This window comes from Aplidium turbinatum, chromosome 8 (assembly GCF_918807975.1).
Source record: "Aplidium turbinatum chromosome 8, kaAplTurb1.1, whole genome shotgun sequence".
In the NCBI taxonomy this organism is placed as follows: domain Eukaryota; kingdom Metazoa; phylum Chordata; class Ascidiacea; order Aplousobranchia; family Polyclinidae; genus Aplidium; species Aplidium turbinatum.
This window is the reverse complement of record NC_137479.1, coordinates 9,432,695-9,504,783: the sequence shown is the minus strand read 5'-3', so window position 1 is coordinate 9,504,783 and position 72,089 is coordinate 9,432,695. Positions and strand designations below refer to the sequence as shown.

Below are 72,089 nucleotides of genomic sequence, written 5' to 3'. Positions count from 1 at the left end.
GTAAAAAAGCTGTAGTGTTTGTTGAAGTTACTAACAGTTCGGGAAACTTGTTGCAGTTGCTTGGCTTGATAATACTAAAAACGAAAATGGTAAAACTTCATGCACAACCAGGACCAATAAAGCACTGCATGCAGCCGGCAGCCGGAGCTCTGCAAACTCAAACACACCTTAGCACTATAATGCAAAACAGTCAATCTAACGTTGTTTTTATCAGAGGTCTTAAAATAATATGCTGTTGTATCCTAAAACCAGGCTTAAAGTTGAATTTGAAAAAAAGCTGATTACCCCCTTTACTGTAAGTGCAGATTCACTAAAAATTGATGTGCTATATTATTCATCAAACTGATGGCATACAATGAAATTTAATTGATATATAGCAGGACTAAAACAACTACAAGTTCCCAAACAGTATTAACCTCAACAAGCAAACACTACAGCTCTTTACTTCTAAAAAGATCAAGAAAACAAAAATAGGCCTTTTAGAAATTGCTCACAAAATGTGACATAGCTAGCCGTAATTCTATTGGCCATGCTTACGATAAGCTATAATAACGAAATGTTACGTAAGTATATAGCTTAATGATCAAAACAATTAATAAAAGCTGTTTGCCTATTTATTTGTTTTAAGTTACATTTGTGTGCTTTTTGATTTGATTGTAGGAATTCGCGGACTGAGCAAGCTTCTTGGAGAGCTTAATCCTGGTGTTTCGTATAGCCTAGGCTACTTGTAGAGGCTTTAAAGTTTAAATCGTTGACTCAGGTTTGGTTACGAAGTTTGACAGAGTGAAGCTTCCGATTGCTGAGGTGTTGTTGTCTGTGAATTATTCCATCCACTGAGTGCCGCTGAATGGGGAGCAGTGTTGCAATGCGTTACTCAAGCCCACACTTCGAGAGCCGAACCAGCGCCGCTTGATCTTGAAGTTTTGTCGTTTGTAAACTCGTATACTTAACAAACTGAGCTATTGGGGAAAAAATATGGTTTCTAATGTTAGATTTTAAACAATTAAAACATTGTATGTTTTGCACCATGGCCGCCTAGAGATGCGGCCTGATCTGTCACGTTTTGCAGATTTTGATTACAGCTACTGCTAGTGTTTGACAGACATTTTCTGAGATTTTTTTACTTTTTGCTGTCTCCTAATCATTTATAAAAGTTTTTTTGTTGCCTTGGGGAAGCAGCAGCAAATGAGAAAAAGTAAGTTGAAAAATGCTGAATCCGAGTGTTATTGAAAAATTAACAGTCTGACTAAAATCTTCGAAATCAAATTGTCTTTGTTTTTCAACATCTGAGGATGTTAAAACCTATTGTGGCATCTGGGAAAAACAATAAAGAAAGTGTAAAAATATAATTTTTAGAAAAAATTTATTTAAACATTCGCCAAAACTTAACAAAATCTGGAAATTTTCTGCAAAATGTGACAAATCAGGCCGTATCTTTAGGTAGCCATGTTTGCACCTATTCGTGTTATAATAAAAGTATGAATGAATGAAATAAAGAAAATGAAATATAGAAACATTTAAATGAAATATAGAAACATTTAAACAAGTTTGAAAATTTTCAAATTGAGACTGGACGAAATAAAACATACTTCGTTTTTTCAAAGCAGCATCTTCCTCGGCAGCTTTGTCTTTATTAATAATCGCTTTCCCAAGCGCAGTTGCAGACAAAGTCAGCAACAAAAAATAGAAACAAAGTTTCATATTTTCACCGATCTTTGGTCCTCAACAAAATTCAAAAAATATTCACTCTCTCCTAGATAATAATCGACGACTGAAATGGATTACTAATCAGTGTCAAACATTTATTTTCAAAAGTGACCGGTAACAAAAAAAGATTTTTGAAAATCTTAGACAAACAAGAAGAGCGTATTTTCATGACTTTTGGTCAGGTGTAAGGATCTTCAAATGTTTAATGAACTGAATTGCAAAGTGACGTCAAAAAGTCAACAAGTTCTTCCCATTTCATTTAAACGCCAGGAAGTTTGAGTAGAAACCACCTCCAAAGTAAGCAAAAAATAGTTTTACTGATCACAAACTATAACTTAGATTATGAGGAAGCATTGCGACAAAAAAGTTTGGTATTTACACAAAGTTGCGGTTGAAAAGAGATAAGAAAAATTATTTTCTGAGACAAGCCTAGTCTTGAGGTTGGATTGCTTAAAAACACTTCTTTAAGGACAAAAGCAAACAAAAAGAATAAAAAAAAATCTTTTAAATTTTGCAAGACCAACCCGTGAGACGCCCACCTTTGTTATTTTCTTACATTTTGTACAAGCTTCAATGTTTGTCATTTGGAAAAATTGGTGTTTTACCATCTGAACTTTTTATAGGCTAAATGACCTCTCCTTTTGCCATCAACGATGTGCGTGTGCATGCGCATGTTGAGAAACGCATTGCATCACAAACCAAACGCTCTGCGACACTGTTGCACAATCAAACTAATCGATTCAAACCAACCCAATTCGAAGAAATTGAACGTTGTTTTAAACTTGAAATATTAACACTGAAATAATTCTGTTAATAAATACAATAGGTTAGTAGCCTAAACTAGGCCCTAGTCTACATGCTCTGCTACTTATGTTTTAGGCTATCACGTGATGTTCATTGCTAAAACTATGTTTTGGCCAAAAATCGAGTTGCAAGTTCAAAAAAATTAATAGATTTATTTGTTGAATGAAACAAGCTATTATTGCTAGCTTCGACGCTTTAATTAAGCTAGTGATTCTTTATCCAAAAAATCATCACAAAGTGGGTGACAAAAGAAGTTTTTACTTGCATTTATTTACCAAAGCTGTCCGCCTCAATAGCTCACATGGTAAAGGTCCTGGCTTTGTGAGCGAAGCAATGCGCTGGCTCGACTCTCAAAGTATGCGCTTGAGCAATTCACTTATAACAGTTCATTCGGCGGCCTCTGGTGAATGGAAAAATTCATAGAAAATACTTCAACCAGCGCAAAATTTACTCAAGCTGTCAATCTCGTTAATCCGGTCTGCTGCAGTGGTGCAAAGCCTTTACATTCTACAAGTAGGCTAGGCTATGCGAAACTGCTAGGATTACGCTTCCAAGAAGGCTTGTTCAGGCCGAACAAGGATATAGACTGCATTAGCGCAATCAATTCATGAATGTAGTGTTTGCTTCGTACATGACAGAAACGGTTACTTTCATGGAATAGATCACTTAAAAGCTGTGCGCATTCATCAGTTTGGCTTTGATCTAGATCAAATCTTTTACAAGTCAGCAGCTGTAAATTAAGCAAGCGACAACGGAGCAAGTGAAAACTTAGCTAACAACAGTGGCTGAAGTTAGAAAATGGTGAAATTGAGCAAGAGGACACTTGGAATGTCAGAAATCAGAAAAATAAGTTTGACAAGCGATGATCAAGCAAGTCCGACATGAGCACGTAAATTTCATTTACTGTTATGGTAGTAGCTGAGAAGTAAGCTACTTGCCGAGTTGAAGCACTTGCTGAGCTGTCGCATGCCGAGTGGTCCGACGACCATGTAGATCAGTGGTTTTCAAGAAACGGGTTCTTAATAAACCACTTCTCACGGGAAGACGCGAGTTCTATAAAAATATTTAGTGACTTTGGGATGTGCAGTGGTTTCAACGTCTGGCACTATTTTTTAAAGTTCACATTCCTTTGGAGACTGGAAATCACTGGTAGGTTTATATGCAGACGAAGCTTTTGTTGCGCTTGCTCTGCAATCTGGCTTCGATAGCCTACATGTGAAAAAAACCGTTTTAGTGCTACAAGTAGGCTTTTTCTTGATGTTTTCCTAATAATCTTGATTTTTTCAAGTTATCACCCACAGTTGTTTCAGCTTTAATTTGAAGGTCAAATAAAGTGTAATCCCTTTTTATTTTAACCTGTTTTTAGGAACGTTTGGGGGTGGTCAACTGGGGAAGATGGTGGTTTCTAGCCTATTATGCCTTAGTAAAAACGGAAAGCGCTTTAGTCTATATCCAGGCCTAGAGGGCGCCATGATCCAGGCATTAAATTGTGAAAAATATAGCCTACACCTTGTATAAACATGTGTGACCACAGGAAACCCACCTTGTTCATGCTTAGCTTCTCCGTTAAGCACAAACTTCAAGTTACGCCCTCCACCATACAAACTCATGGTTGATTGGTTTTTGAATCTTTATCCTCGGACTGACAAATCCTTGATAGATTATTCCTGGTAGTTTCGCATAGCCTACTTGTAGAGGCTTGTGACGCAGGGCCGGGTACCGAGATTGGCAGAGCGAAGTTTCCGATTGTTGAAGTTATTGCCGAGGAATTACTCCGTCCATTAGGTGCCGCTGAATGGAAAGCAGTCCTTAAAATGCGTTGCTTTAGCACACCCCGAGAGTAGAAGCAGCGCCGCTTGATCGTGAAACCTTCCAGCAAATATCTTCAATTGTGGTAAGCTACTAGCTGTGTACTCTTGTTGAAACAAGTAAAACTTTCCGAGGTTTATCTGCGCACCAGTTTTGACGTTAATATCAAGCGGTGTCGTTGAGGGAGCCAGGAGATAGTTTTGAACATGGGGTCATTCCAGGGGCCTGAAATATTTCCAGAAAGACCGCAAACAAAACAAAAAATAGTGCGTGTTTTTGAAATCCTATTGTTTTCTTTATAGATTGTTAAAGGGGGCTCATTGTTTCTGGGCCCAAATGATCCTTTTAACGGCCCTGATAATTAACTAAACTTATTTTCCGTATACATACCGGCTCGGTGACTTAGTGCGCCCGCCTCTGAATCGGTAGGCATGGGTTCGATACCTTGTCGGGTCATACCAAAGACTTTTTAAAAATGGTACTGAATATAATTTCTGCTTGGCACTGAGTAATGGAGTGAATTCGGGTAATAATGTACTCAGTTGCGCCTCTATACGGCTGCATTGACACTGTCTGCTTTGTAAAGCGCTGAGGAGCAACGCATTCTGCGATGGATACAGCGCTATATCAAAACTAACATTATTATACATGTAAAGATACCGTCAATCTTGTTCTTCATCATATGTCACACAGCCGTAGCCCAAAGCATCACACAGGCTCTTGCTCTATCGTTGAACTCGGCCAAATCCTGTGCAGAGCACCTTGCTTTTAGGTCAGGGCATTCGAGTAGACGTTGCATCGTTGCTCCTGTGGTTTCACGTTACCACGGCGTAACGTAATATCAGCGAATGGGATCACGCCACAGTATGACGATTTTTCAAACATAGGCGCTGCGATATTTACCTAACATTAAAGTATACCATTCATAAAATAGGCGGTATATTTGCTTCGGCGTTTGTGCCATTATTAATGACATTTCAACTTTTTGACTTTAGATTGACTGAAAAGGCTTGTTGTTTATTTAAGCCAGGTCACAGTGGTCGGAGGTAGATTGTTTCATTAAAAAGTTAGCCCACCATCATTTTTATTCCCGGAACAACCGCATTACTGTGAGCGTGGGACAAAAGTCAAACGGTCAGTGCCCTCGACCAAGGGACTTGTAGCCCTAAAATTTCGATGTAGGGGGCTCGTGTCACTAGTCCATTAGCCATGATTCTCAACTTAACTTGAATAAATACACACAAGCAGGTGTTTCAGTTAAAGAATATTTATGAGATATTGTAGCATAACAGAAGAACTAAGTAGGTGCCGGTTTTATGTATTCTCCATTTAGTTCAAGCATTAGTCTTCCAACAAACAAATAGTAATCATTACTGCTAACGTAGCGTACAACATGTAACTGACACCACGCACGTTGGATCGAAACAGGTACTTGACGTAAATGCACTAGTAAACCAGAGTTCAACAAATGGAAATTATAGGCTGAAGTTGGCAGGCTATGGATGAGAAACGTTAAAAAAGGTGCTTGTTAATCCAATTTCCGACATGGCTTCTCAGTTCTAGATGATTTAACTGATATCTTAATAAAATAACACTTGAATCATACAAGAATTAAGAAAAACACTAAGATCAGTAGCTACAGATATCACACATTTTCACTAGATCTTAATTATATAACCTACTAATGTCATTGTCACCAGCATTACAAAGATTTACTTAATCATAACAAACACATCCAGGATTAATGGATTATCTTTGAACATTAAGTCTGGTCGGTTCGTGTGACATAGCGGATTAGCGCCTCAAGATATCAATAAAAAACGCTACGAACTCTGTGAAAAGGCAAATGAGCCATTTCTTTCCCATGTGCTTTCGCAAAATCCCATAAATAAAAATCGACTGTGATGGCATTGACTAGCAGTTCGTGGTTATTGCTATTGGAAGACAAAATAAAGAGAATGGACGTTTTCAGACGTTCAACAGCTTCTATGGAACAACCGCGTATTTCCGTTTCGTATCTGCAAGTCAACATTTTGTTTTTATACTGTAGCCATGAAAACACTTGCAAAAGGTACGCTGCAATCTACATAACTTTGTTCAGTGTGCTTCTACAGCGCAAAAAAAAACTATCAGTGAGATGTTTACGATTGTAACTGTAGCCTACCTGCTTCCCTTGTCCATGACAGTGTGATTTTCAAGGATTTGCTTTAGTTCTTTGGAATAACGCAAGATTCCGAAATATTCTAGAGCCTGTGGCACACGATAGTCGGCGAACATAGTCAAGGCTTCTATATTGTGGAATTCCCCCAAATCTTTACCTGTGGTGGTTTGTAATCGTAGATTAAGAGAAATGGATTAAGTGGAGATGTCGACGTGTTCGCGATCATTCACGTTGAATTTTTCCGGAACTCAAATGCAGAGCTTAGAAATCTGACTTTGGTCAATTGATTTTAGGTCAGCACCTTAGTATGCAAAGAGTGCAGTTGTAATGCGTTACATTGTGGCGTTTTTTAAACTAATAATATATGGCCTACAAAGTCAGTTAGTGACCATTAAAATATCTACAAATACCAATTAAGCGTTTCCAATAAATGTGTAGTTATTAACCCAAAATTCAATGTTGTGCTTACTGATCCGTAATAGCTTATAGAATATCTTTGCAAACATCGCATCGAAGCAAAGCCATTGATCCCAAATTCTACTAACATGACTCACAAAGTGGACCAACCTTCAAAGCAAGCCCAAATGTCAGCTATCAGTATTTGCGCTCTTTTGTACAAAGCAACGGTCTGTCCTTCAAACGAAACCTCGTCGCGGAAAGAAGGAAAGTTTTGGCAAATTGTCTTCAGCAAAACTAGAGCGTCTCCCTTGCAAGCTCTGAAATGCAAAAATGATGACGGAAGGTTTTTAAACAGCATCCCTTCTTAATACAATTTGGGTAGAGAGGTTACCTTTTTAACCATAAACACTAAACAGACATAACCGAGCAACAACACATTTAACATTATGTAAGCAAAAACTTGTTATAAAAACAAAAAACGTTTTGTTTTATAATGTTAAATTTTGTGTTATTGCTCAGCTGTTGTGTTTGTTTATCTCTTCATAACTACAAGTGGGTACTTCGACTTACAACTTTTTGAAGTTGAATCAGACTGATTGCAATCATTCAAATGAATATGCTCTAAAATACTGAATAGCAGTGAACCAGGCGACAACTGACAAGGGGCAAAGAGAATCCCATCTAATGATAAAATAAATCTAAAAATTGCTCATGGATTTAAATATATTTTGCGTAAAAACGCATCTTATCAAGCATGTAACCAGCGGTCTCATCATTGCTATGCTTTCTCCTTGGCACCGATGTCGTTAAACTAAAGGCAATGAACCTATTTGACCTTCAATCCTGTTGATTTAATCACCGCCCGGATGATTATCAACTGAACAAGTCAGAACATCTGCACAAACACAGGGTTCCTATTGTCATCGCACAATGGAACAATGCGACAAACACTATTTGCTATTGTCAAGTACAATGTACGCCTTTAGAACATGTCTACGTGTGGAGAAAAAAGTCCATAAAAATTACTTCTTCTTGGCACCACTCATAAGGTTGTCAAAATAATTAATATCACAATTAGGTTTAAATTACAAATGCGTACTTAACCGTTCAGATAATAAAAAATTAACATTGTAGAGTGTAAGATGTTTCTTTGCTTGAAAATCATAATTATTAATTTTATGTTTCTGCTCGTGAAAACATAATTTGACTTGAAAATATTAAATAATCCTACTAAGCAAACACTCTTTGTTAAAGCGTTGTTCCAAAACCCACGTGTAAGCATCACAGATAGCATAGCCTACAAACCTTACGCAAGTCACAAACGACCCATTGAACTTGTCCATAAGAACACGGCCAGCTTCGTTCATTACCTGCACCCTTTCCTTCAGTAAAGGCACTTGTATCGGTGTCTACAATTCAAAAATCAGACAATTTTTTCATGTCTAGTGAACATGTGAACTGCAGTATTGTGGCGATTAGATACCTCATTAGTGTAGAATACGCACTACCCAGACAGCAAAATCCGCTATTTTTACATTGATTTAACGTCTGCAGACGTTGAATCAATGTAAAAATGACGGATTTTGCTGTCTGGAACGCAGTGATAAATAAACGAAGGTTACCACTGCCAATTTCTGTAATGCTAATCTATGGTGTATGGTCTTTCGTTGCCATCCTGATTGTGTCATAATTTAACCTACTGTAATACAAAGTTGTTTTAAAAAATTTTATTCACTTCATCTGTTTGTTATATGGTGTCGAAGCAAATAAGTCAGCTTGGCTTGCCGTAACAAATGCATAAAACAAATCACGGTCTATAGATTTCACAAGGAAGCTATATTTTACCTCACAACAACCACACACCTTGGTGCTCGATTGAAAGATCTTTTCGGCGCCCTCCTCATCAATTGATGCCATAAACTTAGCAGAGGACACAAGGATGCCGGAATCTTTCGCTCTCCTCAAAGCAGCCACAAGCGACCAATATCCGGTGTATGACCGCCCTCCGTATTCTACCTAGGAAAATCTACACAAGAATTAACACCCTGATATATTTATCAGAAATATATAAAACTAAGCAAAAATCTGACATTGTTTTATTCAGATAAAAAACAATAATGCGCAAAAATGCATTAAAAATTTTCCGGGAAGCTCTGTTCTCGAGTCAAAAATAATAATTCAACAATTACATTTTCCCGACATGGTTTAAATAACATAATGTTCAATCAGGTTGCGTTGCTTAGTTTTATATGTTTCCGGTAAGCTACAGTAAAGTGAACTCTCTGTCAAAACTTCTGTGTCTCTAAAAGTGATACTGAACTGTCACATTGGGAAAATAAGATCGATTTTGTTAGAGCTGTTGTCACAAAATAATGATCCGTGCATAATAGGACGGATGGTCGTTTACTTTTGTTTGAAAACAAAACCGTACAGTGTGCATCCAATGAGAGAGTGCAAAAGACCGTATTTTTTTGGAATAATTGGATATTTGCCTGTTGAGTATAAAACGAATTGGAGCTTGAGCGTCGGGTGTTATACGAATGTATACTATATAGTTGATACACGTGTTATGAAAGTTTTCCAGTAGTTTGTTATTATAAAATGTGAACATAAATTTGCTTATTTCTAGTTTATAAGTGGAATTTACATTTAGTACTCGTATACCATTATCTTGATAGAGTGGCAGCGTGGCCTCAGTGGCAGTAATTTCGTTTTCATTTCAAATACCCTGTAACGATTTTAATTATCTTATTTTGTATGACTTGGATTCTATTTAAGTATTTATTTATATCGGTTTTATTTATATCGGACACCAGTATGACGCGATTGAACGTCTGTAGACGTTGAATCAATGCAATAAAGGGATGACTTTTGATTGGGTAATGGGTATGCAGAAATAATGGTTGATTTGAAACAAGTGGAGTTAAAACATACTAGCGGTTACAAAATTGCATCTCAGAACAAACCGTGTATTTCTCCCCGGGGTCGTCCGACCAGAACGAGAAGTTAAGGCAATCCATCAGGAATATAAACTCTATTGCTGGTTCATCTGCGACCTGGAAGACATTGGATTTTATCACGATAAGAACACTGTGTTGGTTTATTTTGAAAAGTATTAACAATTTTTCAATGAAAAACAGATAAACGTCGCAATTATACCTTGATACAAAATAATCAGAGTTTATTGGTTAAGCATCAGTGACTTTTGAATCCTTAGTCGCAACTCTTTAAACACAAAGTAGGCTATAGGCCTACTACTTAATATTAAAAGCATGAGCTCGGGTCCTTCGTCTACAATTGAGAGTTGATTTGTGGTACAAAACTTGAATATGATGAGAAGGTCTGTCATGGCTCAAAATTGGGGAGAGTAAATGATGCACTCTGACAGTGACACTCCTGTGAATCTTAAGAATTTGCATTGTAAGGAACCACGGTTTTAAATTGACAAAATCAACCAGCTACAATTGGAAGTTAGTAAAAAAAAGCGCGAAAGGGCGAAAAGAAGACGGAGAGATTGTGTGACAAAAGATATGGAAATAGTGAAAGTGAAGGAGGAAGATGCTGCTGACAGAGTGATGTGGAGGACTGCAATCTGCACCGACGACCCCACTTAAGTAAGAATAAAGCCAGAAGAACCAGCTACGTTACGTACATCCGGGTGCAATGCTTCCTTTTTCCAACCTTCAAGCGAGTACTTTCCATCCTTGAAAGCAAGTGCTAGCTTCTCAGCGGTTGCTTTAACGCTATCATCGTCAAGAGACACATGCAGGCTCCTCTCAGAGATGAACTCACCGGCAGCACGAGGCATCAAGACTTCGTGGCTCCCACTCATTGTTTTAGCTTAGAATTACAGCAAAAATCTATAACCACAGTTAGCAAAAAACTGTCCTTTTTACATTGATTCTACGTCTGCAAAGGAACCCATTTTGTTAAATAAGATTTTATATTTTAAGATCTTGAATTGTAAGCTGGATGAATGAAGAGAAAACATGCAACTCAAGAATGGTGTTAATTATTTATACTTCCATAATTTTAACGTCAACCGGTATAATAACGTAATCACTGTGGCCATAAACTTGGGATTAATAAAAACAGAAAGAGAATCAAACAGAAAGTTATTTCAAAGCGCCGTAAATCACTTTTTTTCTAAAACATCCTAGTAGTGATACAAACAAACAATATGAAAACCAAGGCAGCATAAGCGAATTTAACTTTTATTCATATTCAATACTGACAACAATAATTCACATTTGCAATAATTGGCCTATTTTGCATCCACACAAAACCTTATGGGGTAAAATGAAATTTACTGTGGGCAGTAGATAAAATTTTTCAACAATATTTGTCAAATGACTGGAACAGTTCCTTCATCACCGCAATATCATCTTGCATAAATGCTTGGTTTCTTACAAGATACTGCTTAGAATCTTATTGTAAGGTCGCTATCTCAAATTTTAAAACCGCCCAGCTACTGAAAAGCTGGTGATTTTGTATAAATCGATTACCAGTGCAAATTCTGGTAGTTTTCACCAAAGAAGTGGCATTCAATTCAATAAGTCTTAATCGAGGACATCGCTTTAGCTTTCAATGGAACAAAAGTAGAGTTGATCGAGTTTTTTTTTTAAATCAAAAGCCATGGCCACCTGGAGATGCGGCCTGATTTGTCACATTTTGCAGATTTTGATTACAGCTACTGCTAGTGCTTGACTGACATTTTTTGAGACGTTTTTACTTTTTGCGGTTTCCTAATGACAAAAAACTTTTTTGTTGCCTTGGGAAAGCAGTAGCAAATGAGAAAAAGTAAGTTGAAAAACGCAAAATCAGACTGTTATTGAAAATTAACAGTCTGACTAAAATTTACAAAATCAAATTTTCTTTGTTTTTCAACATGTGAGGATGTTAAAATCTATTGTGTCATCTGGGAAAAAGAATAAAGAAAGCGTAAAAATCTAATTTTTAGAAAAATTTATTTAAACGTTCGCCCAAAGTTAGAAAAACCTGGAAATTTCTGCAAAATGTGACAAATCAGGCCATATCTTTAGGTGGCCATGCAAAAGCTTATTTGCGTATCGTGTACAATTTAGAGACCGGGTCAATATGTTTAGCACCTGCAATGATGATTTTATGAATCAACGTTAAGTTAAACTACGAGTAGAAACATCACGTTTTACGACGTATGCAGCATGTGTTCGGTATTTGCGTCTTTTGCCATTTAAATTTTAAATAAGAAAAATTTAAAAAAAACATAAAAATAATCAACAAATGTATAAGAAATAAACAAATGGCAGTGAATGAAGGCAAGAGATAATTTGAGATAAAAGGCAAGTGTCATTCGACAGATTGTAGTTTGTACATAGAAGCGCCCGTCTTCAGCAAGTAGCCTTTGCTGTTGAGAGACTCCACAAGGCTGGTTATATCTCCATCGATACCGACTTTCTGGGCTATAGAGCGAATATCGCTAGAGCGAAATAGATTGCTGGATCGGAGATCTGTAGCCTGCGAGATACAAATCAGTCATGAAGCAATTACAGTATGTACAAAAAAGCTACAATCAGTGAGTATTTTATTTTAACGTCTGCAGTCATTGACTTAATGTAGAAAGGGCTGGTTTGCTGCCTAGAAAATGGATATGTCTTTTAAATAGGCGTAATTTTTGTCTCAATATTTCGCGACAACATCGTTAAATAAAAAGACAACATTCCGATGGAATGTTCTAGAATCGTCATCTTCAAATAAGCTGGCCGTGCCGTGATTTGTTGGGTGAGAGCCAATCGTTCCTTTTTGGTTTAAAATAAAAGTTTAAAAAGGAAAAAAATGACACGAGCTAGATCAGAACATATCGTTGGGGTAAAACCAAATGGAGTTATGTCCAAAATCATCAAACTGAGACAACCGCAAAAAAAATGGTTTGAATGTTTTTGATATCTCAAATGGATCAAACCAACCAGTGCCACAATACTCACAACCATGTAAGTGCCACAATACTTGCAACCTTGTTTTGCAAACCTGGAGTGCTGGAAAGAACTACGCTCAAAAACCGAGACACTGCAATAAAACTAAAAGTGGACATAACCCAGTTTGGTTTTACCTCAACGATATATCCATTTGCATTCACAAATATTGAGATGAAGATAATGTAAACTCTGAATCTCTGAGCAAAAATTTAATTAAACTTTTCATCGATGTGTCGTTGTTAAATCAATAAAGTTCATAAGGTACGTTTACACTACGTTATGAAACAAAAAATGTCGTTTTTGCAATGACGTCACTACACCAACTTTCCCAACACACGCCTACCTTTATCAAAGCTGCAAGGAGACGTTTGACTTTGCTTCTTACGCTCACGCCAGACCCATGCAACGACCTATCAAACGCCAGTGCGTCACATTCGTCTGCGTAAGTGTCGTACAAACTGTGACGCATGATCTCTACGACCTCGACTGCATCTTCTGCAGTAGCAACTGTTCTGAAGAAGGAAGTCAGTGGGCAACGTTATGAATACGTCTGTGAGGCGTTTCATCAACGTACAAATATTTTGGTTATGATATTTTCGTACAGTTTTCTGTTCCAAAAAATGGTTTCAACTAAAGTGTCAATGATAAGTAAGCACGTGCAGTCGCTATGAATGGACGATGGCGAAATATTGAAGGCTTAGCAAGATCCGCTCATGTTGTGTCTTGCAGTCACAACAACACAGGTGTGTGCTATGTGAACAGACTGTGTTATCGATTCAAGGCTCAAATTTTCCGAATTTTAAAACACATGCTGGTCGTTCTAAGGAAAGGAATTCAAAGCTATATTGTAATTGTTTGGAAAATTTAGCCAACATATTGACTAAATTCAATTGTCACGACTTGGTCAACCTTTTCCAACTTCTTATGGTTTTTACCTCAGGCTGGTGAGCTCTATAAGTTCACCAAAAAACAATTTAAAGTTTCAAGGTGCTTTTTTTTTGTTTTTTTTTATCACTTGGTATAAAATGACTCATGTTTGCTGTAAAAGTGAGCACAACTCATAATGAACTGCGGGTTAGGAACCAACATGGGCAAGTAATAACAAGGGAAGAGCCTAATTATGATTGAGCGTTAGGCAACAGAGTTAAATTGCTTACCTTAACTCTACCTTTGCTCTTGCTTGAGTCAGCCTTCGCAAAGACTCCAGTTGTCTTGTGGTGATCGGTGTGCTGTCCGATGTGTGGCCTCGTTGACGCAATTCAAGATAGAAACTTTTCAAAACCTAACAAAGGTTTTAACAAGCCTTGACATAACAAACCTTGGAAAAATAAACATTGGACGGAATATGATTGCGCAGAAACTAACTTGACATCGCCCCATTACATTGTGCAGGATTGAAGAAACGTTTGTCACTTTCTTAACACTTTCCTACTTGTGAGTTATCAGTGATGCTTATCTTACTGGTAATAATGCAGTATTTTGTGCATTGTAACAAAAATCTGTATGCATGAAGCAAACTTAGAAAACAAAATCGCGTAAGAAATTGCTACCTCGTTTTAAGTACTATACCACAGAAAGAATACATAGACAAAAACATAAATTGATGTAACTTCATCATACTTCGCAAGCTTCTTTGCTCAAAGTGACTTGTTTCACGTTCTTTCTGGCGTAAGCGATGTATTTCCATATAAGGTAATGAGGAACAGGGTCACAATCTTCTCGTCTTGCATAGTTTATCAACTTGTCCTTCAGTGATCCCTGATTCAAATAAGATTATTATTTAAACACGTTATTGATACATACAACAACGTTGGGTAAATGTTGATCTTTTGGAAAGAATATGCTTGTAATGTAGAATTAATGAATCCTATGCCCTGAGACAATGCATTATATCTTATGGATATTAACCAAGCACCACATCACCATGCCATGGAGGAGATATAATAATAAACCGGTGCGACTTGAGAGGGTATGGAAATATTCGCTCATAGCATTTTTATGACCAAGTGCCGTCTTCTAAATTGAACAGAACTGTTTTTTGTCTTTTTTAAAAATAAAACTATTATAAGAGGACATGGAATAAAGCAAAGTTTCGATGTGATTTCTCTACGGTACTTCGCCACTTCATGCTGTATGTTTGTTAAACGATTTACTTTCATATCAAAGAGATTTATCATACCATTAAAGCAAAACCAAAACAAACAAAGTCTCTACCTGCTCAATAGCTGGTTCAGCATCGTATGCCGCTGCCAGTTCCTTTGCTTTGTCAACGTTTTTCGTTTTACCAGTGTGCATCGCCATCACGTGGTCAGACAATAATCTGAAAAATTATTCGTGGTGGCGCACGTGATCATTCAAAGGTGCACTGATATCACAACCAGCTTGTGGCGTCTTTGCCGAATAACAACGAGAGTAACTTTTAACAGCTTTGGGAAGCTTCCAAAGTGTGGTAATCAAATCCATACAGTAAGATGTTTGGAGCTGTATTCAGGAATTTAAAAAAGCAATTTTTTTCAAGTGTTGTGCTAAATGCAAAACAAAGAAAAAGAGCTTGATTTTGACTTTGGCAGCGGCCCCAGGGAGTGGCCCAAATAAAATTTTCCATTCACAAAACAGTAACACCAAAATGAAATTTTGCGTAAATGTGAAAGTCGCTGCTGAAAATGTTCTGTCAACATATCTTCGCAAATAGACCCAACATAACCGAAATGAGTAGGCCTAGATATTAGGCTATTACAAGAACATGACACAAGGCCACATAGATTTCTTTGCATTTTACAACACTTTCTGCGTTCTCATACGTTGTCTTTCATAAAAAATGATCATGAATATCCACCCTACTTGTCCCGTTGTTCGTTAGGCGTGTCCAGTAAAATATAAACAAGATCGAAGCGAGAGAGCAGCGCGCCTCCCATTCGAAGATTTTCGGAAACAGTCTTTGCTTTGTTGTAGTGGCCTCCTGTTGGGTTGGCAGCGGCTACAATGGAGCACCTTGAGTAGAAAATACGGCAAAGGTAGAAGCACATCATTAATTTCGTGGCTTTGCGGTCATATCTGATTAATAGAAGAGTAGAAGAAAAAGTGTCACACAAAAGCAAAACGATAATGTTTGAAAGGGCATTTTGAAACATAGCAAGAATCTTTGCATTGTACAGTAAATATTCAGCTTGCAACACTAGTGAAGTAGATATGGAGAGGTTTATCTTGCAAAGCTACCAGGTGTTCTTATTCAATATCAAAGCGATAAATTTGAAGAAAACATATACAGTATGTTTGGTTGTTTACAACAACAACAGCAGCATAGTATCGCGTTGGTCTGGTTACAAGTATAATTGCTAAAAAAAAGATTCAAAGATTATCTTTACCTGGCAGGCATACTGCAAACTATGCCAGCTTTAGCAATGCTGATGCTTTGCTGTTCCATCGCTTCCAGCAAAGCTTGGTGCTGATTGCTCATCTTGTCAAACTCGTCAATGCAACACACCCCTTGATCAGCCAATACGAGCGCGCCAGCTTCGAGAGAAGTGTCGCCATTGGTTAGATCTCTGAACATTGCGTTGTAGTAAACTACTCCTGAAGCATTTTAAAGTATGAGTCATATTTGTGGCTGTTGTATAAAGTGGACAAAAAGTATAGCGCAATTTGTAATTTACAATAATTTTAAACAAAAGTTAATATGATAAAAAATATGAAGCCCTGTTCACTGAAAGAATCACCTGAACTACAACCGTGAAGAATTTCAGTTTTCTTTTCCACCATACATTTATTGTTGGTGTAAGTTAAATTTGTTATTTTCATAAATTGGTGTAACTCTTTAATATAACTATCTTCCCAATCCAGTGAACAATTACACCAAATAATCACGTTTTCCAAATAAGTGACGGTTAAAATCACACAATTGAGGTTTGATCAACCTAACTGATAACTTGGATCAGTCTGATTTAAAATATGCGATCCGAATAAGTGACCCCACTGGAAGCGGAAGTGAGGTTAAAGACGATTCCCTAATCAACCTCTAATATTTTCTTGCAAGTAGCTAGGTGTATGATTACAAACTGAGTAATTAAATAACAAAACTTTTCTGTTTTTCTGAACCAACCCAGCAAACTGTCCACTTGAAGCGGTTGACTGTCTCGTATCATTGGTATAACTCATAAGCCTTGTTACTCAATGCAACAAACAGTTTACCAGCATCGTTTTTTAATCATAAATCAATTTCGCTATCACAGCATCCTCAGTATGATCATGTCAAGAGCCTTGATAACTAATTTATGATTAAAAAATGAGGCTGGTAAACTGTTTGTTACGTTAAGTAACAAGGTTTATATGTACATGATTACAAGATATATTATTGCATTGCTTTAATACACATCACGATGAAAGCCTGATGGCCATTGTGAAAAACAGCATTGGATGACCATTTACCAACCTGGACAAGGTGACAGTCAAGCCACTGTTTGACGATGTGTTCCCACACACGTAGACACCACGGGGAGCCAGCCTGCTCACTGCCTGGAGGAGCTGACTCTTTCCTAGTCCTGGATCCCCAACGAGAAGAACATGAGAATTACCACGGATCGGAACCCTGTCTTTCTCATCGTCCTGATTCTGAACTCCTCCGAAAAGACTCAGTAACAACCCAGCCTGTGGTGATAGAACATGATGTAAAGACATCAAATTATAGCCAGCGGATGAAGAATGACGTAGTGGTTTTTATACGCAAAGACGTTCAACATTCTTCTTCTTAAACAGATTGATCATGTTTGATCAGCTGTGATCTCCCATATGAACTGCCTCCATGTTGTTCTGTCTTTTGTTTTCGTTCAACATACAATAGGCAATACTCGCATATGTGGCTTTTCAGAATAATTGAAGATAAAACGTAAATGCCTTCGACTTATAATGATTTTCTAAAAACAGTTTACGGCAGGTCATAGTGAGTGGTGCAGGCTAGGCCACAAATACGCAATACCGGTACCAGCACTGCACGTATGCACCATGCTTTTAAGAACAGTTGGACACAGTGAAGAAACGGAAAAGCAGCATCGGCTAAGCCAAATTAACGTAAGCTGAGTTCAATGTTAATCTATTACAAGTTCTTCTTTCGGTCTTTACCTTTACCATATCTTGTCCGTAAATAGTGGGACACAGTGAACAAACTAGTAACGAGAACACGTCGTCTTGCTTTGCTATTTCCTGGATCCCGGCCATGTCTCGTGCGCTGAAGTCCAGTAATTGCTCAGCCGAGTTGCTTCTGCAATCTGACGAAGCAAAACAAATTATTATTCAGCAGATGACTTTTTTTCTCAAAATTAAATCCAAAAAGCGATAATGACTTGTTAAAAGTAAGGAAACGAGATGAAATAAAGAGATTTATCATGTGTGTTACACTGCAACCTTAGTGAATAGAGTCTAGGGCTGCACCAATGATTCACAAGCACGTATGCAAAACCGCCACAATTAAGCTTTAGAAGAGACTTTCTTAGTCAATGGATTCTACAGTTCAAACGATCTAATGAAAACCACTTAAGAGCGATATAAAACTACTAAACACCCAAACTAACAGGAAACAATGGTGACATCTTGCACATCATATACAGCTTGAAAATGAACACGAAGATTAGCTTCTTTGTCTTCGTGTCCACTTATTCTACATCTTTAACCACTAGGCTTAAGCCTGAATACGACGACGACCACATATTGATATGTTCACAGCTTAAAGCTACCTCTTGAAAGAAAAATATTCTTGCAACCATAAAATAGAAGCGTTAAACGTGAGATACCTTTCATAGAGGAACATCTGCTGTTGCTGACATGATTGCCTTCAATGTAAAGAAGAAACATAGATTTATCTTTTACTTTCCAGCGGCCATCCTCAGATTTTTTGACTTTTATTATCCCTTGAAAAAGTAAAAAAAAACTTGTGAGAATTTTGCATCAGCTGTCAGCTACCAGCTAATGAATGCGACAAACGTCACTAAAAATAAACAAAACAAACCAAAAGACTGCACTAGGCTTGGACACGTGACGCTAACACATTCACGTCCTCAGTACAAAAATTAGCAGTCGAGTAACAGAGCACCCATTCCTACAATGAATGTGTTCCTTTCGCTAACCACATCAACGTGGATTCCACGCTATACTTCCCATCATGCAATGTATATCAATAGATGCAACGTGATCAGAATTCGCGCGGTGCTGACAAAAGGCAAGTGGCTTAACAATCGTTGCCGATATTACTCTTTGCACAGTCGACAACAGTTCTGTTTTAGCAACCCCGATGTAAAGTCTAGCTGCGACGAGTGTTAATTGTGCAAATCGCAAAAAAAAATAGCTATCACTATACCGGAATGGCCCGTTTCGGTGAGTCCGATTCGGTTAGTCCGATTCGGTGAGTCCGATCCCTTAACGGGGGATTTTTTAAATTTTTTTTTTAAATTATGGGGTACCGTAGCCTAATTATCATTGCCGTTTTAGGGTTAGGTGTTAGGGGTTAAGGTTAGGGGTTAGAAGTTAGGAACTCACCGAATCAGACTCACCGAATCGGACTCACCGAATCGGACTCACCGAATAGTAGCAGACCCCACTATACCTGTAAACGTAACCACCATTCAAGCAATCATAACCATAATACATGTAATCGTGCCACCATACTTACAATCATACGAATCATGGAGTATATGTAATCGTAACCACCATACCTGTAATCGTAACCACATCTCCAGGGGAAGCGGCATCTGTTAAGTCCCTGGCAAGTTCCACTTCAATAGTTCGTGGCATCCTTCCTGTTTCCCTCTGCTCATCAGTTGCAGACTCCTAGTGGATTGCAGTAAACAGAATTCAATGTATTGCATTACATCTGCCTTCGATGTGTTGAAGAAGAAGTACTTTGGTAATAACATGCAGCAAACTAGTAAACAGATTAGGCAGTGTGATAATTTCATTTTGAGAAACCTTCTTTGCTTAATTCTGACAATTTTGTATGCGTGCAGACTGCAGAGACCTTAAAATACAAACGCACGTTAATTAAGCTAAAACCTCCATTGCTAAGGGATCAGCTTAGCAATAAGACCCTTAGCAATTGAGGTTTTAGCTTTCTAGATATGGAGCAGGGATCGTTTCAGAATAAGACTAGGTCAGAAAGCGAGGCAGACTCCGACGCAGCTCAGCATCAGCCTAGAGCAATTAGCTACAGGTTAATTAAGGATTCACAACCTTCAAAAAATCTTTCAGGAGCTAAACATAAATCTTTTCAAAACATTTTTCTTGTTTAAATAAGTATCATAAACATAGATCACACTAATTAAAATCACACCTGTAGTTTAACCAATTGCCAGTCTGTGATTTCAGTTAGGGGATGATTTCTTTGGGGTTCGAAGTTCCGTCCTTTGCATTTGGCAGTGATGCATGATGTTGGTGTCATGTAGTTGTTGTTGATCAAAAGGATAGCTTGAAGTTGGTTGCATGCGGAGCACTTGAAAGCCATGGTAGTGCAAAGCGGCTTTACATTGCTAACCTAAACCCAAAGAATTAAAAATACAACTAAAAAGCAATTTTTGCTTGCAAAAAATGAACAAGTAGATTTGTCTCACAAAACAAAACTGGGTTCGATCAAAGACAAATACCTATTGCTATTGCTAGAAAAACAGACAGAATTATTGATTTTTAGCTGCTAACGTTACAGTTGCGTAATGTAACATCAATGTATGCTTTAGGTCATTTTACTGATGAAACAAAAATGATGCCCCGCAACCAAATGCTAGACATGCCCAATTGCCCATGCTAGACATCAGTCGCAACACGATCCAAAGAAACGACGTTCCCGACTTCGTTAAGAACGGCATATTGGACACCGTGGTACAATCTCGACGGAGGTTCGATTCCCAATCAAGTCGGAAACGTCCACAACTCCCATCAAGTTGGAAGTTCGATTCGCGCTTAAGAAACAGGGGGACGACCACTGATGATCCCAAACAAGGGCGAAGCTCGAGTATGGCTTCATCCATTTTCGTTCGATCGGGACATTATTGATTTTATTCCATTGGAAGTAATTGTGATTGAAATTGCAATCTGAAGATTTCAGAAAAATGTAATTGTAATGTAATTAAAAAAGTTGATGGTGTAATTGTAATGTAATTGAAACGAAAACTGTGTAATTGATCCAACTCTGTTCAACACTTGCGATGCTTTACCTTGACTAAGGTGCCTTTTATTGCCACAAACTTTCCATATGTTCTGGCTTTTAAGTTCTTCAATGCAGTTAATGGCTCGTAGTTAAATAACCTGGCCCTGAAGGCAGAGAAGAAAAGTGATTAGCACTGGTCAGCAATCAGCATCCAATTCACCAATAACGATTGTATGATATTTGCAATCCTCACTTAAAAGCAAACAATTAAAACATGATTTCGCACATTCAAATTCCAAAGTCACCTGTTTGAGCGAAACGTAAGACAATTCCTATTCTACCAACCAAAAAAAAGACAATCAGGCAACACAAACGATTCAAAAGATAACCCTAAGAGATACCGTGGCACCCAGCAAAAGTGAAAATGAAAACAAGCCTACGAGCTACAATGCCTAATGCACTAATGCAGCAACCTTTTCAAGAATAGCAAAAACCTGCTAATTTGTCCTGTCAGCAGTAAAACAAACTTTATAACTTTGTGGTTACAATAAAAACAAGAGTATTTTTTTCTGCACCTTTTCAATGTAATCATAGGCCTACATTACGAGAGCTCGAGGTATAAGAGTTAAGTTACAAACACACCTTATTACTGGAACGTCAGTTAAAGACCGAATGACTTGATTCGTTGTACCACCTCCAGTTTGACTAGCAAGCTCTTGGTATTTTCTAATAATATATTGATGAGCAGCTAACCCTGCAAAAGATAAATGCAATGTAAACACAGATAAATAAAATGCAAACTTTCAAATAAATGCTGAAATATTGAACAGAATTTAGGCACTTCCAAGCAATAACACCAATTTCCAACATGCATTACGTTGCAAATGCAATAGTCGTTGCAATCATGGAAAGATTTGAAAACGCTAGTTTCGAATTGATTTTGTTTTTCCTTTGTTGTTGCAATGTTGCATGGCAGAAAATTTTCACTAAGGATGAAAGGAAAAGTATATCGGAGCTGTGTGCGGCCTGCAATGCTATATGGTAGCGAGACATGGGTATTGAGAGAGAGTGAACAGGCAATCCTGAGAAGAACGAAAAGGTCAATGGTGAGAGCAATGTGTGGGGTGAAAACGAGAAGGGAAAAAAGGACTGAAGAATTGTTGGATATGCTAGAGATGAGAGAAACCATAGACCAACTGGCAAGGGCAAATGGAGTAAGATGGTATGGACATGTGATAAGGAGGGAGGAAGGAAGTTTTCTTAGAAAGGCACTAGATCTAAAGGTGGATGGGAAGAGGAAACGCGGTCGTCCAAGAAGAACGTGGAAACAACAAGTGAAGGATGAATTTAAAAAAGTCGGACTGAAGGAGGAAGATGCAAGGGACAGGGTGAAATGGAGAAAAGGGATTAAAACAATTGCTGCGCGGAAACAATCGGCCACCCCCACTAGTGGGGAACAAACCGACGATGGATTAAGATGATGATGATTTGATAGGTAAGGACATAGGAACGTTTTGAGAAATTGTATGTTAAATCTTATTCAAGATTTACGTAGCTTGTAATAACTATCCACACCTAAGCATTATATATATATATATTAAACATACGATGTTTACTGGCATGCACACGAAATTGCATCAATCGGAAACCTGCAGATTTTCAACTAAGTCTGGTCTTAAATCGTCTTGCCTATGCCTTCTAGGGTAGGCCTAATAAAATAGTTGAACCTCGGCTCTAAAGGCTCACGACGACAACAGATCAAAAAAGTGAAAAACAAAAACAAATTGAGTGGCAACTAAATTCATGGGTTGGTTGTATCAACCTGTTATTCGAGAGTGGAGGTATACCTCAGTTCATTTGTGTAAATTCACTAAGTTGACATCACTTTCAACATGTTTAAAGCGCATGGAACAATGTAAAGTTTTTAAAAAACAAAACTTAATATCCACATTTCAATCAATCGGAATGATCACTCAGCCAATGATTGCTACAAATAAAGCATGAAAAGAAATTAAATCTAACCTAAAGAGCTGATCGTATGTTCTGGCTTAACCGTCAATTGCTGAAGAAACTGTGGAACTTTCTCTTGCACATGAGGATGTGCTACCAAGTCTTTGCAGTCAATTGACAAGCTACCTTTTGTCGTGGCAGAGTTGATGTCATGTTGTTTGAAGTAATGTTCCATGTACACTTCAAAAACCTGAGCACAATTGGATCTGAACAAACTAAATGAAGTAGCCTATTGTGTATCGAAAAAGTAGTACTGTACAACAATTCATATGAAAAGTACTTTAAGTTAAAAAAAAATCATCAGTTACAAAATTGTTAGACAACTGCTTTCCAATTCGATGCATTTAAAGAAGATGTTTACTCGAAGTCTACATTGTAGAATTACGGAATGGCCCTTTTCGGTGAGTCCGATCCCTTAACGGGGGATTTTTTCAATTTTTTTTTTAAATTATCGGGTACCGTAGCCTAATTATCATTGCCGTTTTAGGGTTAGGGGTTTGAGGTTAGAGGTTAGGAACTCACCGAATCGGACTCACCGAATAGTAGCAGACCCGTAGAATTAAGTACTCACTACTCAGACCACTCATATGATCCTATTTTAATATTTTAAAATATGTAGAATTGAGAGAGTGTAATTGAAAATATATTTACCCAACAAAAACTTTTAAGCTTTTGTTGAATTCAACTTGCAATTATTCCTCAAAAACATTTTAAGATCCGAGTTTTCATAAAAAATCGGGTCATCTCAGTCAGAAATGCTTCAAGAATTTCAAAGTTTTATTCAAGCATGACTTAGACAAACTACTGTAGCCTATTAAGTTATATTTTAGTCTTTTATAACATTATGGCTTTAACTCCAGAGTGCACACATGTATTATCTCAGTGGTTCCCAACCTTTTTTGTTGCGTTCCTCCCTTTGCCTATTTTGGAACTATTCATTCCTCCCCATATTACTAAAAACAAAAAAGGGAGTCCTAAGTTTTAGAAACCCTAGAATTTTAACTAAAATGGTTTCTCTACAATTCCTCCAGATTGTAATAGACACCATTATGTTAGGGTTCTAAGACTCTTTCCTCATTCCGATTGGAAGTAAAAACGGGTTCAGGGACCGCACAGCCGGCGGTCTATAAAATTACCGGATAAGCCAGTTTTTGGTTTGGTTTATCAAAACCATCGTGTCGATCATCCTCATTCTGCGCAAGCGGAACCCAAGGTATGTGAAGGTTTTTTAGTGGCGTGTTGGCCAGTGGCGTAGCTAGAAATGTTTTTTTGGGGGGGGGCAAATATTTGATGGATCGAAGAGAACGACAAAGTGTTTAGTTAAAGACATCGCTACCTCATGTGCAGTGGCATATCCTGGTGGGTTGAGCAAGGGAAGCAATAAAACTGGTGGGAGGTTAAAGCGTGCCAAAGGCACGCGTATTCTAGGGGGGTCCGGGGGTATGCTCCCCCGGAAATTTTTTTGCAAAATTACACTAAAATAATGGATTATAGCGCTTTCTGGAAACACTTTTAGGGTAATATTTGTATGAAATTTATTAGCAAATAAACAGCTATTAACTTATTAAAGGTAGCTCTTACACACGAACGGGCAAAAACTGAAATTCCTCCCCTGAACTCATGAAATTCCTCCCTAGGGAGGAATTCCTCCCCGGTTGGGAACCACTGTATTATCTTATCGAGATGGTTAGATGCTAATTACTAACTAGAATAACATTAGCACTATTCAGTGCCTCACATTTTACAGCGCTCTAAAATTATGGAAATCAACAGAAAAATGGTAAATCTTCAATGACTGTTAGATAAAAGTTGGCCATTTGGATAAAAAGATTAATAATGAGGGGATTGCTCTTCACCTGAATTATTTTCACTGTCGTTGACCCAGGAGAGTACTCTTCTACAGGGAAGTAATTCCTCCATGCCTTGTAAGGACAAAATGGCGACGTGGTGGCATGAGGACCAACATTGATCTGTGGTTGTGCTGCAGACACAATTTGAGGGCCTTGCCGAAACAATCTGTGAACAACACAAAGGAGTGGTCACAATTATCAATGCATATTTGACTTGTTCTTTATTTAATTCAGATATCTTACTCATAATTTCATACTACTACTAGATATGACGATCGTAACCATAAAAATTATAACAAGAACAGAAGTAGAATAAAAATTTGCCTAATAGACCTTGCATATTTTGCTGGCTGTTAGTGTTAATTCCAAAATTTCTGCTCAAAAAAACAAATTTATGAAACAAATTCAACTGACTTTTACATCTTATTGTGATAAGCGCTTTTTTGATAGTGTGTTTACTAATTTACAAGTTACTTAGAAATGATAAGGTTTTGTTTTGGAGATTGCTTATACGTGCTTGCACAAAAAGCAAGTTGCAATTGTTGTACCAATATAACCCACACTGCTATACAAGAGTAGCAGAGTACCAATGTTAAATCACACGCAAAATTGCATTGCATTCTTGCACCTTGGTCCACATTTTGCCATGGTAGATGTTAAACAACAGTTTAACTGTTGCCAGCAACTATAATCCTAAGTGCAAGAAGTCTACTCGTTTCAGCCAACCATTTTATTATTTTATTTTTATTTATTTATTTGCATCAGCTGTGTCTGATTTCAATTATGTCTGACTCTGTTTCCTTTTCCTTATTTAAAAAATGAGAATAGTGTGGTGATAACAATACTTCTGTTCCACAAGAATTGGTTAACTTTGCATTAACTGTGACATTAGCCAAAACAGTTGAACTCTTTATAAACATGATACACTTTTCTGGTATAACAAAAGTACCACAAAATGTTTCAAGAGATAGTCTGCATTTATTTTGGCATTTCCTCAATCAGAGACAGCTGACTTCAGGGGGCTAGGTGAGGCAACCTGTCTTGTGTGGCACAACACAGGGGTCTGCTACTATTCGGTGAGTCCGATTTGGTGAGTCCGCTTCGGTGAGTTCCTAACTCCTGACCCCTAACCTCTAACCCCTAACCCTAAAACGGCAATGATAATTAGGCTACGGTACCCGATAATTTTACAAAAAAATTCAAAAAATCACTGAATAGGGAATCGGACTCACCGAAACGGGCCATTCCGCAACACAGAACTATATTGCTGTAAACATGAATAATGAAACTCAATTTCGAAACAAAAGTATTGTAATTGTATACCAATTTTTAGACAAGTACCAGTAGTCAATAACTAAGCTAGCCTTCAGAAGAAGTCAGTCGTGTCTGATTAATGAAACATCCGAACAAATACGGATTATCACCTGAAACACCTTGTGATAAGCTTTTCTGGTGCAAACTAAACTATCACGTTATTGAATTTATGCCAGGTGAACCGCCTTAATCAATGTTTATACCGTATTACTTTAATCACAAAATTTTATCCTGTTCTTGATAAGTTAAATTTTGAAGATCCCAGCACTAAATCCACTTTAATAAACAGTTATCATCAGAAAAGGTTTGATTCGGACACAAATGGAGCTGGGGTCAATTTATTTTTAAACTACAGAGAAAAAAATGTTCATACTTTCTAACCATTTTCATGATTTTTACAATTTTAAGTTATTAAAAGTAAAATCTGATGGTTTAGGCCACATTTATGTTTCCTTTCCCCTGGGTCTCAATTGAAAACAGTGCACTAGTTTTTCAGAAAAAAATTGCGTATTTGTTTCTGGAAAACCACTTGTTTTAAACATAATCATCAAGTGGACGACAAAACAGCTACACAAATAAGCACAGTGCAGAACACAGATATATACAGGAATAAAACCAAAAATTTACCGCCGTTGGAGCCAATAGTTTTTCTTTTTTGCAGATTTAGACCCTCCAGGTTGGCTGGTTATGTTCTTATTGGACATACTTATGTTTCTTTTAAACAGGTAACATTTTTAGGTGAACTTTGTTCAACTATGACAAATTTAATCTTAAGATAACACAAAAGCTCTCTCAGTGTTATTCCTAATTGGTTATTTCAAAAACTACATATTTAAAAACGGATCAGTTAACATTTTTCAACAAATGCTCTGCATGCTTGTAAATGACCACTGAATTAACAAAAATATGGAAATTACTAAAACGATGTGTTGTTCAAAACAGTACAAACATACGGCACGTGTTAAAGAAAAAAATGCCACATTTTGCTTCTACAGCTATGATGCTACATTTGAAAAACCATAAAGGAACTGGCATAGAAATCCAATAAACTGAAAATTGTTATGAACAGTAAAATCAACTTCATGAACTGCTTTAGGTTATGTTTTGAGTGTTTATGCTGATGCATAAGAAAACCATTTATGCAAATCTTCGTTGAAGCTCCAGATGGCAAAACAACACAACAATTTTGAATATTCGATCAATATTTTCAACATACATTTGCATTTATATATCATTAGATACCATACTTGCAGATACAGTAAAAGGTTTCTAAACGTCCAAGCTACAAAGCCTACACATTTGTATGTGGTGTTATTCGTCATGTTGTTGATTTGTTTCACAAGCTGCCTCACACTATTTCTAAAACAGATCATGAATGAACCAAAAGAAATACGTTTACGTTGTAGGGTAATAAAACATAGAGCAGGGGTCGGGAACCCTTTTAGGTAAGAGTCATGAAAAGTACATAATATATTAGGAAATGTATTTTCTGTGAGAGGCCTTACCTAAGATGTAGTGGCAGCTGAGGAGTTGTAAAAGCTCCCCATAGAAAAATAACATTTCATTTGGTGTATTTTGAGTGTATTTTCAGTTTTAAATTGTAATGAAAATTTAACTTAGATAAAACGTTTGGCTCTTGAACTTTAGAAGGTTAGATTTATCTGCAAGCTGGATGCGGTCATCAAAAGAGCGAAAAATGCATGACTCGAGAGCCATGCATTCCCGACCCTAGACATAGAGTTTCAAGGCTTTTGCAACCAATAATGTGTTCTAGTTTTGATACTTAAGATATTTTTGATAGGCTACTATTTGGTGAACGCAACAAAGAAGTTTTTATATACCGGTACTGTAAGTTTTACGGTCTTTTTAACACAATGTGTAAATGTCAACTATATATATATATCAAAAGTGTTTATCTATTACCAAGAGATGTAGCCCTGAGGCCTGAGCGGAATAGAAAATTAAACCTACAGCTTATTTTGTTCTCATATTTGATACTGTCTTGTTGGTCGAATCAAAAAATAAAGACCCCAAAATGTAGATACTAAACTCATGTTTAGTAAATGTTTCGAAAATTATACTGTCTTTATATGCACATTTATAGCACTAAAGATAAAGAAAAGACAGTATAGTTTTCGAAACATATGCTGAACATGAGTTTAGTATCTACATTTTGGGATCTTTATTTTTTTATTCGACTAATCAGGTGTTCTAACCATTTTATACTGTTTTCCAGGACAATAGCTACAGAATCAATGCAGTAAATTACTGAACTGATTTAAATAAGCTTTTGGATACACAGAAAAAATAGCAATAAAAAGTTCAAATTTTAACAAGTGCCTCTCTAGAGCCCATCACTAATAGCATAGTTTTTATTTGCTTTATCATGGTTTTGCTAGCATACTGATCAGATCCTTGAATGGTCTTAGCAAAATGCACAAGAAAACGGGTTAAAGAAGACAAATGGGATGAAAAGTCATCATAAGTGATTAACCATGACTTTGGAATAGAGTCTGTAATTTTTTGACACTTATAAAGACATGTAACATTCATGACTGACATCTGAAGAGCAAGCAAGATGTAACGATTAAGCAGTGAATCAAATGCCATTTCACACAAAACTTTGTATGATAGCAATCCATCAAAAAGCATAGTGTTTTTAAACAATTTGATGCAGGCCCAAGTTTGCCTTTCCAAAAACATGTGAGCTGGGCTATCAGCAGAGCTAAGTGGCAGTAATGGAATGAAAATATCATTGTCAATCGCACATTGAAGTCTCTTGCAAACAGACTGAAATAATCTTTGGCACTGACTGTTTTCAGCAGTCATAAAAGGATAATCACGAACCAACTGCTTCAAGAGCAGTGTTAATCGAATTGTTTGTTGCATTGACAATGGATCCCAGATATCATCAATGAATCTGTTCAACTTAACAACCAAAACCTTTTCAATGACACTAGAAATAACTTTAGTGTCATCTAAAACATTGCTACTGCTGTCTTCACAATCAGTAGAAAAGTTTTTTAAACCAAATGTTGACAGTAGTTTAAACCATTCTTCTTCTTCATAGTGTTGAGTTGAAGATAAAAGGGGATTCCACAACATCGTTTTCAACTTTATGAAAGGAATCACAAGCTTAGGGATGCAAAGTGCAATATATGCATCATTGTATGAATCTTTTTGAGATTTTCTCCAATCAGAAAATCTCTGTAAAATTAATCTTACATCACAAAAATCCTCTACAGCATCATCAAACATGGAATCTGATGAATCTTGAATCCGTTTAAAATCAGTGTTGAATTGAGCCATATCCATGGATGTTTCTTCATCATCAGTAGAAAAACCATCATAGTGGGTTGAGCTTGACTGTTTAATCTGACGTGAAGCACGCCGTCGTGTTCGACGAGCTTCTCTTTCTCTCACTCGTTGAACGTATTGAGAATCAGAATTTTTATCTTGAGTTGTTTTACTGGCTGGTGCAGTTTGACATGATTCATCCTGGATATCTTGGCGACGACGAGAAATTAATCTATCAGACTGATTTTTCCAAAGCATGTGTACATTTTGTTCCAAGCCATTAATTAATGACACGTGTTCTCTCAAACATCCAACCAAGTCTTTGATGTAATCACGAAATTCTTGATAAAACTGGTACTCTTGTGATATCGATTTCACATCTCCTAAATGATTTGACAAATGTTCACTTTCACCAGCATCATACAACAAGCGATCCATTTCTGCATGATGATTCTTATTACTTTCTTTGATTGAGTCACTATGAGCTTCTAAACGCTTTCTTATAGTTAGAAAGTCTACATCTGCCTTTGCCTCCACATGCCTATAGGCTTGTTGACTGTCATTTTGAAGTTGATTACCATAAAAGGCATTAGTGTAAGCATTGTATGATGTCATCTGTTGCGCGTTGATCGTGCTTGGCTTGACAGGCAAAGTACCTTGATTTGTTTGTGAATTGATGCCTTTCTTGATTATTTCTTCTTCCCACCTGTTAACTTCTTCATCAGCATTAGCAGCTTCATCTGCAGAATCAACTTCCTCCTCAGACTCATTTGGAACATACTTTTTGGAGGTGTTAGACTTTTTCTGTTGAATTCCTTTCATTTCCATAACACCATCATCACTGCTTCCATAATCATCATCATCATCTCGAACCAAGCGAGATTGATTTTTGTCTTTGTACTTCTGAGTATCCTCTTGTGAAATAATTTCAGAGCCAAATTTTCTCAACATCTCTCTCTGCTTTCTGGCAGCATGTATCATAGAAGGGGTTGGAATCGATCCAGAGTTGAAGCCAGCAAACTGTGAATCTAGTGGTGGCATACCAGCCGAGTCTACCACATGATTTCCAGAACCATTTTTATTTTTTGCTTGAGACTGAAAAATGTGAAATTCCTTTTCTGTGGATTGCTTGATCTCTGCATTATTATTTTTTATTTTACTGGTTCCAGTGCTTTTAGTGTTGACAGGAGTAGGAGTGACTTTTGCTTCCTTCTCTTCCTGCGATCGTTTTTTAATCTGCTTTACAATCCTCTTGCTTCGAGAAGACTTTTTCAAAGTAAGAACACTTTCTTCTTCTTCTGCATCATCAAAACTGAGAAGAGAGGCTTTCTTTGTGTCTTTGCTCTTTTTTGGTTTGTCCTTTTTTACTTTGATATTGTTTGTTATGTTTTGAGGTAGCTTTGGTGTTGCATCATACACATTGCTATCTTCAGTATCAACATTATCTTCTTCCGTATCTCGACGTTTACGAATATTAAGTTTATTAGACTTCTTAAACATCTTCTATGACAACCTTAAAAGCCTAAAAATATATAAAAAGTTAAAAGAAACATTCTTCAATCTTGGTACAGAAATTTGACTTAGTGTCCAACTGTCCATGAACCAAAGCAGACTGTTGTGCAGCAAAGATGCAGCAAATGTGGCCATATATCACATATCTTTTTGGGTTCACAAATATCACCAAGAGACATTTTCGATATTCAACAGGACTGAAAAATTTATCTTCATTTAGAAAATGTGGAATGAAGTATTATTATATATTAATGGTTTTAGTTTGTCCTTACTAGGACAACATCAAGCAATTATTTCTTTTATAAAAAAAAACAAAAAAAAAACAGAAGAGACAAAAAACAATAATACATATATACACAGTTTAAGTTTTGTTATTGACAAGAAGACAATGAAATAACCATACGTCTAACTAGTCAGTGGCGAACATAAAGTACAATTAAAATGTGGGGTAAATCAGAGTTGAAAACAGCAAAAACACAGTCGTTGTATAAACTACTTCAAGTTTGAATTAAGCTTTCCAAAAAAGTTCTTTGAAGCTGAATCAAACAAAGGTCCCATGAAACGTCACAAGATAGATTCAACCTATGTCCTACATGACATGTACCATGTTGTGGACAATGAGCAACTGTGAGGTTACTAACTCAGTTTTCTTTTTTGTTGAGAAACCTGCAAATGAAAAAGGAAAGCTTGTATTTGAGTGAAAAGGAACCATAGTTCTAGGCATACGTGCCGACTCCCGGAGAGCCGGGGGGCAGCGCCCCCATAAATTTATGGTTGAGGGGCAACAATAATGGCTATTACAAGTGGTGTTTCAAAGATAAAATACTTTGCGAAAGAGATTTAGATCATTTAAACGGACTTAAAGAATGCCAAAAGTGAAAAAAAGCGTACGTTACTCTTGCCGCAAAACAGCCGCTGATCGCATGGCTTTCTCTGGAATGTGAATTACTACTGAGATGCGCACGACACGCACTCTCACAGTCACACACTGCTTATCTTCCCGCGCGCGAGGAGCTACAGTACTTCAAAGTCAAAACGTGTGGTACCGTAGCAAAAAAACGAATGCGAGGTTGAATGCAGACAATGGGATGGAAGACAGATATTGGGATAGAAGATGGAAAATATCAAGGATGGAAAGGAATGGACGATCTTGATGATGGGATGGAAAACAATCTTCCATCATTCCATCACAATTCCATCATTAACTTTCCAACGCTTTATCAAGACATGCAAAATATTACGTTACTTGCTGAAATAATTTGATTTTCGGTTCGCATTAAACCAATGAGACTATTGCCTGACTCGTATTTGTCAAACCTAAGCTGTCGTTAGGCAGAATTGACCAATCAGAAAGCAATAAACGATTCACACTTCTCCCAAGAGGAAACTTCTTCACGTTTGACAGCATTCATTAGACGACACTTGTGTTCTAAGTTTGGAGATTCTCATGGGTTTTGTTTCAAGAAGGCAGTTAAACGAAATAGATTTTTGTATTATACATGTCAAAACGAAAAACTACGGTACAATGGTAAAGTTGATAGAAAACAGGAGGAAATAAAAACAAAAATGTCTATCTTCTCCAAAGTAGACTACTACTACAGTCTTTTTAACTTTGCTACGTATTGTTTCTTTCTGTATTTATAGAATCAATCTATGCTTCTAGTTCTAACACCAAACGGTAGCCTACATATTATATATAGGAAAATACTGCTGTTAATTTTTTAGCTTAAATTTAGCTTATGGTTTTTAGGTTTATTTGTGGCTTATTCAACGAGGAGATCACAAAATGTGAAGATGGAAGAGATTTCTGCGATGGAATGGAAGAAGATATCAAGATGGAAGATGGAAAAAAACGTCTTCCATTCCATTCCACCCCATACCCTGGCACAAGTTCACTAGAGCATAACATATTCTTTCACTTTCTCTTTAAAACAAAAAAAAGAGCAAAACAATAAAAAAGTACGTAGGCCTATATATTAGCCTAACTAGGACCATATATTAACTAGCCTGTAGGTTCAAATAAACAGAATACGGGGTGACTATAGCATTGGCTTCTTCAGCAGTCATAGGTTCGGGTTGTTGAGAATGAGATGTGATGCCAGTGGCAGTGACCCCTATGCAGTGACCTGACTTGTGAGAAGGGTTGCCAGATACTCAAGCTATAATAAGGCCAAATCCATTTTAAAATAAGGCCAAAAAAAGGCCACATTTTTTATTTCCTTCTAAGGCTAAATAAACGCTAACAATTTAATTGAAATAATTTTTTGAAAATGCCATTTTACAATCAAATGTGACAGATAATAATTTAGCACTGTCAGAGCATAATGACCGGTTCGTTTGCATAATTTGATTAATAAAAAATTACTGTAGTAGCAGATAAACTAGAAACCATTATTACTTCAATTCATGAACAGTGCTATTCGGAACATCTAGCTAAGCAATAAGCATGAATTTGTCTTATTGAGTATATGTACCAGGGAATCAGGGATGTCTACAACTACAGGATTGGAAACTATTTTCAGTGCTATACATGACTACAGAAGAATTATTAAAATAAAACACTGTTTGTATCAACTAAAGAATGTCTAAATTCAATTTCGCAATAACAATATAAAATATAGCCTTCACTCACATCAAAACTTATTTGATGTATAGAAGTTTAAAACCACAAATCTAAAAAATCAAAAATAAACGAATGCAAAGATTCCCTGTCGTTCTGTAGCATTTTGCGTATTGCAAACCGGATCAGAAGTAAACGTGGAGTGTTCAACAATCAGTGAAATGTGTTGTCGTAGGCTTTTATAATAAACTTATTCACAGACCAACCCAGTACGAAATCAATACGTTTAAGATGTCATGAGAACTAAAACTAATACTCGGTTTTGAAATTATTTAGCAGCAAACAAAATACGACAAGATTGCACAAATGGAATGCAAACACATCACATTAACAAGGCAAGTGTATACTTTACGGTTTACGGCAGGTGCAACTTAATAGAACCGCCCTGTCCACTGCTAACACATTCTCTACTCTCTACCTATGTCTCTACTCACGAATTAAAATTAAAACGAATATAAGCTAGGCTCTAAGTGATGATAAGTGATACTTTTATATTACAATTGAAATTGAATTTCCTTAAAATAATACTTTCTAAACCGGTCAAAACTTGCAGCCATAAAAAGGGCCAAATAAGGCCAGACTTTCTGGCCTTATTTGCATCAATTTTTTTAGGCCAACTGCAATTTAAAAAGGCCAGTTTTCTGAAATTTGGCCTAAAAAAAGGCCATCTGGCAACTCTTCTTGTGAGTTGTGACGGCTTGATAGGACAGAGTGCTGGAGTTGCCAGGTTATTTTGTAAAAACATGCAAGTAGATTTAAAAAAACAAGCTCAAAATATTCAAATGTCAACAAAAAAATGGTGCTTTTCTGCTAGTCACAAGTAAAAAAAAGCAGTTTCCACCACTCACCAACGTGATTTTTACGTCTATAAACTGTTATCAAATAATCCAAAAAATCTGTTCCAAGGCATATCAAGATGATCCAAATGAAAAAAACAGCAAGTTCTTGCCGTCATGGTAGGTTTTTACTACGCCCTACTTTGTCATCACAACTTTTCGTTCCCAATTATTTGCAGAAAAACAAGCCCAAAAACAAGCAACCCAAAAATTCAAAAACATAATACGTAGCCTAAACTTAGTGTTGAGTGGAATATAATTTTTGTGATACCAGACTCCACTCCAATGCAATTCCAAAAATTTTCATCATTTTTAAAAATCAAATTCTGAGTTAACATGATACTTGCTAATGCGTAAGACACGAGCTCAATCAGTTTTTATATTTATAAAATACGGAACTTAGTTTATTTGATTTAACTAAACTACAAAGTTGCTGAACCAAACTCCGGCTCCAATCCATGTTCAACTTTCGCTAAACTAAGCGGAAAATTGCACATTTGGCAACACTAGATCCGAATCAACACAATCAAAAAACTACCAGGGTGGTCCACAAAAATGTGACATATTTTGTTTATCTGTCATTTCCATAAAAATTAAATCTACCTCTTGATTTTCAGGTTAGTTATAGAGTACAGCTATAAGTTTTATGTGTGGCAGTATGGAGCCGGGATATCAATTTTCAGTGGCTGAGCGGACAAAAATCATTGAACATTACTTTTCGACAAAATCTGTAATCTTGACCCAGAGACATTTTCGTCATGACTTTCCTGGAAAGAAAACACCGTCTCGGAATACTATCAAACGCTTGTTGGAGAAGTTCAGAAACACTGGCAGTGTGACTAACAACAATAAGAACCATAGTGGTCCACCTTCCACCGCAAGAACCCCCGAAAAAGTTCACGGTGTTCGAATTCGTCTGGAGAAGTCTCCACGGAAATCCACCAAAAGACTTTCTCAGGAAGTGGGGATTTCAAAATCGTCTGTCAATAGAATTATTCATGCTGACTTGCAACTTTTCCCATACAAAATTCAGCTTCTTCAGACTCAAAGTCAAGCCAACAAGGATGAACGATTTAAATTTGGTCAGCAAATCAGTGAACGGATTGAGAACAATCCAGGTCTTTTGGATGTGCTTCTCTTTAGCGACGAGGCCCACTTCGATTTGAGTGGCTATGTGAACAAACAAAATATGAGATTTTGGGCAGAAGCACAACCTCATGCGCATGTGCAAGCACCCTTGAGTGTAACAAAAGTCACAGTTTGGTGTGCAATAGGACGTAATGGCATTTTTGGTCCCTACTTTTTTTAGGACGACGAGGGATGCCAGGTGACTGATAGCACTGAACGTTACATCAAATTGCTCAGACGACAATTCATTCCAGCAGTAAGGAGGAGAAAGGGGACCGACTTGAATACAGCTGTATTCCAGCAAGACGGTGCCCCACCGCATTGTTCCAATCGTACCACTTGAGTATCTGCATCAGTAGGTACTTTCCTGGGGATCGATTGATTTCAAGGAGGACCAACAACCCCTGGCCGCCATATTCACCTGACCTTAACCCTCCTGACTACTTCCTCTGGGGATATCTGAAGGATAGAGTCTACCAGGACGATCCTGATACCATTGACAGACTGAAGGAAAACATTAGAAGAGAAATTAGAAGAATTCCAAGGGACATGTTAGGGAGAGTAATGGACAATTTCAATGTGAGAGTGGCAGCGATGATTCAGCAGCGAGGAGCATGGATCGAACATATTATCAAATATTGAAATAACTCAGAAACCGGTTCGTTTTTTCAAAGGTGCTTTTGAGGGCAAAAACTTGTAGCTATGACCCATCTCCGGCTGAAAGGATTTTGAAAAATCTTCAGATTTGTAGAAATTATGAACAAACGAAATGTGTCACATTTTTGTGGACCACCCTGTAAAATGGTCCTGGGCAGGTCATATAGCAAGATATCAGGACAATAGATGGACTAAAAAATTAACAACATGGACACCACGAGAAACCAAAAGAAAGAAAGGAAAAACCAAAAGTAAGATGGAAGGACGACATTGACAAACAATGCAATACAACCAATTGGTACCAACTAGCACATAATCATGTAAATTGGCATGAAAAGGGGAAGCCTTACGCTCTGCAATGGGCTCTCACAGGCTGATGATGATGATGAGATCCGACCAGGGAACACCAGTGCTGCCAGGCAGTCACAAAAATTAACAGGCCAATTTGGCGCGAAAAAACAAACTGAAATTACAGACTTATCACCAGAATTATCACCCATGCCCAAATCAATAAACAAAGTCAAGTGAAGCAACAAAATTTTGTTAAAACGAAGTGATAAATCTTTAAATTAAAACGTTTGACATTTTGTTTTGTTAATCAAATGTATTTTTCAATGTTTAAAATAATTATTTAATTTCAAAAGTTACACATAATTCTAACCATATCTTGTATTAAATTGTTTTTGAAAATACCGGATCCCACTATCTGCGATCATCATCAGTCGTTATCTCCGCCTGCGGCAGATTGTGCATCAACATGGCTTATTTGCTTCCAAGAGTGGCGATTTTAAGCCAACTTTGGAAGCAAATAAGCCATGTTGATGCACAATCTGCCGCAGGCGGAGATAACGACTGATGATGATCGCAGATAGTGGGATCAGTGTCGTCAAGTGGAGTCCGGTCCATGATTGAATGTTATCTTGCCATCGTTTTGGTTGTCTGCCACGTTTTCTTTTTCCTTCTACTTTGCCTTCTGTGCAAACTTTGCTGATTCCGAATTGTGATCTTTTAGTGTGGCCAGACAGTTTTAAAACTTTTGATTTTATTATTGCTGCAATTGGATGTAGTTTTGTCATAGTTAGAAGATCTTCTATTTTTGTGTGATCAAGTAACCTTTTGTTGGTCATGCTTCTCATGATATGATTTTGGAAGGTAGTGGGTTTTTTCATTGTTGATGATGTCCAATTTACGCATTCTAGACCGTAGGCTACAGCACGACTGGTAAAACGTAGGTGTTGAAAATTTTTGCTTTCAGTTTGACTGGGAGTCTATTGGATGTTAGAATCTTTTTGTTCTTTTCAAATGCTGCCCAGCCTAAGCCAATTCGGTGTTGCACTGCAGTCTTTCCATCGTTGGCTGCGGATAGTCGGTGGCCAAGATATATGAATTCTGATACTTGTTCTATTTTTTTTCCATAGAGAGTGAGATTGAGTGTGTTGTTAGTTTTGTCGGTTGTCATACATTTGGTTTTGGACACATTTATTTGGACGCCGTATTTAGCAGCATTTTTGACAGAGCATCTAGGTATTCCTGCATTTTCAGATTAGAATTATTCAAAATGGCCATATCGTCTGCGTAGCTTAAGTTGGATATTACATGACCGCCGATGGTGAATCCAGTTGTACACTTATTTTCTGCTTCTGAGATTATTGCAGCCGCTACTATCTGCGATATGGGTTTCTATATATAAAAAAAGGAACCATAGCGTTTATGTGTCCTTGTGTGCAATCACTGGTGACACGCAAGTGGTGTTTCCTTCCACCAATCACAAGTTGATGTGAACTCACACTGAGATTATGGACAGGTGAAATTTCGTCTTTAAAGATGAGCGTTCAGCTGACTACGTACATTATTTGTTGAAAATTTTTAAGGTTAGAAAGATAAACATGCGTTAGCTAGAGTGTAGTATACAAAGTAAAAGCTCCTACATTGAGTTAAAAAACAATCAATCAATCAATCATTTTATTTTTCGTCATTAACGCGTCTGGGACGAAAAAGATACTAACTACAAAATCGATATATAAACCTACCAGCACGTTAACGAACGGGAAAAGGTAGCAAAACCTTGAAAGGTTTAAAACGTGCCTGAATGAAAAATTATATAGTAGACTACTAGTAGGCTATATAGGCTATCGGTAGTTAGCACGGCCACAAAACCCAAAAAACAAATAGCAAAATTTAAACCAAAAACAGAGAGAAGCACACATGTTTCGCCTGGTTAAGGAGTTTATTAATGAAACTATTCTACTTCATTATGTTTCCCTGCATGTTTTTCTTGTTGCTTTGCTACTTAATTCTGTGCTGTGGTTTACGAAAACGAGAAACTAAAAAGAGAGACAAATATTTAGGAAAATGTTTATCTTTATTTTTTTGTTTTCATAAATCGCACACGTTTTCCGTTCCGCTTATGCTTTTCTTTATTAAATGTAGGCTTATGCCCATGTTCTAGCTTTTATCCTCTGAACCATAGCTAAAACGTGGGCACTTTAACATGAAGATATCCAATTCAACTACGAACCAATCAGATGTTACGTTGTCCATGATGTGTGAATCAGAACATTAGGTGGCTACCTTTCAAATTGTGACTATTTCAGCCAGACTTGGACAACTAGATAATTGTAGGCTAGTTGTCTTATTTGATAAATTAGAGCGAAATTTTTTTTTTTTTTAATTCTAATCTAATTCGGTAAAACCTTGTTTGCTCTAATTGTAGTTCTTATCCAATCTTCAGTTTTGCTAAAAATTTTAGTTTATCCAACAGTATTGTTTTGGCAAATGGAAGGATAGGCTACATGCGCTCATCAACGTTACCGGTATACAAAAAATGCAATGAAACGATCAAGATCAAAGTGTCATTCCATCCCTTGAGCAACAAAGTCATGAAAATTTCGATTAATTCATCAATTCACTGACGTTACAATGTATATTATGACGTAGCGGTTTTGGCGCTGTGATGGTGGAATCACACTTTGATCCCAAGTTGCCACATTGGCGTTTTTATCCAACCAAAAAAAAGATATGGGACAACTGCGTCCAACTAATTCTAATCTAGTTTAAATTCTACTCTAATTTGTGAAAACTTGAGAAGCTCTAATTCTAATCCTAGACTAATTTGTCACAGCTTAAATTACTCTAATCTTATAATTCTAATCTAATTTCGAAAGACTACAAAAATTCTAATTGTCCAAGTCTGATTTCAGCATTCAGCCAGAGAGTTGATCAGTGCTTTGGACTTTGTTTGGCAATCACAAAAAATAGCAATAGCAGTGGTGTGAATCAAACCCACGTTAATGAAATGACTACTATCGCCCTAGCCCTCTGCTCCAAGTCAGCCGATGGCAAACCGATGGCTTAATTTAGCCAGCATTTGTGTTTTTCTTTGTTCTTCCTAAAAATTTTGATGACGTTATGAACAGCGTAGCTTCGTGGTTGAATTGATTTTCTTCATTCTTTATGCTAAAGTGCCTACCTAGCTGAGAGACCGTGCTTGCCATTATTTTCTCTTTATTTCCACCACTTTGAAATAACCAACTAGTTTTTGCCCATTCCAAGATAGCTAAAACTTAATAACCATCACTTAAGTGATTATTCGATCACTTGCAATTCAGAATATGAATTGAAAAACGTTTGAATATCACGTAAGAGATTCTTCTGCATTACCGTGCTTTATAAATACAATAGGCTACCTCAATGATTCAGCAGTCAGCATTTATTTACACACCACATACACGTATCTCCAGAAAAAGCCATCATAGTAATTCAATCACTCTTGATGAAGAAACAATAGGCTTAGCAATCTCCTGATGCTTTTATTTGGTTCAAACTCGAATAGCAATTTTGATGACATCGGTGTAAGCCTACATTTTTATTTATTTATTTGTAGCAGACATGGATCCCAACTCCTGGTCCATAAAAATTTCAAAAACTATTTTCTAAAACTATGAGCTGGTTCCCGATTTTGTTTCTTCAGCAAAAAAATTCATAGGCTGTACTGTCGCTATCCGCCGCCTGTGGCGCTCTTAGTCCTGCCTAGAATGTTAAACCACCACAAGACCATAGAATTAACAAGGAAGAAAGAGAACGCATGAGCCGTAAAAAAAGAAGTGTATTGAGAAAAAGAGAAATCTTGTGTAGGCAAATAGTTTTCCTCCTAGAAGTCCGTAGATGAGAAATCTGTGTAGGCTACTTCAGTGATGCTTCCATTATTGGAGTTCATTAGCTCAGAATTTCATGACACAGAACTTTATTTTTTATAAATAACTTTTTGTTTTCTCATTATGACGGTCAAGAAAAGAATGTTGCCCCGTTATCCACAACACTGTAGTCAGAGACGTAGCCACAGAGAGGGGGTGAAATATCGTTCTCCAAAAATATGTTTTTCAATAGGTTACTATTACAACGTTTTCAATGAAAGTGTTGATCACATGTTGAATGACAATTCATTTATGTTTGGCTACATTCAGTATCTAGGTCTCCATATTTTTTAAACAAGCTCTTTATTTTAAGCATTACAATATTTGCCTCGCACCAAACAGATGCCTTTAATTGTTCCCCTAAAATTTTCTTTTTAGGTAGGCTACCTCACTGGCCTAGGCATAAGTTTTATTATGTTGACAAAACTGGACAATCCCATAATATTGGTTTGGGCAGTAGGACGGATTCATCAACACCACCATCATTAAGTTCCTTTATCTTGTCGAGGGCTGGAAGCAGTGATGGGCATTATCGGCGATAATTTATCGGCGATAATTATCGGCGATAAATTTTTATCGCTTATCGTTATCGCTTAATTATTTTTTTCAGTTATCGTTTATCGTTATCGCCAAAGGCAATATTTGATTATCGCCGATAATTAATCGCCGATAAATGTTATTTCGGATCAATACACAAGTGGAAAGACAATAAAAAGTAATATTTTTACTAGCCATCTAGTTTATGAAACTAAAATTAGAACCAGTTCTTCTTCAGTGCCTGAAGTGTGTGTGCACAGGTCGTTGTCATGGGAGGGCCACGCCCCCTGCAGCGACGGTCCTGACAACACAATAATTTTTAGAGTTGCAAATTGCAATGCAATGAAATGCATGCAACAAGTCTCATGTTGTTTTGCTGCAATCGGCAATCGCGAGTGAATTTTACAATTAAAATGTAAGCGCACAGGCGGTACAGATTCCTTTGAAGTGAAGCAAAAAAAATTGGCAAGTGGTTTATGAAAGTGTCGCAATACGAGGCCGCTTTTACATCGGAAACATGGTCTTTCGCGCCACCATCACTGAAACAAGTCATTGCAGAATATGATATTGCTTGAAGCATTTGACATGCAGACCGACATGCGACATCACACTTTTTGCATCTTGTAGTAGTTTTTGCATGACAATAGGCGCATCGAGTTCGAGTTGCGTGGTAAAATTATGCTAAATACAGTATAACCTTTCTCATTTACCTATGCTGCATAGACGAGTGGTGAGAGCGCTGGAACGGCAATCGAAAGGGCGCCGGTTCGACACCGCTCATGAGCATACAGTTGCGTGGTAAAATTATGCTAAATACCTTTCTCATTTACCTATGCTGCATAGCCGAGTAGTAAGAGCGCTGGAACGACAATCGAAAGGGCAGGACACTTAAAGGCATGCCTGAAGGTAGACATGAAGTTGGCTTCCTTGCCTTCCCGTCCACTTAATCTAAATCTTCAACCACCGGGCGTAAGCCTGAATACGACGATGATTTACCTATGCGACATAGCCAACGCTCAATCAAATATTTTTATTCCCACTAATAATACAGTGCCTATATTGTAATTCTTATTTCAACAACTCAGCGTTCTGCCATTGCTTGATGGTGTTCACAAACAAAACAGAAAAATTTATCTGAAATTATCAGTAAATTACGATAATTATGTTATTGTTCTTGAACAAACACGACTAATTTGACAAGCTTGATGGATTTCACAGTAGGCCTATGCATACTTTTACTACCAATAGGCCTAACGCTTAAGATTAATGATGAATTTTCAAGCATTTTGCGTTTTTTGGAATTTTTTCAATTATTGCTGACTTTGCTGTAAACAGCCCGTAGAAAGCAAAATACAAAGTTTGGAATTTTGTATGATATTTTCATTTGATTTAATTATTTTGCCTACTGCACGTAAGCGGCAGTGTAACTCAATTGATAAAAGCATCCAACTGGTATCTGAAGGTATAATTATAAGCACGGCGGTTACCTCAGTGGTTTGATTCTGGATCAAGAGGTTGAAGATTGATACCTACTGCCGCTGTTGCGATTCTATTCATGCATAACTTACAAAAAGTTTTGTCCCTTTACAGTAGCCTATATTATGTTCGATTTTTCGTCATGTTGATGAAAACAATTCGTGCTGCATGGGATGGGGCAGCGCTAATCGAGAAAAAAAAATTATCGTTATCGGACATTATCGGCGATAATTTATCGTTTATCGTTATCGCTTAACTTTTTTTTGATTTATCGTTTATCGTTATCGCTTTAGGCATTTTTCGTTTATCGATTATCGTTATCGCTTAACTGAAAAATGAGTTATCGCGCCCAACACTGGCTGGAAGTAATAAAGCGCGAAGCTTCTTTATTGTGAGATTTTCCTATTGCACTTCTGTAATCAAGTCCTGACCAGTCTACAATATAATTTTTCGAACCTCTTTAGAAAACATAATGTCCGTATGGCAAAAAATAAAAGCTACCTTGTTCTAATAAGACTAGAATAGGATACACCAACAATTTTGAAAATGGCGATTCAGCAGGAAAGTTATTTCGATAAAACACCTTTTTGTTTTCCAAATAAAGTTATTTTACAATAATGTATACGTCACACAGTCACAACAACATTTCACTCAGTATGGTGTGCAGTGATGTAAAATACTTTGACCAATGTTTTCTCCGGGAAGGCCCACAAATAGGCAATTAATGGTCATACTTAATGCACACATGGTTAAACCACGCCTGACTTAACCTGATATTCAAAATGGTATCAAAAACGTTTAATTTTTACACTGCTACAAGAGAATAAAGATCTGAATTTAATAACAACTTCAGCCATAATTTTGAAATTTTAAGTTACCGTAATGCTAAAATTGCGTGTTTTTATGTTCAAAACATCTTTCAATAAAAAGACTTCTTCCTACATGAAGTTGATTTCGTTTCGCAAAGGACAACACATACAATATCGTTTAACACACGGTTTACTGTAGTTTTAAAACAGTTTTATCTCATGTTCTCATAAAACATTTGTTTGGGACTTAAACCAAAAAAGTTTTGAGAGAGAATGTCGGAATAGTGTTACGATGCATCAACGTTAAAGTGAGTGCACTTGATTATAATCTGCAACATAACATTTTCAAAAGTATTAAATAGGCATATCTCAATAAATTGGATTTAATTTTCTTGAATATCTTAATTTTGCTTTTCCCTTATCAGAAAGTTGGCCTATTGCATTTATAGGCTTGCCTCCGCCGTAGACTCTGCGGTTGTCTGAACAAAATATCAACACAAAACTTTGCCTATGCTATTGAATGTAGCGAAGCGGTCATTCAGTGCAAGATGAAAATGCTTTAAATCCCAAATTTTGTTTCTCTGGCAAAATCATCACAAGCATTAACATCGCAAGCTCAAGTATAGGGGTTGAAATCGCGCACATAATTTCTGCAAAAAATCTCCAAACTTAAAGCTACTGTACTTTACATAGCTTGTACATCCAGCGCTGAGTTTACGGCGGTGTGGACAATTGTAAATAAAATACAACAGTAACAAAATAAGATAACAACACTGCAATCTATTGCCCCACTATACATAAACGACGATTTTTAAAACTGGTAATTTAGGCTAATAACTGAAGTGCAATATCAACTGCAACAACAATAACACATAACAATTTCCGGTATTTGACGCCTCACAGATTGTGCAAAAATTAAGAACAGAATCTAAACGTTTTTGTAATTTCAAATGTCGCAAGTCCCTTTCAAAACACGTAGCCTAATTTTCCTGAGGTTTGTTTTAGTAACACTATCCTTCCGAAGACGAGGTTCAGGAAAGAGCCTTAAGACAAATTAATTGTTTTATGAACTCTTACAAGCAAGTAGGCTACCTTCAGAAAAAAAAATGGAACAAAAACCTGCAAATACACATTCTCAGTGTTTTATGAAACGGTAGGCTAATTTGCATTGCAAAGCACTGCATCAAATAGTATAATGAACCTCACCCAATAAAACAAGCAGGTTAAGTTTTAAATAGCTAAATAGTCTGTCCAAAATATCAAAAATATTTAAATGAGATAAAGTTATTACTATATATCTGAGCAATTCTTTGTCAAAATGAATTAGGTTATAAATAAAATACACATACCTACAAACTAAAAGAGATAAAATGTTTGCTTCTGTCTTTTTACGTGAAAACAAACTACTAGCTACGCTATTAATCTAAAACTTCAGACAACTATGATAAAAATCTCAAACCCTAAATATTTTGAAGGCTTTCTTGTAATGTAAGATAACCTCTTTCCAATACAGCTTTCGCTTTGATTCAGCTTTCGTTTCGATACAGCTTTCGTTTCGTTTTGAAACAGCTTTCGTTTTGATACAGCTTTCGTTTCGTTTTGATACAGCTTTCGTTTTGAATGCAGCTTACGTTTTGATACAAAAAAGTTATCTACTCTTTTTCATGTTCTCTGCCAGAATACACTTTCACTGTGTTTCGTGTTTAAAGGCATTCAACGTTAAAGCAAGACAAGATCCAGACAGCAAAATCCGTCATTTTTACGTTGATGCAACGTCTGCAAACGCTGAAGACGTTGCAGACATTGAATCAATGCAAAAATGACTGATTTTGCTGTCTGGTGAGGTTTAAAGGTTACTTTGTGGATAATATTCTCAGCTTGTTTTTGACATTCAGAAAGCGCAATGCTGTTCGTCAAGTAGGCTAATCTGACAACACTACAGTATAAGCTATTTGTAAAATGGGGCAACTTGCTGTTATTTTTATGTTTATCCAAGCAAATCATGACTTTGAGATTGAAAAACATGATCGAATTTTGGTTTGTTCATGTTGTTTTGTTTTTTTAGTAATTAAAATTTCAAACATATCTAAATACTTTGTAGCCTATATTGCCAAAGGAAGTGTCGGATAGCAGAAAGTGTGACCTTACAAAGATAAAACAAGCGTGTCATTGTCAAACTGATTCACGTGTCGGTTTCAACGCATTCCGGAATTTGGTGTTTGACTAAATTGAACAACTCTCGGAGCTGCCGGTTGATGTACGTTGTTTGCACGTGTCGGAGAGTGATATACCGAGGTTCGCTCCACAAATCGTTATATCGCAACTGAACTTTATATCTTCCAGCGTCAGATTCTTGGAAATTCCTGCAAAGTTTGAATCATTTAATCCGGTGCTCCATAACATGCATCAACTGGATACACACGGATGCTGCGCATTTGTACGCCACGTTAGCTCAGTGGTTACCTCGCCACTCATGATCAAGCGGCGCTGGTTCGACTCTTGGGGTGTGCGCTTGTGCAACGCATTTCAGCACTGCTTTCCAATCAGCGGCACCTAGTGGATGGAACAATTACCCGAAAAAAAACACGAACAACTATCGGAAACTTCACTGTCAATCTCAATAATCGGGCCTGCGTCAGTGGTTCAAAGCTTCTGCAAGTATGCGACACTACCAGGAATAATCTATCAAGAGCTTTGTCAGTCCGAGGCTAAAGAATCAAACCATAAATCAACATTTCACACGTCAATGAGAATAAAAATGGCCCCACAATTGTTATTACTATGAAGATTACTTGATAAACTATTAGGAGGGATAAGAAGGTAACATTCTTGTTATATTAGGAATTGTGATTGCCTGGTGGACAATATCAATAGCTATATTGTCCCACAATGACAGTAGGTCTCCACAATCATGGAATTACGCAATCGTGACGATTGCTGTTTAGAAAATAAATAATAAAAGTCAGCACAGAAACTTGTTCTTTAATGACTGTGAAACTTACCTCAAAATGTAACGAATTTGGAATGTATTCAAATCTTGGTACAAGGATAAATCTTTGTTAGACGGTACGTAGTTAAAACACTTGGTTCCATGGTTTTGAAAACCTTTTCTGAAAAGCACATAACCTGTCACGTGTGGGGAGGTAAAATAGTCTTTCGTGGATTGTGGTAGCGCCGTGATCGATAAAACAATAAAACGTAGGCTACAAATTAAACCCTAGAAACCTTTCAGAACCAATCTATCAAACTGAAAAGCTTGCGCCTCTGTGTTCAGTTATGAGTTGATTATATAATCATCAGTAATAATTATGATCAAGTTTATTTCAGTGTAGTTCCAAATTCTGTGTAATGTGCAATTATTTTCCCTTTAATTATCACTAATAGATTAGGTACAATGCAGTAAGTGGGATCTTTCAATAATCATGCAACTCTGTCGAAAAGAATGTATCAATATGTGATGTAGGCTATTAACCAAATTTAGAAGACTCGATAGAAGAAGACGAAGAAGAAGAACAATAAGAAGAAGAACAAGAAAACGAAGAACAAGAAGACCAAAATGATAATATTTCGTATATGATAGCCTACCTCTACAAAAAGGAAATTTGCATTTGGTCTATTTTGCTTAAAATTTTATATACAACTAAGTCGTTGTGTATAAAAGTTTAAATACAGAACTATTTGCGAGGTAAACGTCCGAGTAAGTTGCACTTACATTGTGCACATCGTTTTGGAGTTTCTTGATTTTCTGAGTGCAGGCGTATTGCTTGTCTGGCACGCATGTGAATCCGTTTCCTCAACCTAAAGTTTGTGATTTAAAGTAAAACAAAGGTGGAATTATAACGTGGCCTACAACAAAGCGTTCAGCGAACGGTTGCTGTTTAGGCTCTGTAAGCTGTAGGTTAAGTTTATATGGAGAATGTTCGATAAAGTATTTAATTTCTCTTGCACTAATCCGTTAGAAACGTTATCACATCTAGCCTAAGAAACAACGTGCCAAATTTAAGCACACGAAATCGAAATGGAAGGATCCTATACCTTTCATGTATAAGCAGAAACGATAAAGTTATAGGTAAAAAGAGGTTTAACAATATCACGATCACTCTGAACATCTCATCTTAGCTCATACTATCAAAACAATCAAAACAACAATTTTTTGAGAGGCCTATTAGTTGCAACCGGCAGTAGCGTAGACAGAAGGTCTAGGGAGCACTTTTGGATGCGGGATGATTTAGGGGCTCGCAACCTTTCCAAGGGGCTCGGGAACTTGAAGGAGTCACCACGTATTTTTTGGATATATTGCGTTTTTCTTAAAAACTGTTCTGATTTGGGTCCCGAAGATTTCATTGATACCGCAGACCCAAATTATCCTCTTAACGGCCTTGTCAACCGGTAGCCTACATCAGAGAAAGCAAATTGAAAGTTTTCTTTGCGATAAACTTTTGTTTACTACAATTTGGGCTTACCTTTGTCCATTGAACTTCAAGTTCGCCAACCGCAATCTTTTTGTTACTAGTGAGTACACTGCATTCAATTTCCACACATTGTCCTTGAAAGGCAGTTTTAATCTCGTTGCACATTACTACAGGGGTAGCCAAGTGAACTTCATCTGAAGTAAAACAACAACAATTAAGGTTCTAGTTGTCTAAAGATGGTTGAACATGGTGAGCAGTTAAAGAAACGCATGTGAACCAGGGGCTGATCCAACGAGTAACCTTAAAGGGGGGGGGAGCGATTTCAACAAAACACAATGATGTGTAGGTCTGCATTAATCCGGCCTTGTAAATACACTGTGAACAAAGTTACTTTTTTGTGTTTTCTCAATCGCCTCCCTCCTCACTCCCTAGATCAACCACTGATCAATGTGAACAGGAGCAGAAGCCTACAAGAAAGTGGCAACAAACCCAGACAACCACTTCATCTGGTCCAAATCTGGTCAGATCCGTACTGATCTGGACCAGATAAAGGGTTTGTCTAGGAAAGTATGATATTATTGCAACGTACTTTCCACACACACGGAGTAATGAGAAACGAACGCTGTTTGTCCGTTGTATTCCACTTGGCAACTATATATGGCTCCATCAAAATAGTTTGCTCTGTACTTCTGAAATTACATAAGAACTACTTTTAATTTAAAAACTAGGCTATTTTTTGCATTAGGCTACCTCAGGTATTAAATAAAACACAATTTTTTTAGCTTTAGGACAGGTACCCAAGGACTCAACAGACCAATTATATTAAAAGATGCAACAGACTGATGTGACAGAAATCATTTCAGTCAGCTATATTCGTTGTATTGATCTTGCCAAGTATTGTAAGCTTAACAAAGGTAAATTGAATGTCATATTTACAACTGGAAGCCCCATAGTAATGTATGTAAAACTATAGTCTAAAAAAAATTTTCCCGATTTAGTAGCAGGTTTCAGAAAGGATTTCTGAAAGCATGAAAGCGCCAAAAAGTGCTGTTTGTGATGAAACATAGGCTACTTTTCAAAAGTCAGAATAAAGTGTGTTAAACGACAGTATTGCGAAGCTACATTTTCTGTTCTAATGTCATTTTTAATTAACTATTAAACCAATGCTTGGTTGTTGGTTCAGATAATTTGGAAAAATAAGTTACAAGAAATTTATCCAAAGAAACTTTTTATCAACACCTGGCTGACACATCGCCACCTAATTTAAATTCATTGTGTGCAAATTTTTCAATTGTCGGATCGGCTATAGCTTCCACACATGAAAAATGAATGCTAAATAACATAGCTATAGAATAACACAGAGTTTTTTTTTTTAATTTGGCAACACAGTCAGTGCCGGATTAACCATTAGGCAAAGTAGGCACGTGCCTACAAGGCCAGTCAAAAATCCAGGCCACTTTAAAATCAGTAAAAATTTAGTCATGTTTTTAAAATAATTATTTTCTAAACTAATAAGTATTCATCTTAATAGCTCTGTTTTTCCAGATGAATTAAAGGTTGCAAAAATCGTAATTTCGCAAAAATCGCAAAAATTTTCCATAGACTTGTTTTATGGTGAAATTGAAGCTGTGACTTGTGAACCGTTTCTTATCAGACGTTTTATGCTTCTAAGAAAAATGTAAGTTGATTATTGATATGAACTTTCTAGCCTAATGTTGTGATTTAGAGCAGGGTGGTCTAACCCAAACGCGGGCCGCATGCGGCCCGCGGACATATTTTGTGATGCCCGCAGAGCACTTTTGATGCACAAGAAACCATTGGGTACCACAAGTTTCAAAGTGCTCTCCAGGAAATCTCTGGGGATGCTACTCAGAATGGCAGCACACGAAATGAAGCAGGTGCATTGGCCAAACACATGAACAGTTGAACACCCTTGAAGTTGTCCTAATGTGCATACTTTGGAACAATATTTTGCAGCGCTTCAATACTAGTAGCAAGTTGCTTCAAAGTTTCACTATCGAACTGACACTAGCCATTGGTCTGCTGAAGCTTGGATAAATTCTTGGATGAGTGCAGAGAGAATTTTGACTGTTATGAGCAGTAGGCGCGTGATCGCTGTGGCAGCAGCATATATAAATCTGAAAGTCGGCGAGCACCAAAGCGGCAGAAGCATGTCAGTGATGGAGCTGCTACAGATGATGTGGAAGGAATGTCGGCCAGCAAAAATTTACAATCAACACGTTTTATGTGATCATCGACCAACTGAAGAGTGCACCACAGAAACGTATCGATGCATAGGCTATTCCATGGTGCTGCAGAGGTTTGGAGTTTTGACTGAGTACGACTCCATGTCTGTTAAAGACATCGATGTTGCTGTTGCAGGTCTGGTTGGTGTGTATTCAAAGGACCTGTCTCCCGACTTCCCATCAAAATTTCGTCAGTTTATGCGCTGGTATAAAGAGCAAAGACGCGATGAAATAACAGCAACAGGAAGTGCCCAGAAAATGTTTAAAATGCTGCACACTACTGGTGTTTATAATGCATTTCCAAACACTGAAGTAGCACTTAGAATGTACTTGTCTCTAATGGCTACGAATTGCTCGGGGGAACGCTCGTTTTCACAACTGAAACGAATTAAAGACGTTAAACGATCAACAATGTGTCAACAACGTCTTAGTACACTGGCACTTTTGTGTATTGAAAGCGATCTACTCCGTAAGATTGACCTCCAAAAACTAGTTAAGGAGTTTTCAATCGCAAAAATGCGCAAAGGTGCTATTTAATTAGGCATATGACCAAGTTTTTGCACGGTACCCTGTGCTATAGTTGCAACAACGATCTTTGTGACAATGATTTGGCAACACTGATAATTCTAATTTTTTTAGTTGGCAACCCTGATTTTCGGGCCACTTATAAAATGTGCCTACAGGCCAGCAGACCCTTAATCCGGCACTGAACACAATTACTTAACACAACACATTCGACTTTTAGCACGCAGCTGTGCTTTTAGAAATCCCTATTTTTCCTGCTGTAACGGTTTTAGCTCACCGCAACATTAGGTGCAACGCAAAAGTTTTAAGGCAAAAAAGAAATAAGACAAATTAACACACAAAATGCTACCTATTTTTTTCAATGCATCTGTTCTGAGAATTTTACATGTTATTGCTTTTGGAAGAGTAAAAAAGCCAATTACATGTAGACTTGGTGTAGTGAATGGTTAGAAATATTTGAAGACACTATTAGACAGGAAAGTGTATGACTAATTAAAGTCGGTAGTTGGAAGTTTGGTTAATACAGGAGAAGTGCATAAACTAGAAGTACTCAGTGGTTTTTCTTTACAATTTTTGCAGCCCAGAACTTGTGAAGCGCTGGTTTGGTAGCTTTTTACTTCCAAATTTCCAAACGATCAAAAGCAGTTTATCAGAAAATTGGAAGTCTTCAACAAGAGCATGGATTAAATTAAACAAACTGCATTGACGTTGACAGTTACATTTAAGTAGTTTGAAATTCTTCAAAGAAAAAACGTACAAAATATTGAAAATTTTATCGGATTGACATTTTAAGACAACTATACTAGTGTACAGCCTAATAATAACTTCAACTACAGTGAACTAATTCTGTAGAAGCAAATGTGACTTGCAGATAGGCTATTCCACTTTAGCTTTGCTAACCTATGTTAAAAAATGTCAAGTTTGCTTACAATGATAGTGTCAGGACTGTCTGTGTTGCCGATTTGGTCACCTTGATAACTTGTCTGCAATCGTTGGGTGTAGTCCTGACAAGCATTGTCGCCATCAAGTGATGCATTTTCAAACCGTCTAGTACGCCACCAGGTGGTAGTATATTCTGAGCTTGGTACAGAAGGAGGGAAGATGGCTTCATTACCAGCGTTTGTTCCTGAAATGAATAAACATTATCACAGTACACATGAACAGTATGTAAGGAAATGGAAGATCCAGGGGAGAGAACTCCCCTTAAACAATGTAGGCCTAAACCTGTAATATCATGATAGTTTGTTGAAACCTCTTCTTCTTAAAGCTACTTGCTGAAATCTCCCCCCCCCCCCCCTGATGCAAGGGGGCTTTGAGCACTGTTGATACTGCTTTTTTCTATTGTAAGAAGATTTATGCATTTGTTTCAGATGCTCAACATCGCAATGGAAAAAACACGTATGTGACTTTATTCAGAAATAACGTCCAGCGACATTTATGCGGTAGCTTAAAAACTTCCCAGAGAGCAAAACAGTCGTTGAATCAATGTAAAAATGATGGATTTTACTATCTGGGTTGTTTCGAAAATGGCTCAATTAAAATGTTCTTCTGAATATATCAAGCTATCTAGCCTATTCCAAACCAAGTCTGCTACAAAACTGGGCTTGCTTTGTTAAGATAAGCCAAGTTTATGCTTTATGCAATCGTGGGTGAATAAGGTTGAGGCGCCAGAACAAAAATTCATGCCATCTGTCTTCTGTGTAAAAAGATTGCAATTTGTTCGAGTTCCAAATTAGATTTTTTAAAGAATTGTATATTCCTTGATTGAATATAGGTCATTAGGTCATTGTACATGGGTGGGATCTTATTGTTTAATCTGGTGAAGTAAAAACTTCAAAATTAGGACAATTAGTCTATATGCTCATCTAACATTCAGTTTATAATGTTTAAAAAACGTAGGCCTAATCAAGAGTTGTGTCAATACTATTTAATGAGAGTATTGTTTTGCAGTTGCAAACATGTTCATTCATAGCTTACCACAATGAACTGAAAATGCTTCTACACAGTTAGTTTATAGGCACAACTCATCGCTTGTTTAATTTCAATAGCTATGCTTAACAACAGCAATTTGTAAGGCTTTAAAACTGTTGTACACAAACCTTCACAACAACAACAACTGCAGCAGGCTTGTTGAATAGTTACGCGTACGGTAGTGACATAAAAATTATATAAAAGCAGAAGTCTTGCATTGCAACAGTAGGCTACAAAAAAAACTTTTTGATAAAACTTTGTACCTGGAAGGCATTCTAACCGTATCTCCTCACCAAACTTTACTGATTTATGGATCACGTTGACATCTCGACTAACAAAGTATTTGACGTCATCATAACAAGAACGCGATGGCAAAAGCCGACGTTCAACAGTGATATTGGTGCTGAAGCATCTTGATTGGCTGATCACCTGTACAGGGTACATTGTATTTTGATTTTTAATAATTAAGTACGTATTTTTAACAATGACCCTTGAAACGTAGGCTATTGCAGATCGGATATAGAGTGATATACTGTAATACAGTAAATGTATAGATGAATTTGTGAGAGGTTTCACTTACACATTAACTGTAGCCATAAATCCTTTTTTGTAACAAATCACCCTCCTTGCACCATTAATAACAGCGTAAATAGTCATAAATTACTTTTGTCCACACTTTTATTACCATATATACGACCCCTAACATTTTACGAGCTACTTGCGTTACAATAACCAGCAGGGAGCGCACGTCTTCCTTAAATTTGTTTTGAGAAAATAATGTGTCATGAGAAAAATTTCTTAGCTGGCTAAAACCTTGATGCCTGCATGGCGCACGTTTTACAGTCATACGTCGAGCCAACAACAAACACAAAAAGAACGTTTTACAAGAAACACTAAATGTTCATTCATTGTCATTAACATAAAAGTCATGCGCGTATCCATCAGGAAGTAAGAGTGTCAAGAAGGAAACAACAACGGCGGCGTCATTTCCAGCGCAAGATGAAATCCTTTCCTTTGTTTAATTATTCGTTTTATCACGAGCTAAAATTTCCTCAAGGCTATACACACACACACACGGAAACGTGCTTCTGTATCTCTGACGATTTGTAGCCAACGGTAAACGTAAATTCCATCCTACACGTAGCCTATCGAAAAAACTTTGGCTAGCATGCTATTAGCCTATATAGCCTACTACCTTATGCTACGCTTTGAGTAAAACATAACTATACTTTTTCACTTTGAATTTATGTCATTTGCCTACCTGTGTCACTGTGAATATCTCCAGTAGTGGAGATGCAGCATTAAGGGTAATGCCTTCTGTAGCTGACTGACGTGGAAGATTGTTTGACGACACAAAACACTGAAAGTAAAGCAGTGATTTTCAGTTATTATTTAGTTTACTTTTAGACAACATGAGCAGATGATAAAAGGATAGGATATCTTAAGAATTATAAGCTATTGATCAAGACAATTGTTGTTCTTACTTCAGAGGTTGGGGAATTCAAAGGAACTTCACTACTGGCAACAAGTTCTCCACAAGATAGCTGAAATGGCCAGTCATTGTATGCAACCCTTCGACCCGTTGTGATTGGCTGCACGTAGTGACACCTTAGTTGATTTTCTGCAAAGCAACCGAAAACATGCACTGACGGAGGTTTCTGGCAATGTGTTATAAAACGCTTTTTGCTTTACTTGCAAATGCGCTAAGGAAAAAGGATGATGGTTTGGTTGTTTATTCAGTCACCACAGTCTCCTAACAAGCAGGTAAGAAACTTTTCTAAGCTAGGCTACAGCGGATTGTAGTTCTTGTTATTAGTTTTGCATACACGCTTAGCTAGGATGGGATAATGTTGTCTTTTCATCGAACGATACAAGTCGAAAATATAATGCAACTTTACAACAAGTTTACCTCCTTTGATATAATTTTACTAAAATGCTCTATCATTCTGAGAGAGACAAAATAAAAACGTATTTTGTATTTTCTCATTGTAAAACTATGTGACTCACTACAGCGACAATAAACTGTCGGCTGTATAATGTGATCAAAATTACGCCATATAATTGAGTCACATCTGTTGCGTAGTTTGAGTCTTAGAGCTGGACCATATCATTCGATAACATAATAATAATTAAATTGAAAGGATTTCAATGAGAAAAAGATTTTTTTTATTATCGAATTACGATTGAAAGAGTCAGAGGTCAAACTACTCAGTTATTACTTTATGCCAAAAACTCTGTCACATTTAAAATACTTCAGATAAATTCAAATTTCATATAGACCAAAATTTGAAAATTTATCGTGATAAAATAAGATTGTTGCTTGCAAGGCGCAATTTAGGAATTAATTTTTTATAATTTTGCTCTTTGACAACAAAACTTAGCCAACTGCTGCTTAGCTCTCCGAAGTTGACCACTGCACTATCAGCCTTTCTTTTATGTCCCTTCAATTGATCTATATCTCAATAATTGTTGTCTATTTTAGCAAATGAAATCAGATTTTAATATTGATTGAATCTTTATCCTCGGACTGGGAAAGCTTCTTGCAGAGCTTAATTCTGGCAGTCTCGCATACTTGTAGAGGCTTTGAATCACTGACGCAAGCCCGGTCACCGAGATTGACAGAGTGAAGTTTCCGATAGTTGAAGTATTGTTGCCGGGGAACTATTCCGTTCATTAGATGCCGCTGAACGGAGAACAGTTCTTAACGTGCGTTGCTCAAGCCCACGCCCTGAGAGTCGAACCAGCGCCGCGTGATCTTGAGCCAGGCGCATAACCACTGAGCTACCAGGGCGGACATAATAATATATTATTAATGCTTCAAAACATTATCAATGCTTCAAAACTTCTGTTTAAACAAGTCAATTTGCTTTCATAACCAAACATACTAACCTACTGAAAAAGAACAATAATTTTAATAGAACTATTAAGGTCTGACCTGGACTTTCGTTGATTCCCTCTTGGCCAACAGCAGCACACACAACGAGAATACTGAAAACTACACAGCGAGTTGACAAATGCAACATTGCTATTGAGAACGATGCCAACTGTTTTTATAAACAAACTACTTGAAATTATTACCAGATCTAAACAATACTGCAACATCAATATCAATGAGGCTAAAAAAAAATTGGAAAAGAAAAGTTCCTATTATGTTGAGCAATAAATGGCTAAACGCCACCAAATAGAAATGATTAGGTTAAAACTAAATATATATTTTTCAAGACCACAAATACACACATAAAAAAAAAATCCGGAATGACCATGTTGCCACACTGTGTCCTGGTCAGGAACACAATCTTTGCTAATATTATGTTAATTATCGATTTTTCTTGTTTCAAACAGTTTGCAAAGACGCAGCTTTAAAAGATGAGTATCATCTGCATCTTTTCCGGCTTTTAAAGTAGCCTAATCCTTTTTTCTCACTTCCTTCTATTCTCAATTGGGAACTTTTATTTTGGCCAAATCATTTCGAGGAAAAAGGTCAACAGATATCCAAAAGATAATTTTTTTGTAATGATGCAACTATAAAACAAAGGAAAATTAAGAACTTTCCGCGTCAGGATCTCTTCTGTAATTATGATGTAACACATACACACAGCACGATTTATAAATTTCATTTGGAACTTCCCCTAAATGTACCCATACTACAATAAATGTGTTTTTATGCTTAAACTTTGTAGAGAATTATAACCGTTTACTCTTCGATTACAAAAGGTCACAACTGTACGTCAGCTCGTATACCGGTATATTGTTTCAAAGATTTTTAAAAAGCAAATCATGTATAATTTTCATGAGACTGTCACGTAGATTACCATAATGGAATTGAAAATTTTTGTTTATAAGCTTGGCAAGACACCAAAGCTTGGCAAATATTTTGCTACAGTATTTAGCCTATGTTGCCGCATTTTATTTATTGAATTCATCCAAAAAAATTCTTGCCCACCGCACGTAACAACGTGCTTTGTTTGTGTGCGATTGTGACGCACAAAAGCAGTGAAGTGAAAAGTGTGGCTCTGGTGTGGCATCGCTTTTGTTTTAGTATAGGTGAGACTACATCACCATGACTGTGTGAACTAACAATTTCTCCCTAGTCACTACAACCGCTTTGGCAATATGTTTGAACAACAACAGGTATAAAAAATAAAAATTGACATCCAATCATAAAAATTCTTGCAAAAAGATAAACTTTTATGAATCACTGTGAGAAAGTTGTGCTTTGTGTTTTGATAGGGATTTCATGCCGTCGAGCTGCGAAGGCGAAAAGTTCAACGCATTTTTCTAAAACTATTGTGCTATCAAGACATAAAACAGGCTATGAAAATTAAAATTAACTTGATGGGAATTCTACGACTGCTTTACCTTTCGTTGATTGTTTTATTTTTTTAAATAAATATTTTTTTCTGATATAGCCTACAGGGATTTGGCGTTTTTAATGAAGCTCATAGAATGCATTTTCAACTCTATGACAGCTTTATTTGCAAAAACTCCAATAAAATAAAGTTCTCTAGCCTTTGTATTTCTTTGTATTTTATACAATTATAGCACCAGCCTACAACAAATTATATTTTGTCATTTTATAAGAAAACCCACCTATTGTCAAAACTTCCACCCATTGCATCCACAGCAGTGCAAATACAATTCATCAACTAGACCGGTGATTCCCAGCTCGGAAGAAATTCCTTTTCTGTTAGAAATTTCATGATTTTAAGGGAGGAAATTAAACTGGAGAAATATTCTTGTTTTCAAGTTGACATTGGCTTTATCAATTAATTCCACCACTTCACTGTGCAATTAGACATATTTTTGAACTTATTTTGTCGTACCGGTAGTATCCGGATTTATGTAGCCTACGTAGTTGAAGATTTTTGGTTACGTAGACAGAAAGGGAATCTTTGTATCCGAGCTAAAGGAAGACATTTTGTGTATTGTGTTATGCAGCGTGCCTATACTTTTGGTGTTCAATTGACTCTTTACCGTTGTAGCCTACAGGCGCACTCAGCTGTTTGGCTGAACCATCGAACTTCCAACTTGATGGGAATCGATTTGTTTTGAATTCAAACTGTTTGTTACCGGTAATTGTTTTTAACCCTCTGTTTAACCTACATTACAACTATGGCGGCTTATTCAAACACGCAACAGTTTCAATACAATGATAGTTCAGCACAAAAGTACAAAGTGAGTAGGCTATTTACAAAAAGTAACTTTTCAACTTTTTTTAGAAATATGCTGCTTATTTTAAGAAGGCTGATAGAAGAGGCATAAAAAGTACGAATGCAAACAAAGGAAAGGTTATGTCAAACCAGGTTAGGAATCACCGAACTAGACCCAAATAAAGTTATTTTCAAATCTAACCCGGTTGTTTTGCTTAGCGAGGACGATATGCTGTGACAAAATCGTTTAAATTTGTTTTGGTTTTGTTATAAAGTATACGGATGTCAAATGACAGAGGAGTTTGGAAGACCATGACCGCCAACGTCTGCATCAGATTAGGCACACAATCATCATCATAAAGTAGCCTACATTTCAGTCGATATAATCTGTGTCGGCAGTAAGGTGGTTTAAAGCAAAAGCATTATTTCAAATTTCCCTGGATGAAAACTATGTTGTTCATACTAGCTAGCTTTCTATACTCTCTAGTAATGGTACGGTTATCAAACATTCTAAACAGCCCAATTGTTTTACTACATAATCCGCACAAAGTCTGTTTTGATATAGGCCAGCTTAGGTCCCGAAATAGTTTCAGAATGGCTCCAGGCAAAAACTTCTAACAAAATAAATACTTGCGATAGATCCAAAGAAGTATTTGTGAATATAGCAATATAAGTGATATTAGTAACGGTGATTAGTGAGAAAGTCGATGACATATCTTAAAATTCGAAATAGTAATAAAACCGAGCGTAAAATTCTCGAAATGTCACTAATGTGTCATAAGTCGCATTTTAAAAGGTAATACCAATAATAACAATTTCTGCTAATTCACGCTTTTACTTTGAATTACAGAACCTCTAAAAAACTAGTTCACTCAAAACAAAAATTACAATCAAGATATTTACCAGGCATTCAACTCCATTAACACACAAGTCTTTCTCTCACAGTAGGCTACAAAAATCACCAGGAGCGCCGGAAGCGGGGAGCAGGAGGGGGGCGATCGCCCCCCCTGCCCTCAAAAATTCTCTGGATGGGGGGCAAGGGGGGCAATGGTGCCCTTTTAAGGTCATGTGAGCTAATGCACATTTTTCAATATAACAATTTCTGCTATTCGCTTTTAGCTTAATTACAATCTTTCATTTTTGCCTTAAAATAATATTCACACACAAAATTCTGTATCACAGTAGGTTACACGATGCCCTTTCGTGCCATTGTTTTTTGTATCCCGGTATGTAGTTCTTGTATCATTACTCGATAATGAGCTATTGTGTAGGTCAAAACATAATTTATTGAAATTCTGCCTCTTCTATGGTTCTTCAAAGGCGGTTTTGTCACAACTATATTTGATGTTACCACCAGCTGTGAAAATCAAACGCCATTGATTCGAGGCACCACTAACGACTGTTTTGTATTGCAGAGGGCCAAACGTAGGGCGGATGGCCGGGTATTGTTGACGGCAGACTTATGAGAAAAGAAAATGTTCCTCGTGGTCTTGGTTTTAGTTAGAAAAGAGATCTGAGTGATACAGAGTTGTAGGAAAGTTAAGGAATGGTAGCTTATAAACGTCTTAGCATAGCAAAGAGTGTGAGAACCTGGAAGTTAAAATTGCTTAGAAGGAAAGAGTAAGTAAGCCGTTGTGATAGGCCTATAGCGTCAAACTAGGAAAGGTGAATGCTGAACGCAGTTTTAACGCCAAGAGGCGAGTAAATGACAAGACAACAGTTTAAACTTTAAACAACCGAATGTTTGCGACTATTCACAAACAGGTGATGGACACCATTGACTTAGAAGCTGTTTGCAAATGGGTTCATTCGAGCAACCGACGCGCGTAAAATGTAGGCCTATATTTGGATTGGTTTGATATTTTTCCATATACAGTATACAAATTATCCCGCGAACACTTTTTATACTTTGTAGCAGATTGTGACGTTATGAACGTGAGATTTATCTTTCGTTTCTTCTTGTTCAAGCTATTTCAATATATTTCATTCATTTATCTTCATCTGTCTCATATTTCGATTTATATGGCTAATAGGGGGAAAACGATTAACAAACTGCTCAACATTATTGCTATATCTTAAAACTTTAAAAAAGTGCCCTTTTTTCATAATTCTGCCCCCCCCCCCAGTCAAAAATCGTTCCGGCGCCCCTGGATATCACACCTACAAAAGTCGCTTGAAGAAGTTTATTAAAGCATAAACAAAGAGTGCTTAGCAACACCACAGCATAAATTAAAAACAAAGTAAAATAGCAAAATATTTTCGACTATTCATATACTCATAAGTCATAATGTTGAATGTTGTGGTTTGTTTATAATTATAAAAAGTAACCACCCTACTCAAATTGTTCATTAAAGCAGTGGTGAAAATTAAGGCCGTGTAACATTATTTCTTTTCCTTGCCGTAGTAATAGAAAGTATTGTTGTTTTTTGTTCAGGTAAAATCGATGCAAGATGGCTTCCAAAAAGAAACGATTTATGTTCAAAGGTGAAAAAAATATTATTGATAGCCTATACCTACTATATTTATTTGCTTGGACTTTGGGCATCTTTTGTTTAGCGTATTGAAAGAAAAGTGTGTTTATGTGACTAGCAAATGTACGACAGCAGGAACTTATTTTTAATACAAAGACATAGCCTACTTTCCTCAACATTTCGACATGGCCTATACCAAGTAACCATTTCCGAGTCCGACTATGTATAGGCTATAATATGCATATTGCATAAAACTTGGCACTTAGAAAGCTTTCTATTGAACTAACATATTGCACAAAATGGTAGAACAAACATACGGTACCAGTTAGTTTACAAATTCAAAGTACTCTACCAGGAACCTGAAACAATATTTTCATAAAGTCACATGACTCTAATTCGACTCGTGTGTCCATGCGCCAAACGGCCAAAGGAGATTAAGCTATTGAATGCAAAAGTAGGAACATGTTTTGGTGACTTTTAAATGGCATATTTACTCTTTATTCAATCTATTTTTGTCGTTCTCTTTTCATAAGCTGGAATTTTACAATGCGTAGCTCTAAACTTTCCTCTACTGATGTAACTACAATTATTACTCTTAAAACATATTTAAGTCAAGTCTTTCTTTAATAACCTCTGTGGGCCTTCTTTCAAAATTCCCTATACACTCTTTGGCAGTGACAAAGCTTTTTAATAAGGTCTATTTTAAAATCCAAAAATGTTTGACCAAAAAACACCTGTGTGCTTTGTTATAGGTAACAACTTTTATCGTTTTAAGTAGGCTACGGTAAGTCGGCTTGACCAGTGTTTCCCAAACGCTGGTCAGCGGAACAGTCTGTCATGTTGGGCAGGTACTGATTTTACCTGATAGGCACAGTCAGAGAGGAAGTTGTCCCCTGGTCTAAAAAAATCCTAAATTTTCTTACAAAATTCTACAATTACCGTATTTATACAAAAACTACTATACAGAAAGCTGTTTGCAAGTTATACAAAACATGTAGGCTAGTCTAATTTCTGCAAAAATTCCCGTATTTGTGAAAAATTTACTAGCCTGTACAAAAAGCTATTTGCAAGTTACACAAAACATGTAGTCTAATTCCTGCTAAAATTCCATTTTTCACACTCATACTGATATTCTAATTGTTTTATATAATGACAAACGTAACAAAATGATTTGTTTACAAAATGTTAACTGTATCATATTGAGTAGAACAGCCACGAAAAATGACATTATTTTGAATATGAGTTCTAATGCTTTGTGACACTGCGCTCAATTTAACATTATGTAGTTGGCAACCAACAAAATTCCTGATTTTCTTCATAACATTAAGCAGCTATAAATATCAAATTGTTCGTATCTGGTCTATTGTTTTTGTGTGCAACTTCATAATAGGTTAACGGATTCTGATATTTGTAACCACTGACATAAAATGTTTGTCGAACCATCATGTCCATACTCAAAATTAAAACATTAAGCTAAACAGCTGTAAACACACTGACCACAAGTTCTGCTAACCTACTGGTATTCAGCTGAAAGAATATTTCTTGTTTGAAAAAAATAAAAACTTTTCAGTTCCTATTCAGTCTTCTATAAAACATTAAAACAGGAACACTCATCCATAATCAACATTGAAATATTGTTTAGAAACAAAATTAATATCAGTTTGGTTGACATTTTAGGAAACAAACATGCAGAGAAAATGTTTTTTACTAATACCAGAATTATTTTATTGGTGCTGCATCTCTGAAAAGATAAACTTTCGGAGCCTAAAGATCTTAATGCCGTATAAAATATAAAGTCAATGTCAAGTGCGAAGTTCCCATAGGCAGGGAATGGGATGGGATGGATTAGAAGGGACATTTTGGGATGGAAGATGAAAAATGTCAAGGATGGAAAGGAATAGAAAATTTGGATGATGGGATGGAAGACGAAATCTTACATCATTCAATTTTAATTCCATCATTAATTCCGTCACCGCCATATCAAGACATAGAAGTCGGCTGCATAGCCGAGTGATGAGAGCCCTGGAACGGCAATCGAAAGAGCGCCGGTTCGACACCGCTCAAGAGCATGCGGCTGTGTCTTTGGCAGGACACTTAAAGGCATGCCTGAAGGTGGACACGAAAGATTGGCTTCCTCGCCTTCCCGTCCACTTGATCTAAATCTTCAACCACCGGGTGTAAGCCTGGATACGACAAACAAAAAAAGACATAGAAAAGTTGTGAAATAAATTGAGTAAAAGCACGGCCTACTAAAACACGGCCAAATATGTTGATATTTGGGAAAATTTTCAAGAGTCTGAATTGTTACAATCATAGCCATGACAAACCTGCCATTTTCCCACTTACAGAAGTATGTAAAACAAGCAACATTTGTATCTATCAGACATATTTTTGGCTGGTTTTGCCAGAGATTAGGTATGTATGTTAAGTACAATGCAATAATAATGTAAAATATGTAAGACTTTCCAACTGCATCCTGGAGGTAGTCTCATCATACAGTCGTTAGGTTTTTTTGTAAAGCAGGATCTTTCGCCAATCAGTGCCGGTCTTAGGGTTTTTCGGGCCCTGTGCGGAATATGCTTTTGCGGGCCCTTATGACAATAATCCAATTCAGTGGCGTAGCTAGGTACTTTGAAAGGGGAGGGGCGGCGGTGGCGGCGTGATCGCCAAAGACGACACCCAGCGGCGGGGGGTCTGGGGGGCCCCCCCCAGAAAAGTTTGAAAAATTACTTTGAATTTGGGACATTCTGAGAGCATGTTCAACAAAAATTTAAGTATGAATATTACTATGAAATGGTGCTGTCCGGTGGCATAGCAAAAGGATAAGATCATGCTTTCTTTGGCATTTTTCGGAAATAAAGCTATGTCTCTACAGTATGTTGAGTCTGGATGCAACCTATTTCGTCCCCTGAAATTGTGTAACAAAATTAAATTTCGACTTATTTCGTCCCCTGAAAAGATCGAGAAATTTTGAAATGTTTGCGGCAACTCCGATCAGCGATTTCGGCCATGTCGTTTTTTTTTCTCGATCTTTTCAGGGTACGAAATATTCAGGCGACGAAATAGGTTGAATTCGTTGAGTCTCTATGTTTTCTTGTTGCGAATTCCTTTGTTGAATTCACTTGTTGAATTTTTCCCTTGAAAATGACAAAATTACTGCATTTTCTGAGTAAATTGCGGGCCCCCTAATTTGCGGGCCCTGTGCGATCGCACGGTTTGCACATCCCAAAGACCGGCACTGCGCCAATAGCCATATTTTGCTTGCAAAACTAAACTTGGCGAAAAACAAACGAATTAAAATTTAAATTGACACATCAAATGAACAACTTACAACATAGAATCCACAAAAAATCCTTGATATTTTAAATGGAACATGCAATTACACCAAACGATACTACCTCCAGGGTGCAGTTAAAACGTCTTACATATTACATTATTATTGTGTAAACTGTGCTCAACGTACATACCTAATCTCCGGTTAAACAAACCAAACATATGTCTAGGTGCAAATATTGCTTATTTTACATACTTCTGGTAATGGGAAGATGACAGGTTTATCATAGCTATGATTGTAACAATTCAAATTCTTAGAAATTTCCTCAAATAGCAACATATTTGGCCGTGTTCTAGCAGGTCGTGGTAAAAGTTTCCACTTAATTATGTTTTTTAAACAGAAATATGTTGATTTATTCGTATTGAACCAACGGGATTGTTGGCAGAAGATTGTTCAAGGAAGTGAAGTCGGCAATATTCACACTATGCGAGTATGACAATGACATACTTTCACATTTAAATTTAAAGTTTAGACATTTAAAAGCACTACATTGAAGAACCTCGCTCTTGAACGATTCTATTTCTGTGAACACTTGAACAATTAATCAAAGAATGAGAAACAATGACATTATGTGGCAGCATGCAAAGCGCTTTGAAAAGTAAAATGCAAACTGTGATAATAAAAATAAATCAATCAATCAAGTTTATTTCAGTATAACTTCACATACTGGTGCGATACATGGTAGAAAATTAATACATCAAACACATAACTTTCATGCATATGGAAGCTACACCGTGAAGTTACCAAAATCAAGCATAAGGTTTTCTAAGTGAAAGTTTTTCTCAACTTTAAATAAAACTTAAGGGATAGAAGAGTGAGTAAGCTACTGCAAATCCAAACACACACCGGACAGTAATCACCGCAAAAACAAAACAAGCAGTCACTCCTCGTTACCTAAACCTGCAAAAACTTGTTGACAATACACCTGCAAGCATCGGTAAAACAAACAATTCTCTACGTGATATCTATAGCCTACTCCTGATGTTTTATATAAATTGACAGAATAGGAATAACAGTCACTCCAACGCATTCCTCCTCGATGTGCTTCCTGTACAACAAGTGTTGAAGTTTGACCGAAACAAGATCATAGATTCTTCCAGGGATGTGCAGTCGGAGTCGGCCAGTTATAAACCGAGAAGTCGAAGTTATATATTTTTTCCCGACTATAGAATAATTCCCCGGCAACAAAACTTCAACAATCGGAAAGACTTCACTCTGCCAATCTCGGTACGGTAACCGGCCATGCGTCAAGAGCCTCTACAAGCAGTGTTTTTTTAAGGTGTTTTGGGGGACCGAAACGGTCCCCCAAATTTCTCCAGCGGTTTCCCAAAATTTGGACTTGCAACTACAGTAGAAAAGTAATGGTTGTTACTTGTTTCTCGCTATGGGTGTCCGACGTTTTTTCGTAAACAGTTGTTCGTAAAACAATTGTTCGTAAGCAATTGTTCGTAAAGCAATTGTTCGTAAAATTAATTCTTCGTAAAACAATTCTTCCTAAAGCATTTTTTCGTGCATGCAGTTGAAATTTGATGTATAGCCTACGAAGAAATGCTTTACGAAGAATTGTTTTACGGATTTCATTTTACGAACAACAGTTTACGAACAATTGTTTTACGAACAAGAACAACTGTTTACGAGCAATTGTTTTACGAACAACTGTTTACGAACAATTTGCCTATAACCCTTGCTATGTCTTGTCGATAATACGAATATAGCCTACGATCAATAGTTCACGTCCGGAAAAAAGAATAAGTGGAGGTACAGCTAACAGCTGAATCAAAGAGTTATTCACAAAAGAAGTGCACCTTCGATACTCGTCAATGTTTATTTCTGATTTATGGCGCATAATGATCAGTTTTTACGTGTGGAAACATAACAAGCAGAAGCCAACAAGCACACTTTGTTTGATTGTGCAGCAAACTTGTTTGGCGGCCGTGTTGGGCAGGCTGTTTGGTCGCTGTCACAATCATTTAAGCTGTGCCTTGTCGAATAATTCATTTTATGTTGCGTTGATTGTATGTAGTTATGGCTATTTTTTGGTATTTAAATGAAACACTTGCGGTCTCTTAAAACTTCTTAGCGGTCACCCAAACCAAACCTTAAAAAAAACCTGTCTACAAGTATCTGAAACTACCAGGAATAACCAATCAAGGTTTAGTCAGTCCGAGGATAAAGATTCAAAACCAACCGACCAACAACCCCAGATAGTTTGCTATAAAGATCGCCATGGTTTGTCCATATCCAAGGGTAAGAGCGAATAGTAGGCTACAATTGAAGACTAGCCTACTATTTGGTAAGCAGAACATGTTTCAATTTTGATAAAATAACTACACACCTGACAGTGGCGTAGCAACGCAATATGCCGCCCTTGGATTTTTGCACGAAACGCCGCCCCTACCGCCCCCCCCCCCCCCCTGTGACACCGTCGTAAAAGCTGATTAAAATTCCACACAACAGAAGAATTAAATCAGTTTTGTTTAATTTTATTGAAAGTTCAAAATAAAACCACTTCTTACTCATACAGCTGAAGGATTGTTTGTCTCCTTTATTTACTCTAAGCTCTAGCTTGAATGGCCCTTCTTTATTCTCAAACCTTTCGGGTCCTAATTTGATTATCTCAACTCTCATGTTATGAGTTAATATTTCTGGCCAAGTAGTTATCGCTTATTCCCTATAGCTTTCTGGCCAAGCCATACACCGTTATGAGAATAATAGCTAGCATCTGTTTTATCTTTATCTGACAGTGTTTCATTCACAGGCTTTCATTCGCAGGCTTCCAAATTCAATGATCACTTTGTTATTGTTTTGCTCGAGGTAGCCTATACTTCTTCTTCCGTCTCAATTTGAGGTACCGACATTTACTGTGCTAATCTTTTCTGTTTTTTTTTAGCAGAGGCAATTTTTACGAACTTCTAAATGACTCCTTCATTCTTTTTAGGTCCTCTTCTCTAGCTTTCTTTTTCTTTCGAAAAAAATCTTCACTTTCTTTTAGGCTACTCTCGTCATAGGCAAAAATTAACTGAAAAAAATTGCAACTTAAATCTTGTTCTGGAATCTGCAGCACACTAGTTAAAAGCAATAACCATAATTGCAAATTTGCTGAGTTAAGCTAAGTGGTCTATTTCAGGGCTTCCCAAACTGGGGGTCGCGACCCCTCAAGGGGTCGCGTAACGAACTTCAGGTGTCGCAGAAAGTATACAATTTGCACAAGGTAGAAGGTACTGCATATTAACACTTTTGTGCGAGATGCTGTGACAGTTATTAACTTTATTAAGAGTCGCGCACTCAATAGGCTGCCAGTATTTTTGAAAAATTATGATGTGAAATGGAATCGGAGTTAAAAACTCTTTTACTGCATCGTGAAGTGAGGTGGATTTCAAAAGTCAAAGCTTTAAAATGGCTAGCCAATTAACGTTGAGAACTGAAATCATGATGTTTTCAACAGAATAAAATTCAGTCTTGGTCCACTATTTTCGCATTTAGCTTTTGGAATTATGCCAAATGTCAGATTTGCTTGAAAACTAAACGAATTTAATTTCTTCCTCCCAGGAGAAAACATCAATATTTTGCATTGAAATCTAAAATTGATGCGTTCAGCAAAAAATTGAACATCTGGAAACCAAAATTTCACAATGATTTGTATGAAAATTTCTCACTTCGGGTACCGTTCCAGCCTAAGCAACATCGAAACCGCCTTGAGACCTGCAGTGGCCGAGTGGTTAGCGCTTTGGGCTCGCAGTCGAGAGCCTGCATGTTCGACTCCAGCCACCCGCACTTGCTGTTGTTTCTCTGGGCAAGAAACTTTACGATAATTGCCTCTACCCAGTGATCGATTTCGAGTAATGGGTAGTACCAAATTTAAGTCATAAGTAGAGTAGACAACCGGAAACAGACATTGCCGTCGGCTGCAGCGTGGGTCAGGCGTACGTCGGAAGGCCTACACCGATGCATAGCGCTCAAGTCCGCTTTCCCGCAATGCAGGATAAAGATATGAAAAAACAAACAATTAACAAACACTGAGCCACGACTGGACTTGCTTTGTGGCAGAAAGCAGTCACACCCATCACACTGAATAAATGTGTTTGCTTTTTTGTTTTGTTTCCAGTAGGCTACGCTTAGGCTTCGTTGTGATGGTCAGAAATAAACAAAAAATAAAAACAAAGTGAACTAAGTGCCGGTAATTTGTTTTTGGTTTTCGTTTGATCTAAGCTTTTCAATAAATATCACAAATGTATATTTCGCATTGTTCGTCATTTTAATAGTAAGGGGTCGCGAAAATTTTTAGGAGATTAAAAGGGGTCGCGAGCAAAAAAGTTTGGGAAGCCCTGGTCTATTTCGTTTAAGTCTGAGTCTCTCCAAGAATAAATTAATGTGACTGTCTTTGTTTGCTTAAACTTCAAAACGTTATCACATTTTGCCGCCCTCTGGCAACGTGCCGCCCCTGGATTTATCCACAAGAGCCAATGGGTAGTTACGCCACTGACACCTGACCTAGCACGTTTTGATCGAAAAATCTAAAAATGTTAAGGCACACAAGACAAAAGCTCGTTGTCATTGCTACACAAGATATTAAGCCCAACAAACTATTTCAAATTTAACGCCGAAAACATGCACTTTATCAAGATAAAGTCTGCTCTACTGTAGCTTTATTGATAAATTGGATTAAATATTCGAATAACCTGTGTCTAATCATAAAAAGTGGTTTAGGAAGCTGAGTCGATGGTCGATAATCAAATTTTCGCTACGCGACGTGTCGGCCTACAACAATAGACATGACACAAATATATTACTGAAACTAGCCTACAAGACCTAGTATAGCTTCATGCTTTGACTCAGCTTGTTGTTGTCCTGCACTGGGCATTCATACAACATGAATGGGCTGACTCAAGACGCAAATGTATTTTCGAAGCATTAGCCTGATTTGAAGACTTTTATTGTTTCATGTTTAGAACTTTTGGCCAAAATCCACAAGTTGGAAAAGCTGCAACTAGTGAAATTTTACATTGCAATATTGCTGCATGGATTAAAGTTGACTTTTTATTGGCTTAGCGCTAACCTCAAAGACAGAGTTAGCTTGGATGATATTTGGCTATTGCCTACCGGTACGTTACCGTAGCCTAAGACTTCGGCTTAGTTTGGCGCAAGTGTTGTGATTTCTAGATTTCTACTGTAGTTCACGTAAACGTAACCAAGAAAGGATAATCTTGATAACCATTTCTACTAGACCAAATCTCACTAACGTCGGGGCCACATAGCCCCACTATATGCTCTTAGTAGCCTACGAACACGAATATTGTGATTCAATCAATCAATCAATCATTTTATTTTTCGTCATTAACGCGTCCGGGACGAAAAAGATACTAACTACAAAAATCGATATAAACCTACCAGCACGTTAACGAACGGGAAAAGGTGGCAAAACCTTGAAAGGTTTAAAACGTGCCTGAATGAAAAATTATGTAGTAGGCTATATATCAGTAGTTAGCACGGCCACAAAACCCCCAAAAAAAACAAATAGCAAAAAATAAAACAAAAACAGAGCGAAGCACACATGTAGTAATGAATGACAACCTAATGAAAAGTGTTGTGGATTGAATTTGCCAGTTCCAATATTGATGTGGATGAGCAGTCATAATAATAATAATAGGATGGAGAAATTTCGACAATTTGGTAATTTGGTAGACAATTTTGGTAGATTTGGTAATTTGGTAAAGGTAGACATTTGATCGACAATTTGGTAGGCTATAGGCCACCACTATGGTTTTCGTTGCAAACAAAACTTACTAATATTTCGTACAAAGGTATTTTTCTTCCGGCAAATATTTGTTTTGTGCGTAAAAAGTATTTTTGTTCCAACGAACATTGTTATTTTCTGCGAAAACTTTTTTGCATATTATAGTTTTTAAAAAATCTTCATAAAGGGCCACTCCGTGGATTGTCGCGAATGGTCAAGACCATTGGTAACTTTCACCAATATGTTTTACATATAGCATGTTTGCTTGATTTCATTGCAGTTTTTAGGATATCCATTATCCAAGCAAGAAAGACATAATGAGCATATTTGTAATTGCATAGCCTGTTTTTTTTTTCTTGGTGAAAATGTAGAAAAACGAGAAATAAACATCACTGCGTCATCAATTAAACTGAGCGGTAATCTTGCTGCATTTTTTTTAAACTCTGATTCTTGCTACTTCATTTCGTCAGTATGTTTTTGTGTTGTGCCAATGGTTGCTGAACAGGTTATTTTTACCTGTTTCACCCCCACTTGTTAAAGTCAGTCGTGCTTACTGACGAAATTTCGGTAAAAAAAGCAGCTTGTTGGAAGATGAAGTTTTTTGTTTGTATTCAAAGTTTTGCGCTCCAAATAAGCTACACCAGGGGTTCCCAAACTGGGGTACATGTACCCCCAGGAGTACATTTTGACTTTTCAATGGGTAGCCTACATTAGATTACTTAAGTATGAGAATATTCTTTCCATAACTTCTAATCTGCCTTAAAATATTTTTTATCACCTGATGATGTTAATAATTTGAAGACCTGAGATTAAGAACTCCTTAGTAAGTCACACTTTCACCCGTGCAGTAGAAGCTTTAACTACAACTACAGTGACTACCAAGTTTACCTGACTTATTTTGTCCAATCACAGCACACAAGACAAAACAGCTGATTGATTGCTATGAGAACCATACGGTAATTACAAAGGCTAGCCTGCACTGCAGGCTGGGATAGGGATGCAAGAGGAACTGATTGAACTCCAACATGATGGCTTTGCATGCGATGTGTACTCTGAGAGAAATTTAAGTGATTTTTGGTTTACGATGTGCAAGTCGTACAAAAAGATTGCGGAACCTGCTATTCATGCATTGTTCTTGTTTCCATCAACATGGTGTGTGAGTCAACATTTTCAGTGCTGCTTGGAATCAAATCAAAAAACAGTTCACAGCTCAAAACAACTGAACATGATCTTCGTTGTGCTGTTGCTAATGTTTCACGTCGTATTATTGAGCTTGTTGCTAAAAAGCAGGCTCATCCATCACATTTGCTAGGATTGCTGGGCTTATTCAGCCGATATATATATTGTTTGTTTGATTGATTGTAGTGTTTGTTTAACCTTGGATTACATTGTTATGAATAACTTTGTGTGCTTTGATTGGTACAAAATATTATGTATGCAGTCTTCTAATGCAGCTCTACTATTAATTTGTTGCAATGCCGTAGCCTATCTAAACTTAAGCCAAAAATATGACAAAATTTTGGGGGTACACGAGCGAATCTATAAATTGACCAAAGGGTACCGATGAACAGAAAGTTTGGGAACCCCTGGGCTACACGAACAAAACATGCGAAGACGAATGCGAAGATTTTTTCTGTCAAAAACACTTGAGTCATTTTATATTCGTGCCATTATTCTAGAGAAAATTTGATTGTTTGTAAAACATTTTGCTAAAATTAAAATCTTCGTATTTCAAAGTAGTCGCACAAAGCTTCCCGAACATAGCCGTAGGACATGGGCGGTCGTTTATGAATTGAATCCTTGATAATGCTAAAATCTTCTTACGTGGTAGTCGTTTCAGTTTTGTTTACGGTATTACTACTTGTCATTTGCATTGTGAAAGCTTGTTGGAATTTCTCTTTAATGGCTTTGTCTTCTCTGCATGCGTTCCAGTTGCTGTGAATGGTTCTTTTCTTCCTTTTTTGTAGTCTTAATCCGATGGGAATGCATTTATATCTAAAATCGATGGTCTAAATTTCTGTGGTACGATGACGTAGTCAATTTGATTACGTATTTGGTCATTTCCATGTCCAAAGTTTCCTAGGATGTTTTTCGAAGCAAGTGTTTGTTATGCATTGTTTATTTTCTTGGCACCATTCAATTGTTGTCCCTCTCTCACTTTGTTGACGGAGGCCGAATTTTTCTACACACTTTTGATCGATATCGACTTTCGCATTAAAGTCTGCCATAACTTAATTGTTTCCAACTCATATGCTTACATTCTAACAAGACTTCATTCAGATCGTTGTAGAAACAAGTGATCTCCTCATCTGTAGAATCTGAAGTTGGCGCACAAACCTGTATTAACCATAGATTTTGGTGTACATTTTTTATCTTAACCATCAAAAACCGCACAGATTCCATAATATTGTTTGCAAATTCAGGATTAATAATTCTAACTCCTACTCCCTTTGAGTGCTTATTGTTTTTAAAATACATAATTGTGTAGACATCTTTATCTATTCGTCTGCTGTTGTTCCACCTCATCTCTGATATGCCCAAGATTTTGATATCCATTCACTTCATTTCTTTCATGATGTATAATTTTCCTTACTGATCTTTGTGTTTCAAAATAGTCCCACAAAGCTACATGAACATAGCCGTAGGAGATGGGGGGGTGGCCGTTCCATGTTGCAATCTTAAAAGTTTTCTTCTTCCAATGTTCTCGAATATTTTGCTTCTGTTGTTGGTTTTCAGTAAGTTTTTGATGGTTCCGGTCTGACCAGCTAACCATCGGAATTCTGACCCAGCGATGAGCCTTCTTTTGAAGGATAGGCACCCTTCATGCTGTTCGGCATTATTTGTTTATGTAGCCTATACTTTTTATCGAGGTATATGTGGCCAAGAGTTTACTGCAGTAGGTCGCCCAGTCCTGATCTACAGTGTCACTTCCAAGTATAAGCTACACTGATAAATTATTACACAAAAGAACGAAACATGACATGCAATTAAAGATATAGCTCAGTTTTAATGTCACTGTGAACTTTATTGAATCAAAATGTCATTTTT

At 37.0% G+C, this 72,089-nt stretch overlaps 4 protein-coding genes across 4 annotated transcripts; all 4 read right to left on the bottom strand.

The window, feature by feature from the left end:
- Positions 1-5,577: 5,577 nt before the first annotated feature.
- Positions 5,578-10,791, bottom strand: LOC145775968 (queuosine 5'-phosphate N-glycosylase/hydrolase-like). The gene is made up of 7 exons (XM_082587377.1): positions 10,533-10,791; positions 9,847-9,936; positions 8,744-8,896; positions 8,186-8,289; positions 7,049-7,197; positions 6,485-6,638; positions 5,578-6,338 (listed from the first exon to the last, which is right to left on the bottom strand). Exons 1-7 carry the CDS (start codon positions 10,710-10,712, stop codon positions 6,131-6,133), a joined length of 1,038 nt encoding a protein of 345 aa, XP_082443503.1. The 5' UTR covers positions 10,713-10,791; the 3' UTR covers positions 5,578-6,130.
- A 1,409-nt stretch (positions 10,792-12,200) lies between these two features.
- LOC145775967 (DNA helicase MCM8-like) lies at positions 12,201-28,440 on the bottom strand. Its single transcript, XM_082587376.1, has 17 exons — positions 26,761-28,440; positions 24,826-24,985; positions 22,982-23,159; positions 21,602-21,713; positions 21,027-21,123; positions 20,150-20,350; positions 19,536-19,650; positions 18,618-18,734; positions 17,950-18,095; positions 17,264-17,478; positions 16,200-16,379; positions 15,676-15,825; positions 15,049-15,154; positions 14,455-14,592; positions 13,992-14,116; positions 13,178-13,346; positions 12,201-12,376 (listed from the first exon to the last, which is right to left on the bottom strand). The coding sequence occupies exons 1-17, from the start codon at positions 26,835-26,837 to the stop codon at positions 12,209-12,211; spliced, it is 2,454 nt and encodes an 817-aa protein (XP_082443502.1). The 5' UTR covers positions 26,838-28,440; the 3' UTR covers positions 12,201-12,208.
- On the bottom strand, positions 26,958-30,930 carry LOC145775966 (PAX3- and PAX7-binding protein 1-like). The gene has a single exon (XM_082587375.1). It carries the CDS (start codon positions 30,928-30,930, stop codon positions 28,456-28,458), a length of 2,475 nt encoding a protein of 824 aa, XP_082443501.1. The 3' UTR covers positions 26,958-28,455.
- Positions 30,931-42,818: 11,888 nt separating this feature from the next.
- LOC145775268 (uncharacterized) lies at positions 42,819-55,427 on the bottom strand. Its single transcript, XM_082586526.1, has 10 exons — positions 55,288-55,427; positions 53,837-53,973; positions 53,614-53,712; positions 52,616-52,781; positions 51,311-51,507; positions 48,200-48,299; positions 47,662-47,804; positions 46,911-46,996; positions 46,201-46,308; positions 42,819-45,561 (listed from the first exon to the last, which is right to left on the bottom strand). Exons 1-10 carry the CDS (start codon positions 55,373-55,375, stop codon positions 45,381-45,383), a joined length of 1,305 nt encoding a protein of 434 aa, XP_082442652.1. The 5' UTR covers positions 55,376-55,427; the 3' UTR covers positions 42,819-45,380.
- Between the last annotated feature and the right edge of the window lie 16,662 nt (positions 55,428-72,089).

Excerpts from the sequence above, each read along its gene's own strand:
- LOC145775968 (XM_082587377.1), bottom strand. The coding sequence starts at position 10,712 with ATGAGTGGGAGCCACGAAGTCTTGATGCCTCGTGCTGCCGGTGAGTTC. Across the intron at positions 7,198-8,185 it reads TCGTTTGTGACTTGCGTAAG|AGCTTGCAAGGGAGACGCTC; the intron begins GTTTGTAGGCTA and ends TTTGCATTTCAG. Across the intron at positions 6,339-6,484 it reads GTCATGGACAAGGGAAGCAG|ATACGAAACGGAAATACGCG; the intron begins GTAGGCTACAGT and ends GTTGACTTGCAG.
- LOC145775967 (XM_082587376.1), bottom strand. The coding sequence starts at position 26,837 with ATGTCCAATAAGAACATAACCAGCCAACCTGGAGGGTCTAAATCTGCA. Across the intron at positions 21,124-21,601 it reads ACTGACGTTCCAGTAATAAG|GGCCAGGTTATTTAACTACG; the intron begins GTGTGTTTGTAA and ends CTCTGCCTTCAG. Across the intron at positions 14,117-14,454 it reads TGAGCAAAGAAGCTTGCGAA|GTTTTGAAAAGTTTCTATCT; the intron begins GTATGATGAAGT and ends AACCTTTGTTAG.
- LOC145775268 (XM_082586526.1), bottom strand. The coding sequence starts at position 55,375 with ATGTTGCATTTGTCAACTCGCTGTGTAGTTTTCAGTATTCTCGTTGTG. Across the intron at positions 52,782-53,613 it reads AGATATTCACAGTGACACAG|GTGATCAGCCAATCAAGATG; the intron begins GTAGGCAAATGA and ends TACCCTGTACAG. Across the intron at positions 46,997-47,661 it reads TTGAAGTTCAATGGACAAAG|GTTGAGGAAACGGATTCACA; the intron begins GTAAGCCCAAAT and ends CACAAACTTTAG.
- LOC145775966 (XM_082587375.1), bottom strand. The coding sequence starts at position 30,930 with ATGTTTAAGAAGTCTAATAAACTTAATATTCGTAAACGTCGAGATACG.